Source organism: Hemicordylus capensis, chromosome 6 (genome assembly GCF_027244095.1).
Source record: "Hemicordylus capensis ecotype Gifberg chromosome 6, rHemCap1.1.pri, whole genome shotgun sequence".
Lineage (NCBI taxonomy): Eukaryota > Metazoa > Chordata > Lepidosauria > Squamata > Cordylidae > Hemicordylus > Hemicordylus capensis.
This window is the reverse complement of record NC_069662.1, coordinates 39,083,994-39,144,941: the sequence shown is the minus strand read 5'-3', so window position 1 is coordinate 39,144,941 and position 60,948 is coordinate 39,083,994. Positions and strand designations below refer to the sequence as shown.

General features: G+C 45.2%; 1 protein-coding gene across 2 annotated transcripts; it reads left to right on the top strand.

Moving 5' to 3' along the window:
- Positions 1 to 2,532: 2,532 nt before the first annotated feature.
- On the top strand, positions 2,533 to 41,287 carry KAT7 (lysine acetyltransferase 7). Of its 2 annotated transcripts, XM_053266507.1 has the most exons (15): positions 2,533 to 2,844; positions 8,302 to 8,449; positions 9,738 to 9,914; positions 10,396 to 10,635; positions 10,755 to 10,837; positions 14,197 to 14,286; positions 16,606 to 16,704; positions 17,442 to 17,552; positions 22,698 to 22,889; positions 24,077 to 24,166; positions 26,190 to 26,330; positions 31,959 to 32,052; positions 32,840 to 32,986; positions 35,884 to 35,990; positions 37,489 to 41,287. In XM_053266507.1, exons 1-15 carry the CDS (start codon positions 2,830 to 2,832, stop codon positions 37,588 to 37,590), a joined length of 1,836 nt encoding a protein of 611 aa, XP_053122482.1. In that variant the 5' UTR covers positions 2,533 to 2,829; the 3' UTR covers positions 37,591 to 41,287. The 2 variants fall into 2 exon arrangements, with proteins under 2 accessions (XP_053122482.1, XP_053122483.1); XM_053266508.1 differs by lacking the exon at positions 8,302 to 8,449 and having other exon boundaries at positions 2,534 to 2,844.
- Positions 41,288 to 60,948: the final 19,661 nt, after the last annotated feature.

Sequence of the window (60,948 nt, the reverse complement as noted above, 5' to 3'; positions counted from 1 at the left end):
CATCTCACGAAACGCATGCAGCTGGCATATCAGCCAAAGCTGATAAAAAGCACCTTGGGACACCAGGGACCAGTTTGGATCCAGAAGCACCCCTAGACTGTGTACCTGTTCCTTCTGGGGGAGCGCGACCCCATCCAGAACCAGCAGATCAAAATCATTTCCCAAGTTTTGACCCCACACAATAAGTACCTCCGTCTTATCTGGATTCAGCCTCAGTTTGTTATCCCTCATCCAGCCCATTACTGCCTCCAGGCAGGTATTTAGGGAGATTATGCCTTCTCCTGATGATGTTGACATGGAGAAATAGATTTTGGGTATTGATAACACCCAGCACCAAATCCCCTGATGATCTCTCCCAGTGGTTTCATGTAGATGTTAAACAAAAACGGAAACAATACGGAGCCATGAGGGACACCATAGGAAAGTTCAGATTTTGAAGAACAACAGTCTGCAAGAGACACCATCTGGAATCTGCCCATGAGGTAGGAGCGGAATCACTGCAAAACAGTGCCTCCCACCCCTAATCCCCTCAGATGTTCCAGAAGGATACTATGGTATTAAAAGCCGCCAAGAGATCCAAAAGGACCAACAGAGTCACACTCCCTCTGTCAATTCCCAATAGGAAATCATCCATCAGGCCAACTAAGGCAGTCTCCACCCCATAACCTGCCCAAAAGCCAGTTTGAAATGAGTCTAGATAAACAGTTTCCTCCAAGACCGCCTGGAGCTCCATCACCTTGCCCAACCATGGAAGGTTGGAGACAGGCCTGTAATTATTTAACTCTGAGGGATCCAAGGCAGGCTGCTTCAGAAGTGGTCTAATGATTGCCTTCTTAAGACAAGGAGGCATCCCCCCCCCCAATAGAAGCTTTATGTTTGTGAACCGCCCTGAGCTATTTTGTAAGGGCGGTCTAAAAATCAATCAATCAAGCAAACAAACAAACAAATAGCCTCCCTGCCAGATAGTACAAGCCATGTTGGGCAAGGATCAAGAGGGCAGGTGGTAGGCCACACCATTCCAAGCAACCTGTCCACATCCTCAGGAGTCACAAAGTGAAACTGATCCATGGTCATCACATAAGAGGAGCTGCTGGACACCTCGGCTTCAGACTCTGTAACAATTGTGGAGTTTGAATCCAAGTCAGCCCGAATAAGAGAGATTCTGTCCACAAAGAACTCATTAAAAATGTCCCAGCGAGTAATTGTTGGTTCTAAGTATTGACTAAAGGGGGGAGGGGCACACATTAGTCCCTTCACGACCCTGAACAACTCTGCTGGACGTGAACTTGCGGATGTGATAGGGGAGGAAAATAATCGCTTCTTTGCTGCACGTATCACCTGAGCACAGATCTTCAAATGCTCTCTGTGTAATAATCTGTTGGATTCAAGTCAAGTCTTCCTCCATTTGCGCTCTAGTCGTCTACCTCGCCCCTAGGTTGACCACTGCCATCTCCCACACAGTATGACATGATGCCTTTCAACATCTTCCTATATCACTGCTGCCCAATATAGGTGTTTCCCATAGTCTGGGAAACATACCAGCGAGAATTCAAACCGGCAACCTCTCGCTCCCAAGGCAAGTTACCCAGATGTAAATATAACAATGCTTATTCTAACCAAACATGCACAGGATTGTGCTGCAAATTTCAAATTCAGTTGAGAATTACTCCCTTAAGTACAGGAGTCAAAAGGTGTGCTAATAAAAGCGCTGTCATCCAATTAAATAAATATTATGCTCTAATCCTATGCACACTTACCTGGGAACAAACCTCATTGAAAACAGTAGGACTTCCTACTGCATAGGATTGTATTGTTAGCCAAATAATCTTCTGAGTTACAATTAACGTGTACATGAATAAAACAGTAAATAAAAATGCATTATATTTTTGTATTTAGGACATATATACATAACTTCCAACATGTCCCTATTTTCCCATTCACCTGAATGTTGGCAGGTGGTGTGTGTATTATGTATACACGTGTCACAGCACAGCAGGCACCATCGCAGAAGAGGCCTTCCGTTCTACAACAAATGTCTCTTCTGGGATAGGACGTGCCACTTGCCGTTTTTGTAAATACTTGTATAAAAATAATTAATTTTTTAAAAGACTGTTTCCAAATTAAAGAGAGTCGATTTTTTAAAAAAGCAGTGGATCTATCCAATTAACTGTTAAATGCAATCCTACTCAATTGTAATGAAGTCCCTTGAGGTTACCCCGACTTCCCTGGGCCCTTTAAAAGAACAGTCACCATCATTTATTGCAAGCAGGTAGGACACATGGCCCCCTCCAATCAAGTCTCTCTTGCCCAAATCAATTATGGCTTTTCCCACTATGAAGAATACATGTTCTGTCCCAAACGAAAGATGGTCGATCCAGCCTTGGGATAAATGCCCAACCCGTAGGAGTTGTGGCCGCTTTACTTCTCTCATAGGAAACAACCGCGGTGCCCAAACTAAAAATGGCCGCACTCCAGCATTGGAAATGGAACCAATGCCCGCAACCAAAATGGCCGCAGCTCTTCACTCGGCGGCAGCCGAGGAGGCGTCAGTCCCGATTCCAAGATGGCGGAGTGCCGCTGGCGTGAGGTGAGGTTTGTCTGCGTCACGTGACAGGCAGGACGGGGGTGTGTGTATCCCCGTCGTGTGTCCCGGCGGAAGAGTGGAGGGAGTCGGCTGAAAGGTCGCAGCTGGAACAGAAGGGAAAGCAAAGCGGCGCGGCCTGGCGCTGGAGAACCGAAGACACGCCAGTCACCACGGATACAGCCGGAACCAACGCGGCGGCCGGGGCGCAGCCACCCTCGCTGCCTCCGCCGCCTCCTCCACCGAGGATGTCACGCAGGAAGGTGAGAGAGCGCGGACCGAGCCAACCCCTTTTCCTTTCTCTTCTCCTTTCCTCGTTTAGACCGTCAGGCTCGAAAACCAGTTAAAAACGTAGGCCTCCAAGCCCCTGTTTCATCTTGCAACTTGATTGGCTACCGCCGCCTCCCGCCGTATCTTTATTGGCTACGTTTGCCATCAGTCACGCGCACCCCCTCCCTCAACGGCTATTTGTTTCCCTCCACCCCTTCGGTTATCGTTGTATCCCGCCTCCATTCATCCCTAATTGGCCGCACAACCGAGTTTTCATTGGTTGCCTTTCCCATCACTTCCTACTGGCGCGGTTTTCTTTCTCCTCCTCCCTCGTCCCTCCTGTTGCCAACGACTTCATACTTGGCTCTGTGCCTTGAGAGTAGGTGTTGGAGTCGGCTCTGATTGGCTGGAGATTCTGGCCTATATTAGCGTCCACGACGTCCCGCCCCACTCCTTTTTCCTCGTTTCCCATTGGGGAATCGATTGTTGTAAAGGTCCACCTCTTTGTTGTATGATTGGTGGAAAGGGAGGTGTTACAGAAGGTTCAAAACATAGCAGGGAAGATGGAGTGGGTCATTGTAACGGGAAGGGGCGGTGTTGCTGGCCTTGGTCTCCCCTCCACATTTTAATTTTTGATCGCGTGGGTTCCTTCATTATGTATCTTCTTTCCGAGCACGTTTTTAAAGGAATTGCACATTTCTATCTTCCTGGTTAAACAATTATGGTTGCAATTTTATTCGCACTTACTTGACTGTAAGAGGCATGAAATGCAATGGAATGTTTTTGTGTTTGTTTTTTAATTTGAGTAAATTTGTTTAGAATCAGGTTACATGTTTTTTTTTAAAAAAAGGGCATTCTGAATGCAAGCTAAAGGCACTCCTTGCTAACACCTATTTAAAGTGGGGCTCCCCTGCAAGGACCGTGTATAAATTCCAGAGGGGTATCCATATCGGTTGTTGGGAAGAAAAGAGTGTTTGCACCTTTTTAAAGACTGACAGATCTGTTGTGACAGAAGCTTTTGTGGAAGCCCACTTCATCAGATGCATTAGTGTATCCCCGGTTGGCAATGATTAAGATCTGTGTTTTCTCTAAGAGGGATTCCCAGATGTTGTTGACTACAATTCCTAGCATCCCCAACTGAAATAGGCTTTGCTTGCGGATTATGGGAGTTGTAATCAACAACATCTGGGAATCCCTGTTAGAGGGAACACTAAATGAGAGGTACATACATATATGAATACAAAGAACAACATGCAAGAAGTACCCTTAAAGAATTTCAGTTATTTGGATTTCCTTAACAGTGAATTCTCACCATACTTGTCCCCCCCTCCCCCCCCAAAAGGAAGAGTAGGCAACCTTGGCTTTCCAGCTGTTTAACTACAACTCCCAGTTTATTGTGACTGGGGATGATGGGAGCTGAAGTTCAACAACAGCTGGAGAGTCAAGGTTGCCTACTCCTGACTTACAGCATCCCTTTTGAAGGACACAATGAGGTTAGCAGAGGTGATTGAGTATCAAAATAGGGATGTGCATGAATCGTAATTCTCAACACATCCCCTGCTCCTTTAAAACACACACATAGCTGGGAGGAGCATCTTGAAGTGGTGGTGAGCGGGGTGGAGTAGGTATGCACCTGCTCTCCTCTGACAGGCAATGTGTTACGAATCATGCTTCAAATCGCGCTTCATGCATATCCTGATTTCAAAATCTCCATTCCAAAAGCCTCTTGTATGTATGGAAGTTCAGTACAGATGAGTACAGCATATTTTTGAGTTACTATGACTAAACTGTAATCTGGACTTTTAAGACATCGTTTTGAAACTTTTATTTATTTAAAATATTTATACCCCACTCCTCCAGTACACTACTGCTTGGGGCAGCTCACAACATTAATAAAATAGATACAATGTAAAATATTAAAACCACATTAAAAATTACCATTTTTAAAAAAACGTTTCAAATTAAAAGTTGTTAATAAAAAGCTAAAAAATTAGAACTATAAAACTAAAGAAACTACTAGATATAAGCAGCAAATAAAACATTAAAAAGCCTATTTAATAAGAGATGTTTTTATTATTATTTTTAAAACACTGAGGGTGGGACCATGGCGAAGGTCTTTGGGGAGGGCGTTCCAAAGCCGAGGGCCCACAACCAAAAAGGCCCCATATCTAGTCCCTTCCAACCAGAACTCTGTTAGTGGGGGGGCTGTGATCAGAGCCTGAGATGCTGAGCAGACGGCCCTAGCATGTTCATATGAGTGAATGCAGTCCTACAGGTACCCCGGCCTCAAGTCACGTAGCGCTTTAAAGGTTAAGACTAGCGCCTTGAATCTAGCCCGGAAATGAACTGGTAACCAATGAAGCTGCCGCAGGATGCATGTGACACTCATGAAGCAACTTGTGCCCATGAGCATCCTTGCACCAGCTAAAGCTTCTGAACCATCTTCAGGGCTGTACCAGCCATAGTTGGTAAAAAGCACTTCTGCACACCTCCGCTTGTGCCTCCAAGGACAGCATCGGGTCCAGAAACACCCCCAAGCTACAGACTTTGTCTTTCAGAGGGAGTTTACCTCACTACTCAGATGATCAGTTTTCCCAACTCAGAGCACCTCTGTCTTATCTGGATTAATTTTCACTTGTTAGCCCCCATCCTGTCCAGAACAGCCTCCAAACCTCGATTCAGAGCATCCACTGCCTCCCTGGTATTTGCTGACTTTAAAGCTGGGTGTCATCAGCATATTGATGGCTGCACAGCCCACACCCACAGATGACCTCTCCCACAGGTTTCATGTAGATGTTCAACAGCATAGGGGACAGAATAGATCCCTGTGGTGCCTCAAAGGCCAAGGGTTGGAGCAGGCATTCCCCAGCACCATCCTCTGAGTACGACCCTCCAGGTAGGAGCAGAGCCACTGTATAACTGTGACCCCAAGTCCCAAAACGGAGAAACGACCCAGAAAGATACCATGGTCGATGGCATCAAAAGCTGCTGAGATGTCCAGGAGGATCAGCAGAGTCACACTTCCTCTGTTTAACTCTCGGCATAGGTCATCCACCTGGGCGAGCAAGGCAGTTGCCATCCCATATCCAGGCCAGAAGCCAAACTGGAAAGGTTCTAAGTAATCAGATTCATCCAGGGCTGCCTGGATGAATACTGGTTAAAACCAGACCTAAAGGAGCCAATTTATAGCCTACAGTTACATATTAAATTGTGTAGGTGTTCTCATAAGCAGCCCAGATGGCTCAAGTTTTGAGTTCTTATGATGCTTCTTTAATGTGTGTCTAGTACCCATATAACCTGCTCTTGCATGAGGCTCCCACTGGGTCTCATGTCCAAGGAAATAGATCACCTCCACCCCAGTTTAGCTGAGTGCTTCTAGACTATTCACTGAGCCCTTCAGTCCTTCTATTAAAGTGTGCTCAGTTCTGCTATCAGCTTGTAACCCAACAAAAGAGAAAGTTCTCAATCATTGGTCAGGCAGGTTTTTTTTTTGTTTTTGTTTGTGCAGACTGTTTTAAAGGCTCCAAAACTAATCAGGACAGCATTGGCAATGTTCAAGGATACGGTGTCAACTGTACATAGTGTTCCATCTGTATAACTGAAAACCTGATCTCCTGCACAGATGCTCCTCTCTTTTCCTACCTCCCCAGCACCTGTTACTCCTATTGTGCCCCACATATCATTGTAATTTACACAGGGAAATAGAATCGAAGGAGAAAAGAAGTGGGAGGAACTGTGATAAGAGCTGCAAAGCACAACAGTGGAATTTGCTCTGTTGTAACTCAGGGTGCTTGTGTGAATAACACCTCATAGGAAGGGAGTTGCTTATACTTGTTTGAACCTGCAAGCAGGCCAAATGGGAATGTTTGCCTTGATCTGTAATGCATGGCTTGGTTCTCATGCTTGAGCCATCTGGTCTGCAGAACTGCTCTCTGCAGTGCACCTGGTGTCTGCTACTGCTGTGAATACTGAATATGTAACTGTAGTGCCAGCTGTGTGTGAGGCAGGGTGCTCTCTGCAGCCCAGATTGTGTGTTGGGTTGCCACCTCCCCGCCCCCCCTTTCTTTCCTGGCAGGATCCCTAATCCTATGGCAGACAGAAATTTATCAAATCTTCCTGTCACTGTATTGATCTTCTAGGAAGCACCACACCTGTTGAATTTCTGCCTGTCACATACTTGATGATAAAGACACAGGAGTCCTGCTAGAAACAGATGGCAAACCTAACTGTGTAAGCTGGTTTGGGGGCAGCTGGAGGGTGGATGGTCTCTTATTCCCTTCCAGTTCCATGATCATATGATCAGAGCCATTTTTTGAGATCCAAAATGCATGCTGATAATGAGGGTAACAGTCTGTCTGTGACAGTTGATCCTGCTGAGTCAGTAGAGAAGAGGTCGTTTTTGTTGGCACCATGGGCAAGAGATGCATCCAGTGCTGCTACAAAGAAATGATATTGCTGGCTTCAGTCAGACTACCTAGAAAGCAAGCCAGCTGCGTCTACAAAGAAAACAGTTGATTCAGGCTGTAGCTTCTGTTCCTTGGATTTTGAGATCTCATCTGTTTGTTGGGAGGATTAGGAGCTTCAAGCAGTCTGAGGCCAGGAATATAATATATTGGTTCCTCTGAGATTGTGTAGACTGCAGAATGCTTGGCTCCCTTTGTGGTTAGTTCATTATAAGTTGTAGGTTTAGGGGCAGAAACAATTGCAGGGAACTCCTAGTAGATTGTCTTCCATCCCCCCCACTCCCTGTGGTCATATTCTTGTGTCTTCAGCAGCAGCTTAACATGCAGAAGCTGAGCAGGTGAAACGTTTCCTGACATAAAGATAATAATTTATGCATGTCAGACTGTTGTTAAAAGCACAGGATTAGTTACAAATATGGCAACCTTACCCCAAGTGTCTTCCTTTGCAGTGTTAATGAAGTCAATGTCTCAGGTTAAAGAGCAGGCATATTATACTTTTCCTCAGACTGCTATGGAAAGTTCTTTTGAAGCTGATGCACAACAAAGCAAATTTCCTCAAGTTGAGATTGTTCCTGTGGACTTCCTGACACAGTTCAGGGGAGCTGGGTTTGTTCTATAAAAATAAAAACCTTGACAGTGTGACCCGGCATACCTGTCAGTTCTTCACCATGTTCTGTTACAATGCAATCCCTTCAGACTGAATGAAAGCTGTCACCTACCAGTGTACCAATCTGGACATTAAGAGCACATAGAGAGATGTTTTTGACAGCTTCTCTCTGCATTTATGGAGATTCACCAGTACCGTTGCCTGAGCATTTTTCAAAACTGTGCAAGATGTTTCTCTTGTAGCTCAGCGTTGATGCAAGAGCAAGAATGTTTTAATGGATATTTGGTTTTGTTTCAGCATATTACTTATGCCGAGCCTCTGAGGGCACGCCACAGTAAATTACAGCTTCAACTCATGTGTCTGGGTCTCTGGTTTTTCAGAGAAATGCAGGCAGCAGTTCTGATGGAACCGAAGACTCTGATTTCTCTACGGACCCAGAGCATACAGACAGTTCGGAAAGCGACGGGACATCACGCCAGTCAGCACGTGTGACTCGCTCTTCTGCCAGGCTCAGCCAGAGTTCTCAAGGTAGAGCTCCAAAACCCCACCAAAAGAATTCACTTGAGCATCTTTTGCACACCTGGTTCTGGGAAAGAAGGAGGTTTGCAGTGCTTGAATGTTTGCCTACAAGACCATCACAAGTGGGATGAGCCATACAGTATTGAAGCCACCCTCCTCTCTATCCAGGCACAGAGTGGACTTTATTTGAACATATGCTGGTTTTAGCCCCATTTGTCTTTGGGGCAAGCTGTGCCTTGAAGTCATATAAATTGTTGAAGCTTTGGCAGAATGTGCATAAGCTACCTTGGGGAAGCACAGCAGGTCAGTGTGTAAGAGCGTGCCCGGTTAACACTACTGTCTCTGCACTGAGTTTGAACATCGGTGGCATGTATTGATACCTGAGGAACCAGGACTCTGTATCTCAGGAGGATCACCTGAGTTCTGACTGTTGGAATCAGTGTATTTAAATGAGCAGGCATTTGGTTGAGATCCAGCAAAGGGGCAGGGTAAGAGGCATTTTAAAGGACTCTGCTTCAGCAATGTGGTGTTTTCACATTCTGGAAAAGCAGTGTCCTTGCAGCCAGAGGGCTTCACAGAGAAGGTTCATAGAAAGCATAGCATTTTCTGTTCTGACAGCATTGATATGCCTTGAGCATGCATGGTACAGGATGGTCTGAGGTGTAGTATTAGGGGGAATGATGCTTGCTGTTTTCTCCTCAGCATGCCAGGTCAGTGGCATTTGCAGCAGGGCTCTCTTAAACCTTTCCCATAAATAAAAACATGATTCTATAATGCCTGATTTTGGGGTAGGTAGGTGTGTTGTGCTATTATCCCTGTGTGTGTATGTGCACACATGAAGCTGCAATCATTCCAAAAAAGCCTTCGTAATAATATGAAGTGGTCTGAGTGCTTTGTATATATCGTGGTAGTTGTTACAACTGTAAAAGGCATTCCATGATTGTAATATGGAGGAAACGGATTGCAACTGAAAGTGACTTACCTGAGTTGAGATTTGAACCCAGGACCTGCTAGCTCAGACTCCAAACTTTGATTGGCTCTCTCACTCAAAATCTGAGTTTGAGCATGGAGTAAAGTCAGGAGGGAGCTCCCCTCTCACTGGGGAGTTTGTTTGCACCTTAAGACACCACATACTTTGAAAATTCTGACTATATTAAGTCTCAGCTTCAGAACTGATGTTGATGCTGGGTGGGCTTTCTTCATTGGGGCCTTCTGTGAAGGGTTTAGATGCCCCTGTAATGTGGTTGCTGAAGGTGGTTTTCTCCAATGAAGGATTGTTTCTTCTCTTCCCAACTAGATTCCAGTCCAGTTCGCAATCCCCCATCATTTGGAGCAGAGGAGCCTGTTTATTCTACTCGGAGGGTAACCCGCAGTCAGCAGCAGCCGGCACCTGTGACTCCCAAAAAATATCCACTCAGGCAAACCCGTTCATCTGGATCAGAAACAGAGCAAGTGGTTGACTTTTCTGATAGAGGTTTGTAAATATGTGTGTGTGAACTGCTAGACAGTGTGGGCGTGCTGGGTGTATTCCTGTTCTCCTTTGAACTCTCTGTGCTGCATACTTCAGAACTCAGTCATCTGAAGACCAGTTGGTTAGGCTGAGAGGCAGTGGCTTAGCTGAGGCCACCCTAAAAGTAGCTGTGTTTGCCCAACATAAACCTATCACAAGTGGGGTGATGCCCAGTTGAACCCTTGACAGGTTATCACCCCTGAAGCCTAATTACTACCTTTCCTCCTTTGGCTGCCTTTCTTTCTCCATCTCAAGATCACCCTCTGAGTTTTGGTCAGAAGCAGTAATATGTTCTCAGTACTATATAGATTTTTAGTGCTTATGTTTTAATGTGCAGTGGTTCTGTAGAACAGTTTATTTCTTTTAATGTTTTCTAGTGTATTAGACTCTGCTTTCTTTTGTAATGTTGCTTTCTTTCTGTACTTTCTTTCGTAACTGTATGCAGACACTAAAAACACAGCTGACCATGACGAATCTCCACCTCGCACGCCAACTGGGAATGCCCCATCTTCGGAGTCTGACATTGATATCTCCAGTCCCAACATGTCTCATGATGAGAGCATTGCCAAGGATATGTCCATGAAAGATTCTGGAAGCGACCTATCCCATCGTCCCAAACGCCGCCGATTCCATGAAAGCTACAACTTCAACATGAAGTGTCCCACCCCTGGCTGCAATTCTCTAGGTATAGTGGAACGCTCTCTGTGAGCAGAGCTTTCATGCCAGGATACTCTGATTGTCAAAATCCCCTGTGTGCCCTTCCTTATCGCCAGCCTCAAAGCATGTTCCTCTGGTTCTCCACAGGACACTTGACGGGAAAACATGAAAGACATTTCTCCATATCTGGGTGTCCGCTATATCACAACCTTTCGGCTGATGAATGCAAGGTAACTTCTTCTCTTGGCCGTGCAAACAGATCTGAAACACCGAAGAAAGAAGAAGAACTTATGAAGTTTTCTTATACAGAGCTGGTCCACCTAGCTCAGTATTGTCCACACAGACTGGCAGCAGCTCTCCTGGGTTTCATACGAGGGTCTTTCCCGCCCCTAAATGGATATGCTGGGGAACTAACCTGGGATGTTCTGTCTGCAAAGCAGGTGCTCTGTGATGGAGCCATGGTGCTTCCCCTGTAGCAGTCAGAAAGAAAAAGGCATTTTGAGAAGTTGTGTGTGTGTGTGTGTGTGTGTGTGTGTGTGTGTGTGTGTGTGTGTGTGAGAATAACAGGTGGGAGAGGGCTCCACATACTTGTTTCCATCTACCACATCTCCCCTGCAAATTGCCTTCATTAATACTGCTTGGTAGCAAGGAAGTGGTGCCTGGGGTTTGAGAACTTAACTTGACTGGGGTGGAGAGCTGGTCTTGTGGCAGCGAGCAAGAATTGTCTCCTTTGCTAAGCAGGGTCTGCCTTGGTTTGCATTTATGTGGGAGATTACATGTGAGTACTATAAGATATTCCCCTTAGGGGATGGGGCCATGGCTCAGTGGAAGAGCAGAAGGTCCCAGGTTCACTCCCGGGCTTCTCCAGGTAGGGCTGGGAGAGACTCCTGCCTGTAATCTTGGAGAGCCTCTGCCAGTCAGTGTAGACAATACTGAACTAGATGGACCAATGGTCTACCCAGTATAATGCAGTTTCTTACGTTCCACCCGGAGTGCTGAGATAAACAGGTGTGGGTGCAAAATTCTCAGTTTGAATTTGCATGTGGAAACTTTCACTTGCAGTCTCTGCCATCCAGAAATCCATCAGTCCATAAGATCTGAGTTTTCAATTTGTTCGAGTTTCAAACACCAATTGGCGTGTAGCTTTAGGTAAGTTTTAACAAGTGATTTAAACACTTGGTTGTAAAGTTTCCATATTATTGAACTCCAAATGCTTGTAGCAAGTATACCTGTGTAATATGTTGTGCCTTTTTCAAGGGATGTGCATGAAACGGATTTTGCAGTTGATTTTGAGCTTGAAACAAATAGCAAAATCCTCGAATCTATTCATAAAAACTGCAGCCAAAGCCAGCTGTTTTGACAAATCAACCTCAAAACCTTTAGAGTGCCATTTTGAGGCCTGGTTTTTGAGGGAGAGCTGGTCTACCAATTGGGGTCGGCGGGTAGACCAGTCCTCCAAGGAGGACTGATGTGCTAAATCTGTGATGGAGGCCTGGTCTACTCACCGATCCCAATTGGTACCAGCTCTCCCTGGAAAAACAGGTCTCAAAATGGCACAGAAATGGTGCTGTTTTGTTTCAAGCTCGAAACAGACCCTTTATCTTAAGGGTTTTGTTTGTTTGTTTTAGCTTGAATCGATTTGCACATCTTTACCTTTTTTCCTTGTGTCATGGAGAAATTGTGTTTAGTACAATTTATTGAAGCTCTTCACACGATCCATATGAAGAGCTTTGGGCGGGTCTGCAGGGAAGGAGGGTTTAGCTTACCTTCCCTGCAGATGATCCTCCGTGGTTCCCTGGGCAAGCAGATTGCCCGCCCAGACGAGCGGTGGCTCCCCTGTGGTGCACCTGCACCTTGCTTGGCCGCTCCGGGGGTCGGACTGGGAGACACACACACACCCCGAGTGTGCCGCTGCAGACACATGAGCAAAGGGAACGCTCGCTCCCTTAACCTTGTTTAAGAGGGCGGCTATTTAGGCGAGCTTGCTGCCGTGGAGCCAGTGGGCTTGCCCTCGAGCCCAGTGGTTCTCACAAGCGTGCAAAACCAGGCTGGGCTCCCTTAGCCCAGTTTTGCATGCTCGTGAGAATAGCCTCATGGTGTACTTCAATATTAACTAGTGCTGATGAGTTTAGAAGGGGTAGTTGTTCACATTTTCTTATCTTAAGCTGGGGGGAGGATGGGTTAAACTCCTAATCAGCTTGGTAAATAGCTAAAGGGACAACCTCCAAGCTTCTGTCCTGGTTACCTGTCCCCCTCTGCCTGACATCCCCCGTGTACATGCATGTGCTCTCCCCTTCTAGAAGAGCAGTTACACATATAGTAGCCCTAAGAATGCTCTGTTGGGGAAACACAGTGGAGCACACTGTGGTTGGGGAAACACTGTGTTGACTGCCTGACTTGGGTTTGGAGTTGTACAGGTGGGCAAACAGGTGCATTTGCCACTTGGCTGTTCACTGCTTGGTGGCATTCATTTGTTATATATTAGGATAGCAAGAGGTCTGGAGTCAGCTGAAGGGCTCTTGACTCCATAGCCACTGTGCATTCTGCAAGTGAGGTGTTTGTAGGCATGCTGTTTCCCACTTGTGACTTCGGAGAAAACACTTTGTCTGGATCCTTCTGTAAAGTGTAGCATGCGGCACTTTCTTCTTGTGTATTGTTTCCTCCACCAAGGAGTGCCTGTGAAACGTATGTCCAAACATAAAATCGGTAGGGATGTTGCACGTCAAAGTAGTGTTCTTCATCGAAGCAAACTGTATCAAAATTGTGATGAGCTTCACCTGGAATATGCTTGCCTGGTGCTGTTCCAGGAGGCAGTATGGAAAGTGCCTTCCCTACTGTCTGAGGATGCACAGGGTGCCTTTTGCTTCCTCCTAACTAACCATAGCCTACACTATTTCACCTGTAATAATGGGCCAGAGGTTTCTGGTTAATGTGGTTTTGCAATGGTCTCAAGGCCTGGCATTTCCCTTTCTAGAAAGAAAATACTGTTCAGTTAATTATGAACTGAGACTCTGGCTCCAGAAAAATTCCTTTCCTGTCTGGAAAGATCCCCAAATTCAAGGCCTCCCTTATACACTTCCTAAGGCGGGTATTACCATTGTGTTATTCAAATTAGAATTCACACGGTATGGGAAATGAATAATTTAGATGTGAAAGGCAAGCTCTTCCCACATGAGGCTGCCCACTCATGGCATTTGTTGCTGGAGGCCTTAGTCTGCATCCCATGGTCATGGAGGTTCAACTGAGCTGGGGTGCAGGGCAGGGACTTTTCAGTTGTGGCACTTGGATTCTGGGACCCTCTCCCTTGCAGATCCACCTGGCCTTTTCTTTAATGGCTTTTCGACTGGTTGGTTCTATCCCACCAAGCTTTTCATATGTGCTTTATGTTTTTCTTCTCCTGTAGTTCTAACTATTTTAATCTGCTTTGCTTTTAGTCTTGCTCACTTTGGGGCTATTTTATTATTTTTTGTAGTTTAAGAGGCTTTTGAGCCTCTATGTCACTGAAAGGCAAGATATAGCCATTTTAATAAATACGTAATCTGGATTTCCAGGTTATATATTTTAATAAATACACAATCTGGATTTCCAGGTGAGAGCACAAAGCCGAGATAAGCAAGTCGAGGAAAGGATGCTGTCTCACCGACAAGATGACAATAACAGACATGCCACCAGACATCAGGTAATCTTTTATTGTTTATTGTTTTATTGTTTATGTTTACACATTTCTCAAATATGCAATGATGTTGAAACCCCCACAGGACAATCTGTACCTCTAAACTCTTCTAAAGCAACATTAAAATGCAGTTTTGTGTGGAATTGACGTAGTCTTAGTCCCTTATTTTACCATACAAATTTCTAAACCTTTTGGTATCGAAAAACATTCATCCTGTTCAGGCATTATAAAAAGCTGGGATGTTGTACTCGCATGCAGCATTGCCAGGGGCACACTCTGAAGCCTAGCCCCTCCATGCTCAGAAGCCTCTACCCTAGCTGTCTACATTTATGTTTATCTGCAGAGACAAATGCTGAACTTGTGGACAGGCCCTTTCTGTGACTGGAATGCCAGAACTTTCATGGTCGGAATCTGAGAAATATCACACAGAGTCCACAGCTCTGTTGAAAGTTGAAAGCCCCATGTTGACCGTTGCCTCTGTCCTTCCCAGTGGTATTCATTGCTGTTCTCCATGCGGCATCACTGGCTGGCCGGTCTTTCTGTCCTTCAGCAACTTCTGTGCTTGGTCTCCTCCATTTTGGGAGCAGACAAAACACAGAAGTTACTTGCCGGGTTTTGTTCTGGGCGGCAGTATCAAGGCAGTGTGTGTGCATGTGCTTTCAGAATAGGGCCTTCCTGATTCAACCTGAGTGGGATCTAAAATGGACTGAGCGGACATCAAAAAACGTGTGTGTGCACACGCGCACATGTGCACACCTTAGAGCAGGGATCCTCAACGTTGGGCCCCCAGATGTTCTTGGACTTCGTCTCCCATAATCCCCAGCCCCAGTGGCCTTTGGTTGGGGATTATGGGAGTTGAAGTCCAAGAACATCTGGGTGCCCAACGTTGAGGATCTCTGCCTTAGAGGGAACACTGGTGGACACACCTAGTAAGACTGGCCACTACAGTGCCAGGTGCTTGCCTCTCATTGGTGTGTCACTGCTTGTGTGAACATGCAAACACGAAAGAGAGCTAGCCAGCACAGCCAGAGAGACCTCCACCGCCAGTCCTGTATGTCCATTCCCTGTTGCAGCAAGCAGTGACACACTCGTAAGCAGTGGGCATCGTAGAAGCTGCTCTTCCTAGTAATGTGAGTGCTGCTCAGAATCATTTCGTAGTGCCTTTGGTTGCTGACCCCTGCTATACAGCATGGTGGCGGAAGGTTTCTGGCGAGTGGGGAAGAAGAGTAGTGGTGTTATTTCCTCACTCCTGAGCACTTCCCCTGCCACAAACCCATGATTTTCAAGCAGTGCTGCAAGGTTTATGTTACAGGTTGGCCGGAGCTCTGAACAGAAGTGCTCTTGTCTGGGGTATGCTGCACCGTTTTATTGTGCGGGTCCCCACGGTTATGCATTTGTCACACTATAAATGCGAAAGCATTAAATATGCGCCCCCTGACTTCAGCAGTGTGTCTTTGCATGTGTGAGACACCATTTTAGATCCAATATCAGGCCACCTTCATACCCTCTCGGTGCCATGCTCTTCACTAGAAGGGGATTACACGTCCAGCTGCAGCTCACTAACTGATGTGCATGCATGTCGGAATCGGCCCTTCCTCCTTTTCCATCTCCTGTGTGCCGGGTTCCTGGTTTTGGCGCTCCAAGTTCCTGGTTTTGGCGCTCCAAGTCCAAATGGAGCAAAAGTGCAAAAATGGATATGACGTCACAAGGGTGAGCCTTGTCCTGTTCCTCCATCCTGCAGTACTGCATGATAGTTGGGCAGTGACTCACACTGGCTGTGTGGATTGATGAGGAATTTTACACAGGGTGGTTTGGACTGCAGGGCCTGGATGTGTGTTGGATAAGCATCCTAGGACAGCCTTCACGCTCTGAAGTCACCATTTAGGCAACTAGGCAGGGCTGTGTTTCTCTGTACCTACCTGAGATTATCCAGAGTCCTTTCCAGATGCAGCTCTCCTCCCCCATGTAGAATTCAGCATCTGGCTTAGGGCCTATTGATACAAGATATCCTTTCTGCATGAGCTGATCTCCCCCGCCGCCGCCCCCGACAAGAAGCCTGTAGTCTGTTATGAAATGCCGTGCAAGAATCTGTTCCACTAGTAATGTGGTATTCGGATGAGCTGTTAGATCCATGTGCTGGATGCAAAGTAAGCTCCTGTGACACTTTGCATACGTGACATTCTCTAGTAGGAGATAGAAAACAACACAGCAGCTCTCAGCCAATAGTTGCTTTTCTTGGGGTGGGGTGGGGTTTCCAGCAGGTTTGAATTGGCCTGGCTCTTTTGTCTTGCCTGCACATGCGCTCTGTTTCTCACCCCTGCATAGGCACCGACGGAGAGACAACTGAGGTACAAAGAGAAAGTAGCAGAGATGAGGAAGAAGAGGAATGCAGGGCTGACTAAGGAGCAGAAGGAAAAATATATGGTACAGCACTTCCTTCTGTTTTTCTCCAAGAACTGGGGATGTGGGGAGCATGGGGCAGCTCCCAGTCTCACCACTATGCATGGAATTCCACATCTTGTATGAAAGGAACACTCTAGTTTCTAATATCATCCAATCCCAGGGCTCTAGGGTTGGTTATGATGGGCCAGACCTGGTGTGTAAAACAAAAACTAGTGACTTTCCACTAAAGATGTGCCCGGTTATTTTGCATTCCAGTCTCACTTTTTAATATCCCTTTTCACCATCAGCATGCAGGCCTTCTTGCCTTTAGGTCCTGTATGAGATGTTTCCTTTCATCCTCTCTCTTTCCACCCACCCCCCACAACTCCTTGACTCCCTTGCTCTGCCACCCTCAACATCTCTTCCTGTCCCTAGGAGCTGCATGGATCCTTAGGACCCATCTCATCAGCACTCGACTTCTGTTTGAACACATTAGGCTGCTGTACATTGTCTCAGTCCATTAGTCCATCTAGCTCAGCATGGTCTCTCCAGGGTTTTAAATAGGGGTTTTTCCCAGCCCTATCCGGAGATGCCAGTGGTTGAACCTTCTACACGCAAAGCAATACGCTTCCATTGAACTATGGCTCCTTTATTTAGAGCAGGATTGGTTAGCATTCTTTCTCCCAGCTTGCAAGGCTTTGAGGGCAGGATCTGAGCAGATCCACTTGCCCAAGAGTGTGGAAAATATTTTTAAGCTGTTGCTTTTATCATTGCTTCAGGAACACAGACAAACCTATGGCAACACCAGAGAGCCCCTTCTAGAAAACCTGACTAGTGAATATGACCTAGAGCTTTTCCGGCGAGCACAAGCAAGAGCCTCCGAGGACCTGGTAAGTAAGGCCAACGCATATACTGTAAGATGTTCATATAGTGTCCCACAATCTAGGCTCAGAGTGAAACCGTTTGTCCTTCATTCACCTAATTTGGGTATGAATTGCTGTAATTGGACTTTGAGAGACTCAAAATGCTTGAGCAGGCGCTGGAGGAGGCGCACAAGGATGGAGGATTGGTTTCTAGCCCACTGTATCTTCATAGTTTGGCACAAATAACCATTGCATACAAATAGGTAGGGTTCTGATCAAAAAGATCGCCACAGTCTAAGTGATGCATGGCATGGAAAGTAAAAACTGAGATCAGTGGAGAAATGGGGACCTTTGGTGCTGTAGGCATGTGCTAGTGGTCCTGAAGAAGGTTAGCCTGAAATGGGAGAACATTAGGAGAGGGGGCAGAAGTGGGAGCTACAGAGGGGTACATTCTATACAAGGGGTAGAACTTCCAACATTGACTAATAGCTTTGTTGGAAGTTCCCTCTTCTAATGTCTGAGCCAGCGAGGAACTGGAAATTGGAATTAATTATTATCTGTAACCAGTGTCCTCTCTAAAAAAATTTCTTCTTTGTGCTGAATGAGTTTTGTTCTGGGCAGCAGTATCAAGGCAGTGTGTGCGCACGTATTTTCAGAATAGGGCCTTCCTGATTCAACCTGAGCAGGATTGAAAATTAACTCTGTGTGTGTGTGCACATGCACATGCCTTAGAGGGAACACTGTAACTGGTGCCAAGTCCAGGTTTGACGGTTGAACCCCCTGGGTTGTATACTTCTGAATTTTTCTCTGCTATCATGAAGACTAACCACTTGGGGACTTCTGTCTTTTAAAGTTAGCATTATGCCATGCCTCTTCAATACCAGGGCTTAGATCTGTTCCACTGATCCCTAAACTGGCACTAAGGAACTTTTGCAGGCCCTTTCCTGGGGTTTCTGTCTCTTGGCAGGGGAACTTAGTGGGTATGGGAGAGACTGTTATTTGTGAATTACAGTTAATTTGTGTCCACTTATGTCTGGGGGAGATGGAAAAAACATGAGCAGCCTGATGTGGCCAATCTCACTTAATAGAGTTGGTGTGTGTTTGTTTAGTTAGAAATATATCAGTCAGTTTTAGACTCATGAAATAATCCAAGTAGCAACTAAACAGTATTAAATTAAATTCAGTGTGTGAAACCCACGAAAATACATAAAACCAGGACAAACAGAGGATGTATAAAGAGAGCAACAGAGAGGCAAAATGGAAAGCCTCAATTTTGTGGGAAAGCTGAGAAAATAAAACAGGTTTTTTAACTTGCCACAGGAAACTTAGCACGGATGCCGGCTGGCTCGGTTTATGTCAGCTTAGTGGTGGTTTCGCTCTTAGAGGCACTTTGGAGGGGAAAAATGACAAACTGATAAACATTGGTGCTGATCTGGAGACTCAGGTTTTAGGTTGCTTGAGGCGCAAACTGTGCATTAGGGAGAGTTGCTTGATTCTTTTTTGCTGTGTGTGTGTGTGTGTGTGTGTGTGTGTGTGTGTGTGTGTGTGTGTGTGTGTGTGTTTTAAGCTAAAACAGCCTGGGTAGGCTGCACTTGAGAGGAAAAAAGGCATCTGAGAGGAGACATCCTTTCCCTGTTGGTCCTTTTCCAGCTCAAAATCACCCTTCCCTATCTGCTTTTTTTCATTTATGAAAATGAAAAGCTGCAGTGAAAAAGTAGCTTGGAGAGAGTGATTTTGAGTTGATAGAAGGCTAGAGGGGAAAGGGTTAACCAGCCCCTCTCCACATGCCTTTCTTCCACTCAGGGCAGACTATGCTGTCTGGGAGTTTGGGGAGGAAAGAATCACACCACCCCTGTGTCATGTATTCTTCAGAAGCGAAGGTGCGCAGTCGTATATGACCAGCTTCACTTTGTCTGAGCCAACACAACTTGGCTCCCTTTTTGGACCAGAGAAGAGAGTTCTCTGCTGATGTGCCCCGAGAGTTTGTGCCGAAAAAAGACGAAGTGTGAGAAAATAAAACAGCGTTGTAAGTGTTCCCATTAGGCACAAGTGTCACTTTCTCTTTGGCGGCAGTTATATGAAGATTGTATTTGGTTCCCAGCAACATACGGAGGTGTCAGACGTCCAAAGCGTTTGCCCGAAGTGCAGTCTGGAGCCGTTCATTTCTCTGCTTAGAGAGTGCCAGAAGTCCTGGGGCAAGGGAATGAATCTCTTTTCATGTTTGATCAGCGCTCATTTGATGCTTTCCTTGTGAGGTGCACCCTCGGGCCAGTGCTTTGCAGAAAGATTAGAGCCACTTTTGGAGAGCATAGATCAACCAAAGAGAGAGATGGGAGTTCTCTTCAAAGGGATGTGTATGCAGCAATGGTGCGGAATCGAGCACAGTTTTTGTGAGTGGACCACCACCTCCCCAAATCCATTTTCAAAAATAAATTACTATAGGTGAACAAAAATAACTGCCTTATACTGACTCAGGCCGTTGCTTCATCTAGCTGCATATTATCTACACTTTACTGATTCTTCAGGGTTTCAGGTCGGAGTCCTTCCCAGTCCCAGCTGGAAATGCCAGGAGTTGAACCTGGGGCCATTTACATGCCAGTGGGTGCTCTTCCACTGAGTTACAGCCCCATTCCCAACAATCTTCTGTAGCAGCTTTATCCAGCCCAGGCAAAGAACTGTGGCTGCTCCTTTTGACCACTGAGACTTTGTGTACAGGGTAGACGATGTATTCATATTTATGTCAAAGTTCATCAGGGAAATCCCACAAGTTGAAGGACTGTCTGCATAGTAGGGATGTGCATGAACCGGTTTGGCAGTCTATTCACAGACTGCCGAACCCGTTTGGAAGTCTGACGTTTGAGCTGGTTTGAAGGTTGGGAGGGTAGCTTTAAGGCCCGGGGAGGGTGTCCTTACCTCCCCCGTCCGGGTTTTCCTCTCCGGCGCTGCTTCCAAAACCACTGTCGCGGGGCTGCTGTATGCCCTCTTGCCGCCCTGGTCAGCGTAATATCGGAAGTGGCCAGCGCATGTGAGCAAGAGGGTATACAGCCGCCCTGCGACAGCAGTTTTGGAAGCAGTGCGGGAGGTGGAAACACGGCGGGGGAGGTAAGGACACCCCTTGCCTTAAAGCTACCCTGCTGCCTCCCAGGTGTGCCCGGAACTGGTTCCATGCACATCCCTACTGCCAAGTTTTGTAGAGGGAGTGCTTTGGCTGGGCTGTTGGCCTCCCAGATTTCGTGTCTCCAACAGCTAGTTGGGGTCAGAGCTGCACAGCGAGTTTGGTGGTGGGCAAGTTAGTGTAGTGGGCCACTACAGTGCCAGAAGGTACTGTGCCCGATCTCCATTGTTCCCTTTATGTGGTCTTTATCCTGAACTCAGTATTGTAATTTAGTGCCAATTGCCCTCCCCCTTTTTCTGGACACATGTTAAATGTTGTTGTTTTTAAACCCTACACATGTGCATACATGCTTGCCTACACTGACACAATCCTTCCTCTCTTTTCTGCCCCACCTGGAAGCAGATGGGGAACATTATTATCTTGTCCCTAATAACAGAGGGAAGGCAGGAGAGCAAGAGTTGAACTGAAAAGCAAATGTGCAGTGTCTCCTTCAGATTTTTCTCTGGCCTGGTCAATCGTAGTGTGCTGAGTCTAAAGCCCAAAGGAAGCAGGCGTAGTGCCCTTATCGCTGCTAATAGGGCCCTTGCTCATTGTCTCTTTCCACCAACCTTCAGCAGTGTGGGAGGCCCCAAGCAGCAGTAGCAAGAGGTCTAGACCACCTGGGGAGCTGTCCAGTGGGAATGGATTAGTCAGAGTTTTGGTCTGCAGGACTCAGTAAAGAGCTTCTCTGGAGCTGTTGAACCAGCACTGCACTGCTGGTTTTGTAATAGCCAAAGTGGCTCTGGATCTTCACAGGATCCAGAATACATGTGGGGCTAAATGTGCACCATGTCACTGTACCTGAGCCTTGACGCAAGCCCATCATTGTTGCTGCTCCTGGCATCTTGGTGCGATGAAGAAAGATATGGATCTAGGGCGGATCTCCTGATGGGAGGACATTGTATTCCCCACTGTTGGAGCCCCCTCAGCAAGGGTGTCATTTGGGGGCATCTTCTGGCTGTCCCCCTGGGTTATTGTGACTCCATTAGTGCTGAGGGCTACCACAAGATCCTGCACCTCCTCTCTGGGGGAGATCTCATCTGGTCAGAGCACTAGCAGGTCCGAACAATGGTGCTCCTTTGCATCTCCGGGGAATCCTGCACCTTTCGTCCATCCATCTGGGCGAGTGTAGACTTGCACTCTTAAAAACAGCTGCACGGAGCACTGAGGCTACAACAAGGCGGCTTGAATGAACATAGAACAGAACTCTTGGTGTTCACCCTCCAAAAAGGTTCAAAAGACCAAAACCCGTTGGGGGAATGTACAGAAGTAGATAACACTTTAAATGATATCTAGTTTTAACCTTAGTTTTAATTAGATTTAATCTGGTTTAAATATTTGTTGATTTTAATGGTTTTATTCTGTGTTTTTCATTTTAAAAATCATTTGAGCCACTTCAGGAAGGGCAGTATATAAATTGAATTAAATAAATAAAATACACTTCTTAAAACTTGAACAGATTAACAGTAGAAATGTTACCATTCTTGCTTACCACAATTGGTTTCTAAAGATAGCATCAAGACCTCTTGGTTGGGGGGTGAGATGAGGCGGCAGAAGCTGTTGCTCCTAGCCTCTAGTGGGCATCCTTGCATAGAGGTGGCCTTTTTACAAACTGCGGAATGCAACCGTGTGACAATTCTTGTTTTCCTTTTTATTTAAAACAAGTTTCTAGCCCTTAAGGCTTTTGCCCCCTCCCCAAACAGACTTGAAATTGTGTGGGTGGGGCAACCAGTATTTCCAGTGATCAGAGTAGGGTTTCAATGCCATTTACAGCACCTTGCCCTTTCCTGTGACTAGTGGAATAAACTATACAAAATTTGCAACTGCAGTGAAAGTTTCTTAATTAGTCTATAACTTAACACAGGGTGAGAATTCTGCTTTTGTTAATGCTGGTTTCTGATTAGTGCAGGGTTTTTTAAGCTTAGTTTGAGGATAGATTCCACTAATTGGGAACAGTGGTTAGCTGGGATGAGTGTTTCTTCCTCTTTCTTAAACAGTGCTTTCTCTTCTCTCTCCAGGAAAAACTGCGACTTCAGGGCCAGATCACAGAAGGCAGCAACATGATCAAAACCATTGCCTTTGGCCGCTATGAGCTGGACACCTGGTACCACTCTCCCTACCCAGAGGAGTATGCACGGCTGGGGCGCCTCTACATGTGTGAGTTCTGCCTCAAATACATGAAGAGCCAGACAATACTACGCAGGCACATGGTAAGCCTTGTTTTGTCTGGTACTGCCTGGCAGTACACTCCTGTAGGGGGCCTCCTTCCCCTGGGCTCATCACAGGTGCCTAAGGACAACAGTGTTGCCTTCACCATAATGTATAGTTCACTACAGTAAACTAGCCATTTTAGAGCTCTTGTAGATCAAAAGGTGGGGTATATCTCCTTAAAATAAACAAGCCTAAAAGTAGCCGATCGTAAGATAGATTCTTACATTAGATTATTATTTATCATATTTATATACTGCCTGCTACATGCATCTCTAGGCAGTGTACACAGTCCAAATACAACAAATATAAAACAGGATAAAAACAATTTCACAGAGTGGGTTTCAGCGATCTTGAGGGGTTCAGAAGTTTGATCCGCTCATTCATCTTGGCAACCCTTGCTGTCCTTTGCCAATTGAAAATGCCTTTGAGTAATTTGGGGGGGGGTTCAAAAAATGTCCAGATGTTTGATCTGCTCATTCTTCTTGGTGACTCTAGGCAATATTACAGGATTTTTTTGATCATTTTAAAAATAGCATTTTTGGGGGGTATTTTTTCATCATCATCATCATCATCATCATCATCATTATTATTATTATTTAAATTTATATCCCGCTCTTCCTCCACGGAGCCCAGAGTGGTGTACTACATACTTAAGTTTCTCCTCACAACAACCCTGTGAAGTAGGTTAGGCTGATAGAGAAGTGACTGGCCCAGAGTCACCCAGCTAGTTTCATGGCTGAATGGGGATTTGAACTCGGGTCTTCCCGGTCCTAGTCCAGCACTCTAACCACTACACCATGCTGGCTCTTTTTAGGTCTGTTTGCAGTCATGGTTCCCCTAACCGCCTGTTTCCCATAGACATTAATGCCTCGCCAGCCACGGATTTGCCAATGGCAAGGTTTTGCCAGAACGGAACCCTAGTGAGGGATGACTGTAATGTGGTATTCAGTTTAATTTGGACCTGCCTTCACAAATCCGTTACTATCAACCATACTAATATAAATTGGTCAGTAGCCCATCCCTACTGAACAGAAACGGTGCTGTTGCTAGTGCTCCCAAGGCATAGTGTCCACAGGCAAACCCTGTTTGTCCCTCCAGGAATTGTGTCTAACTTCTTTCTGCTTCCAAAGCTGCGTGTTACCTTTGAGAACCCTGTCATTGTAATGCTTGCCATCACTGTCCATAGGCAAAATGTGTCTGGAAGCACCCTCCAGGAGATGAGATTTACCGCAAAGGCTCCATATCAGTGTTTGAAGTAGACGGGAAAAAGAACAAGGTAACTCCCGTATCTGGAGCTGACTTCTGGAAGAGACGAGAACTTGTGCAGTGCGTTTGCCTTGCAGCCATTTGCAGGCTTTGCAAGTGGTTCTGCTGGAAGCCTCTCTCCACCCCTCATATCTAACCCTTAAGCTGCTTATATTTGTCTAGCTCCATATAAGAAGTCACTTTGGTGTGGGTCCCAATAGTCTTACATGGTTTAGAATTATGTGTGCAAATTCCTGGTGTCTCAAGCAGGCTTTTCCCCATCCCAGGTACTTTTAAACTGGAACACACTTAAACTAGAAAAACTGTGTCCCCTGGTGTATGGGATCAAAGAAGCCGATTTAGGCAGAGGAGGGACTCTGTCAAGGTGGAAGACAAACTAGGGATGGATTCCAGAAGTTTGCCACCTCCTTCTTGCAATGCCTTTTGTCAGGTTTGACTGTTTCTAGGGGTTTTCAGATCCTGGTATAGAAATGTAGGCAGCTGCCTTATACCAAGTCAGAACATTGGTCTGCCTAGCTCAGTATTGTCTACGTTGACTGGCAGCAGCTCTCCAAGGTTTCAGGCAGGAATCTCTCTCAGCCCTTCCTGGAGATGTCCGGGATTGAACCTGGGACCTTCTGCATGCAGATATTTTTCCACTGATTTATGGCCCCATCCCCTAAGGGAAATATCTTACTGTGCTCACATGTAGTCACCCGTCCAAATGCAAACTACAGCAGACCCTGCTTAGCAAAGGGGGCAATTCATGCTTACTACCATAAGACCAGCTTCCCTCCCCCCCACCGCCCCAAAGTACAGGTGGACCTCATTATTAATGGGGGTTCCGTTCCATGGTTGTACCACGGATACGGAAACCGCGAATAAGAAAGCATTGATCCCTTTGGGATCATGGGGGTTATGTTCCCGGTCGGCCATTTGCTTCCAGAAATGGTGAAAAACGGCTGATTTCACAGGGGTGGAGTGTAGCTCCTTACCTGTCTCTGCCCCCCCCCCAGTCACGTTGTGCCCCAAAATTGGCCGAAAATTGCACTTTTTTCCATTTTTTAACAGGAGCTATTTTGTGGGTCTGAGTCCTAAAATGGCAGCTGGAAATGACCTCTGTGGTCATCTCCGGTCAATCCCGACCCGCTGATACTTAAGCTCAACGGGTATGTTGGGGTCAGGTGTCATTTTCCTGAGCCAGGATACCAAGGATAGCAAAACCGCGGATAACAAATCTGCAGATAAGGAGGTCCACCTGTCCTGCATAGCCAGTCTCTCTTCCTGACATGTGGCTCTAGCATGAGGCCTTGCTTCATGGACTTTAAGAAAGGAGTTTTGTAGCTCTCCTGGGCTCCAGGCCATCCAAGTACCCCTCCCTTCCAACTGTTGTCCTCTTATCCAATGTTCTGCCTCTCCTGCCCCCTCCTCTGCTTTAGAATTCCCACAGTTCTTCGGCAGGGCTAGAGCAACACATGCCGTGGGATGGGGTGGAGGAGTCTTGAGATGGGCGTCTGAACTGGCTTTAAGTGATTTATAGTTTTTAAAAGATCTCCTTTCAAAGAAAAACTAGTTCAGCAAGGAGAATGGTCTTCGCCTTGCTCTTTTCTCCCCAATGAGTATTCTGAAGGATCAGGGGGTGGTTTTGATTGTGTAATCTAACTGAAACGTTAATAAAATGTCAATACCCAAAAAAGTGTACATTTTGTAGAGACGTTAAGTTTGCACGTTGAGTTTCGATCCAATGTCTGGTATCTCTTTTAATTTGGTTTTCAGTTGGGTGACCTTGTTAGACAAGTGTTAGTCTTTGTGTATTCCAAACTAAAGGGTCTGTCATCAAGGGATGGGGGTTGGCCTGAGTGTGGGACTTTCCTCACTGGCTTGAACCATCTGGAGCTCTCTGCATCAGAGGCAGATCCTCCTCTGTGGCTAACAATGGTCCATAGATGTTTGTGGTGCTTCTGCCTTGCCCTTGAGTTCTACGCTATCTATCCATCTGCTGCCTCCCAGTCCCGTAACTGTGGGTGTCTTAACGCTCCCTTCAATTCTTTCAGATCTACTGCCAGAACCTGTGCCTTCTGGCAAAACTCTTCTTGGACCACAAGACTCTCTATTATGATGTTGAGCCCTTTCTCTTCTATGTCATGACAGAAGCGGACAACACTGGCTGCCACCTGATAGGCTATTTTTCCAAGGTCAGTAAACACTTTTCAGCTGCTCCACCGACAGTGGGAAAGGCCAGGGTTTGTTGTCAGTGTTGTGAGTGTATTTTGATGGCCTAGCTCTATACCTGGAGGTGGTAGGATGTTTGAGTCCAGCCCTGCAGCAAGGTCACATGGGGCCTGGAAGATTCAAAGGCAAGTTGGTTCGGGCAATCCAGGTTAGAGGGACAAGGAAAGTTGGAGCCCAAAGGCAAAATCTAGGCCAGGATAGCTTTTGGAATCTAATTTGGGCAACTTGAGTGGCTTACAGATGTGCACTTCTGATTCCAGAGTAAATTACTTTTGGGTGTGCATTGTGCAGCATAGCAAACACAAGTGCATATACAAAGCACCAATTTCTAGTATGGTTATTTCTTACTCCTACCCACTCTTCCTCTCAGGTGCTCAAGGTAACTTTTCTCCTACCCCTTTTGTCCTATGAAGTAGGCTAGGCTGAGAGATAACAACTGGCTTGGGATCCATCACAAGGGTGCCCAATGACTTACATGGCTAAGTGGGGATTTTAACCTGGGTCTTCCCTGCTCCTAGTCCAACTCTAGCCACTATACCAATGTCAGCTGGGTTTTGTTTTGGTGGCATGTTAACTTTTAATTGGAAGTAAAGGTGTTGAATGCTGAAGTGCCGATGGAGGGAAAACTTGAGAAGCAACTCTTCACTTAAATGTTTTTGAGTGTGGGGAGAGAGGAAAGACATTTTGACGAGGGGCAGGGAGAAAAATATGTTTTGGGAATTGAGGATATGGATTATTGAGTTTGGTGATGGGGGGAGTTCATTGAAATGTGGGGGAGGAACTCCTTAAATGCTTATGGGGAGATCTGCACCCCTGGTTGAATGTGCCCTTATGTGTGGTAGGAAGCACTACATGCACAAAACTCTGAGCCTTGCAGTGTGATAAGTTCATGTCCAAAACTGTCCCCAATAACAGACCCCCAGGGATCTCTGCTGGGACCAGTGCTTTTTAATTGATTCATAAATGATCTAGAAGTTGAGGTAAGCAGCAAAATGGCCAAATTTGCAGACACCAAACTATTTAGGGTAGAGAAATCTAATAGAGATTGCGAGGAGCTCCAAAAGCATATCTCAAAATTGGGGTAGTAGACAACAGAATGGCAAATGCAGTTCAATGTTAGCATGTGCAAAAAAAACCCCAGCGACAGAAATACGCTGATGGGGTCTGAGCTACTGACCAGGAGAGGCATCTTGGGGTCATGGTAGACAGCTCATTGAAAGTGTTGACACAATGTGCGGCCACTGTGAAAAAGGCCAATTCCATGCTTGGAATCATTAGGAAGGGGATTGAAAATAAAACTGCTAATATTATAATGCCCTTATACAAAACTATGGTGTGGCCACATTTGGAGTACTGCATACAGTTCTGGTCACCATACTTCATAAAGAATGTTAAAGAACTGGAGAAGGTGCAGCAGAGGGCAACCAAGGTGATCAGAGGCTAGAGCAGCTCACTTATGAGGCAAGGCTACAACACCTGGGGCTTTTTCGTTTAGAAAAAAGTCAACAGGAGAGACATGATAAGAGGTCTGTAAGGGAGAGGTCTCCCTCTCTCATAACACTAGAACCAGGAGCAGTGTTCCCTCTAACAAGGATTCCCAGAATCCCCAGCTGTAATGGCTTTTGCTTGGGGATTATGGGAGTTGTAGTCACCTTAAGTGGCGCAGCAGGGAAATGACTAACAAGCAGAAGGTTGCCAGTTTGAATTCCCACTGGTACTATATCAGGCAGCAGTGATACAGGAAGATGCTGAAAGGCATCATCTCATATTCTGCGGGAGGAGGCAATGGTAAACCCCCTCCTGTATTCCACCAAAGAAAACCACAAGGCTCTGTGGGCGCCAGGAGTCGAAATCGACTTGACAGCACAATTTACAGTCAACAACATCTGGGAATCCCTGTTAGAGGGAACACTGACCAGGTGTCATACCATGAAACTGATTGCCAAGAAATTAAGGACTGACAAAAGAAAGTACTTTTTCACACAACATATAATCAACCTATGGAATTCTTTGCTACTAGATGTGGTGACAGCCAACAGACTGGATGGATTTAAGAGGAGTTTAGATAAATTCATGGAGGACAGGTCTAAAAATGGCTACCAGTCCAGTGGCTATAGGCCACCTCGAGCCTATGAGGCAAGATGCCTCTAAATACCAGTTGCAGGGGAGTAACAGCAGGCGAGAGGGCATGCCCTCAGCTCTTGCCTGTAGGCTTCCCATTGGCATCAGGTGGGTCACTGTGTGAAAGAGAGGCCTTGGGCCTGATCCAGCAGGGCTGTTCTTATGGTTTTTATTGTATTAGCACATACTGGCTGTCTTTTGAGCCCTTTTGTTTTGTTTTTTGTAAGGGCTGAGGATGGCTGGGGTTCCTCATTAGTTTGTTGGCCTGTTCCTATATCTTTTAATCAGAAGGGAAGGCTGCCAGCCTGACCCTTAGGAGGGGTTTTCCAGTTCAGCCAGCCAAACGCTCTTTCCAGTCTTTGTCTCTGCTTTATTAATTGGGGAATGCTGGAGGCCCTACGATCCTGTGAGGGGTTGCAAAAATATTTGGGTGGGCAGTCATTACTTGATATTGGCACATAATGTAAAACCCACAGCTTGAAATCTATTTCACCACTACTTGGAAGGACAAATGTGATTGTGGTAAGGCCATATTTGGAGTATTGCTTGGAGTTCTGGGCATCAGGTTGGGAAAGACTGTTAACTTGGAAACAATTTAGAGAAGAGCCCCAATGACAGAAAATCTAGAAGGCAAACGATCTGAGGAAAAGTAAAAGAACCAGCTGTCCTTGGCTGGAAATCTGGGTCAACTGTAGTGTTTGTGATGCTGATAAAAGCAGGGTATCGGGTCAGCGCAAATTTGGTCGCGTTTGACAGTTGGCCTGTTTTTTAGTTTTTAGTTTTTAATGGTTGTTCAGGTGATGGGTGGTTTTCAAATAAAGTTGTGTTTAACTTTCATCAGCTGTTGCAATATGGACTCTTGGAGCACTATTTCAAAACCCCATAGATTGATAAGTGGAAGTGCAGTGCTCCCAGAGTCTTGTTTGTTTTTTACACCAGTATTTGGCAAAATGTAATATAATATAATTATTGTATTAAAATACTGGCATATTTTATTTAGCTTGAGTGACAATTTTTAAGTGAATAAATTAGAATGTCCTAAATGAAATTGCAATTCCTACTGTCCATTTGTGTAGGTTTTGGAAATTATATTCCAAGCAACTATTGGAAATATAGTAAACTAGCTGGGCCAGGTGCAGAGCATCAGCGCCTCTAGTTTGCCACTGCCGCTTTCTCCCCTCCCCCCTCCACTCTTTTGCCCATCTGCCCCTGCTGCCTCCTTGTTCCCTAGCCTGCCCGCCTGCCGCCTTCTTTGGCTGGCCTCCCGCCGCCATTCACCATCCTTTTTTTTGCCCAGCCGGTCGCTGCCGCCATTTTCTCCACCGTCCCTGTCGCTATCCTGCAGCTGCTCACAAATTCTCACAAGAGCTGCCACACATGGGATTAGCCACAGGTATGCCTTAGAGAGAGAGAGAGATATTGGAGAGGCCGTGTTCAGGAAGTCCTGACAAACAGGGCTTATTGACCAGTCAAATAATCTCAATGATACTATCTTGAAGGACAATTTCCCACCATTTAGAACATTTAAACAGTGGACTGCTTCCTAACAGGCAGAGCAATCTGCTATTATGAAGAGTGTTTTGTTGTTCACCAGTCGCAAACGAGATCTTGGATTTCCTCAGGCATGAGTAACACTTCAGATGCCATCTGTTTCAGTACTTATACCAGACCTGAATGCTTCAGAGTCAGATATAGTGAAATGAGTAACACACTCCTCCTAATATCAAAGCAGTTATTAAAAATTTTGCCTCGGTAAATGTGCTTTTTGACAGTGGTACTGCTCAGACATGTCAGAAGATGCGGAATTGCTTTTCTTGCCACACACATGGAATTAGGCTCCAACAGTCAAACAGACTGGTGTTGTATGGGATGTACATCACAAAGACAGCTTGAAGAGAAGTGTGTGAGAGAGGAGAGGCACAGGTGTGAGACAGAAAGTACCTCCCTCAGTACCACAGCTGCCTTCCAACTGGCACCACTTCTTAAGAGCTGATGAAACAATCTGCAAGGAAGTTGAACTGTTCCTCCTTGATCTCAAAACACAGTTATGATATGCTACCCATTTACACCTATGGAAATCTACTTGTTTCTAGCATCAGCCATTTTTAGTAATGTTGCTGCATACAGTCATGAAGAAGCAGACTCCAGAACACTGTTCCACACACAGTGATGCTGCCACTGAATATGTTTCCAAGAATCCTGATCTTGGAATTCTGATCTTCAAACTGTTGATTCTGATTTCCTAGTCCTTGGCATTTTGGCTTAGGGCCTGGGAAGAACTCTAGTTATAAGAACTCTTATATTGTTGTGAAACTTGGCACGGAGAAGACCAAGGCACCTCAGTGCGCTTTCACATTGGCTAGTTGTGATGCATCCTCACCAGGAAAGGGAAAATCAGAGCATGTACACGTAAGCTAGTACATGTAGCTAGCCTTTTCTAGATCTCATAGGACACATCCCTCTTATTTTCTACAGTGAAAGGCAGGGAGCACAAGCGTGTACCAGCAACACTGAATGGTACATTGTACTGATGTATGACTGCAAAAAAGAATGCACATCAGTGAATGGAGAAGGGAAGGTGTCCTTACAGGGTAGATCATTCAAACACATTCTTCCATTGACAAATGCCTTGCGACAACATCCCATGTGTAGCACCTACCAAGCTGTCCCAATGTGGGGACAAACACCAATGAGGAAACATAGCGTTTGTCTCCATCAGCTTGGAATAGAAATCTGAGTGACATGGGGTAGAAACCACATAGGATTATTCTTCCACAGGTTCAGGATTCTTGTCATGAACTGAATCACTGCTGAGGTAAGACACCTTGTTCTGGGAACTGTTCCTGTCAGAAGAATGAATTGCCCTGAATGCATCTGTGTTCATGTACGTGTTAATGTGGTTTATGAAATTATGGTATGTAGTGCACTTACGAAACTCCTATGTGGTGATGACCATCTTTTTACAGATGTTAAGGTTAACATCTGAAATGATTTTAATTTTGTTTTAATGAGTTATTTATTTTCTTTTAAATCTGTTTTTATATTGGTGAACTGCCTAGAGCCATCTGGGTGAGGTGGTATACAACTTTAATAAATTATAACAGTAATATTAGGATTGCTCACTTTCTTTCTCACTTCTGCTCTGACAATTTCCATTACAACTTAGTTAAAATCTACCCATTATGTGAGCAGTCATTTTGGAAAATGGCCATCCTAGCCAAGCAAGGCTAAATGTGTGTTGGCCCTCTCTAGGCCAACATCCAAAAGAGCTTTTTTCGGCATGCCCAAGGGCCCATTGAGAACCAGTGTTTGAGAAACACAGGTCTTAAGGACCCCTTGAATATGCGGAACTAGTTGTGTGGTTCCTTAGATCCTGGCTGTCTGGTTTTGATCAGCTTGAAAAAAAGGTGCATTTAAGCCAAATTTAATGCTGCTCCTACAGCATTAAACAGCTGTTTATTTGCTTTCAGGAGAAGAACTCATTCCTCAACTACAACGTTTCCTGCATCCTGACGATGCCCCAGTACATGAGACAGGGTTACGGCAAAATGCTTATTGATTTCAGTAAGTCTATATAAATTAAAAATGCTGCCAATGACTTGCTTTTCGGAAGACCCTCAATACGTACCTGTTTTCTCTGGCTTTTAACTGAATTTTAAAAACTCCCTAATCTGTTTTTATCTTGAGAGATTGTTTTTATTTGTTTTGTGAATTTTAACTGTTTATACATTTTGTTGTGTTTCTTAATTTGTACACTACCTAGAGATGTATAGTAATATGGTAGATAAATAATAGTCCTATGTAGTATTTACTCTCAAGTTATAAGCTACTCCATAAATAATAATGGATGAAGCATAATATAAAGTCTTAAAACAAGTTACTGTTTCCCTTCCTCTCTCCCAGTTCTTCAGGATGCTATATGTAAATAAAGGCAGCTGGATCCTTTTTGGTGGCTAGGGTTGGCCATATTTATACGTGCACCTACAAGCATATAAAACAGAAAACAAATGTGGTGATGCAAAATAGGAATAGGGCACCTCTCTGCCCCAATTGGAACACACATTAATACTAACTCCTGTATGCAGCCCTATCCCGTACATGCTCTTCAAGCCACAGATTGGTCTGTCCCACAGCTAAATTCTGTAGTAGAGTCTGCAATGAATTCTATGTGCCAAGATTCTTGGAGATGAATAGCTTTTGGTGCACTGTCCTCAGCTGTTCTGCTGCCAGTGAGAAGCATCTGAGGCCCCAGGTGCTCATTCATGGGTTAGGAGTGACTGTTCAGGGAGATAAATAGTTTGAAAATCGCCTAAATCAGGCTCCATAAAGTTTGCTTTGTTCTTTTTAAAAGGCTATTTACTCTCCAAAGTGGAAGAGAAGGTTGGCTCCCCAGAACGGCCCCTCTCAGACCTGGGTCTCATCAGCTATCGTAGTTACTGGAAGGAGGTTCTTCTCCGTTATCTGCATAACTTCCAGGGCAAAGAGATCTCCATCAAAGGTGGGTTCTGTATTTTCCATTGTTATTGCAGCATATCCCTTCCCTCTCTTGCATCCCCCTTCTTCTTTTCTTGCTTGATGGAGGGGTGTGTGTGTGTGTGTGTGTGTGTGTGTGTGTGTTTAAATAACCAGGCAAAATACTGATGCTCTCCTGGAGGTTCTCCAGTGTCCTATTTTGAGTCTCTTTTTGTTGCCATTGAAAGGTCTGTCCTTTCCTGGCAAGCACTGGTTGCTTACATTTTACTTAAAGCTGATTTTAAGAATGTGGTATTACAAACAACAAGAACAACAATTTATATACCGCTTTTCAACAAAAGTTTCCAATGTGGTTTACATAGAGAAATAAATAAATAAAATAAAATGGATGCCTGTCCCCAAAGGACTGACAATCTAAAGAGAAAGACAAGATAGACACCACCAACAGTCACTGGAGGTACTGTGTTAGGAGTAGAGAGGGCCAGTTTACTCTCCCCCTGTTAAATAAAGAGAATCACCACGTTAATAAGGTGCCTCTTTGCCCAGGTAGCAGGGGTTAGCCTGAGCCTCCCGATTTATAGCAGCGTAAAACATTTTTGGTGGAGTGGGGGACGTCCCCAAAACTAGAGAGGAGCTGAGCAGGACTTATAGTGATGAAAAGGCTGGGACTTCTTCATCCTCTGTGGCTGCCCAGCCCACTGATCCCCAGTCTTTATGTGCACTCTCAATCCTAGTCAAGGTAGGAGGAGCACCATGCCATGGTAGGAGGGTCAGGCCTGCTCATGATCAGCAGTCATGTGGTCTCAAAGACCAAGGTAGGAGGAGGGGAGAATGATAGTGGAAGCCAGGAGCTGGGTAGGATGGCTTTTGTCTACCCTCGGTAAAATGCTGGGGACAGAATGTGGGTTGGCAGCTCCCATGCTGCTGCCTCCCCACACGAACACTCTCTCCTCCTACCCTGCTCTTTGAATTCACATGACAGCTGATCAGGAGCTTGCCCAGTTCTCCTAGCCCAGCTGGGTGATGCTCCTATCCTGATTAGGATCGTGAGAATGAGCCCAATGTCTCTTTCCCCTCTTTCTATCCGTTTTATGTCCAGTGCTTGCCAAGACATTCAGAATTCTTCCGATTACTTGCAAAGTATGGAGAATAAGTAACTGTGCAGAAATTGTGAGGCAGCTCAAGTCCCATCACTCCAACCTGTTTCTCCCTACAGGAGGAGAAGAGGCCTGATACTGTCAGGTCCACACAGAATGGAAGGTTATTCCCCCTCCCATCCTGTCTTCCCCCACAGGAGAAGACAGGATGGTGCCAAAGGCCCTGGGAGGATCTAATGCTTCAGTTCTCCTTTGTTTGCTCCAGGGTTCGGAGCTACATACAGCTGGAATGTTGTAAGTGGAAACTATAAGTAGAGCTGACTTGGCACTTGATGCTAACTTTGGTACAGAGACTCTTGGAATAATATAATAACAGAATTTAGCCCATTCACAGCCCCACTATCAGCCAGATACTGATCCAGGTCATTCTTGCATCATGCACCCAATGCAGGAGATGGTCTGAAACACATTGAGTTGATAATTGATATTGGCTCATTGCATCAGGATGGAGGTGGAGTCAGGGACTTACTTTTAACAAAGATCTGACTTCTTAGAAGAAATCAGCCAGTGGAAGCATTTTAAATCCTAGGTCTTTTCTTTCCTGATCCCACCCTAGAATGCTCCAGGAAAGGAAACAATATCATGACACATTGCACCCTTTTCCTGGTGCATTACTAGGGGGAAAGATGGCTGTCCCTGTAACCATAGGACTCAGCCGTCCTGCCCGCCCCAACCCAGTAATGCACCAGGAAGCAGCAACGTCATGATATGGTTTCCTTTCCTGGAGCATTCTAGAGTGGGACCAGGAGAGGAAAGACCTGGGGTTTTAAATGCTGATGACAGCTGATTTCTTTGAAGAAGCTGGATCCTCATTAAAGGTAAGCCCCCTGATAATATTGTCTAAAATGCCAATATGATTTGGTATTGAATTGTCTCCTAATATTGGAGTCATTTTTCATTGGGATTGTTTATGTCTCCTCCAATAATTGGACTGATGCAATGCACAGTCCTGTAACACAGGGCAGCAGGAAAACCACTTTGATTGCCTAAAATGCTGGCCCCAATTAATCAAGCGGCAAATTTCCCATCTTGTGCAAAGGTACATTTAATACAAATGCTTACCAAAGCTGCAGATGGCAAGCACCACCTTAGAAGGAGCTGTGTGGGAGAGGGGGAGTGGGGAGCTCTTTTAAGATAATGCCTGCTGCAATACATGTGCACATCCTTCTAAAAACAAAGTGTCCTTTTTCCCCTTTAAGAATGAATTTTTCTCATATTCAGATCTATGCAGATTGGATTAATTGAGGGACTAGGATTTGTATGATTAATAGACTAGGGCTGTCATAAATTGACTGACAGCCCTACTAATAAGCATAGTCTAGTCCACTGGCAAAATGTGGATAACCTTTAATGTTGGGTTTCTGATCTTGTCTGTATGTACATACAGGCATCTGTGCACTCTGCTTGAAAAGAAGAAAAATCATTTGACCCATGTAAATTTTGCAGATCTACACAGCTGCTTTTGCATAGTTTGTTCCACTGTCTGAATACTGAACACTAAATCCCAGCCTGCCCTCTGTCTTCTGAGATCTTACCCACATACTTTCAACCTATCTTTTTAGCTATAATTCTCAGGGAAACTCAGTTCTGAGGAGCTGCTGCTGTATTTGCTTAGAACTGTGGAAGTCACGCTGTCTTGTTCACATAATCCTGATTCTGCTGCAAATTTAAAAACAGAAGCTAGCAGGAAATGGGGAGTGCTCCCTAGCAGTTCATTCTATTTGCCTGCATATTTTCCCCCCTAACATCTCTCTCTCTGTTTCAGAGATCAGCCAGGAGACAGCCGTCAACCCTGTCGACATTGTTAGCACTCTGCAGGCACTTCAGATGCTCAAGTACTGGAAGGGCAAACACTTGGTTTTAAAGAGACAGGTAAGGTAGTGTCTGTTCGCCCAAGAGAGGGCATCCCCCACTCACTCTTACCTTCTGTTTTGGATCAGTATTCTCCTTTAACCTGATGCCTAGTGTTTCTTTAGGGAGCTTCCCTGCTTCTGATTTCTGGTGAAACCATCCCTCTTCAAAGCTAGGGTCAGATTGTGTTGCTTTGGTGTACAGCCCTGTGGCAGGTATATTTGTGGTTATAACTGTGCAGTGGAACCAAACTCTTGTCTGTTGCAATGAGTGGAAATCAGACATGGCTTCCAAAAACAGGGTTTCCGGGGGTCCCCTGTTTCTCAGGAGCAACTACACATTCCTCAATCATTAGACCTCTTCTGAACCCACCAGTATAAATGGCACAACTGAAATAGTAATATCAAAAAGCTTCCCGCTACTACACCCAATCCAGAGAATGTAGCCAAGGACTAGAAGTCTGTCAAGTGGATGTTATGAAAGCACTCCCTCACCCCTTGCCAAATATTGTACCAAATTAGCACAATTCTCAGTGCTAGTTGGTTAATACAGTGTAAACATTTGCTATCTAGCGAGTACATTCTAAGCTGTTAAGAAGCCCCTTTGGTATATCTGTGGTGAATCTGTGGGTTATGTAGACACAAAGGTTAATAGGACATTTAACAATTATTATTACCAATATTTATGTACTGATTTTCAAGGAGGGGGGGAGTTCACAAAGCAATTTACATAGCAAAAGAAATAAGAATAAGATCTTGATTAGATATATTGATATATTGGTTATAATTTATTTTCATTGCAGTCATATCAAACCTGTAAAATAAAAGGCAAATTGAATACAAACATTTAATCATAACATACTGTAATCTTATAATTAAGATTATAAGATCCCACCCAGGGACTTTTTTTGTATGGGGCAGTATACAAATGCACTTAAATAAATAAATATATGAAGAAATCTAACCCATCCAGCAAAGATTATTTATCTTTCTACTCTCTCACTAGTATATCATTAAAATGCCCAAGATATTATAGCTTCAAGTGGTTCCCTTAACTCCAAGCATTAAGCCTGAAATACAGAAGTCTCAAAGCTGTACCCAATATGCAGCAAAATGAGAAGGTGGGGAGACTATTTTATTGTTATACTTCTGTATCGGCTTTTGCTAACACAGCCTCAAGGCAGCTTACTACAGTCAGCATCAACAACAACAAAAATAACTTAGCTTCTAGTAGGTGATTTGTATTTTTAACTTTACTTTTTTTTGGTGGCGTTTTATGGTCTTCTGCTGGTACCCAGAGTTGCCAGTCAGTGTCCTCTTTAGGGGTCACACAGAGCAAGAGTTCCCTTAAATGGAGAAGTTAAACCCGTATATGTCGGCAGCATAAAACTACAACAGTGTTTATTTCCTAGACTTTGAGCATCTCTCCATGACTGCTAGATAAAGCTCTGTCTTCTATCAGTAACTTTCCCCAAAGCTTTTAACCTGTACCACCATTTCCCCCCCTTCCTCTCCTTCAGGATCTTATTGACGAATGGATAGCCAAAGAGGCCAAAAGGTCCAACAGCAATAAAATCATGGATCCCAGCTGTTTGAAATGGACCCCACCCAAGGGAACTTAATTTGACCGATCTCTCCAAGAAGCACGGAGACGCACATCCCCCACCTGTTGCTGCCGCCGCCGCCCCCGTGATCCATTTCCTTCCCCAGCATTAGGAACTGCCCTCGGGATCTCGGATGTGTCATTGCTGTTGGTACCAAACCCCCATTCCATTTCCAGGATGCTCCGTTGTGTGCTCTCAGGATGCTCTGTTTTGTGCTTGGGTTTGTTTTTGATCCCACCCCTTTGTACACATGGCAGATTCTGCTTCTGAGGAATTTCTTGGATTCCAGCCTTGGCACGATTGCAAAGATTGGAGGGTTCCGGAGCCAGTGCGAACGTGGTCCCAAGAAGGGTTTGCAATACCTTGTACTGTACCTTCCCATGAGTCACAGTCTTCTTGCCCAAAAGGTTCTATTCCTCCCATCATTTCTTAGTTGTTACAAGCTGCTACTTCCACTGCAGCCTTCAATAGCCTGGTCTGTATGCGCAGCAGAATGAGGTGGTGGAGTGGACTGTACTGCTTCAAATTTCAGGTGCAGCTGACATTTTTTAAATGCTCTCGTGTGTGTGTGTGTGTGTGTGTGTGTAGATATATATATATATATATAAAGAAGTTCCCTGCCAGCAGAAAACTAGCATAGCAAGGAGAGAGGGCTATAATCAACTCCCCTTCTACCCTGGTAGTTTTCTACTTACAGGGAATTTTGGAATATTTATATAACTAGGGGACCTTTTATAAAATGACCCCACCCTCCCCGCAAATGGTACAGTTCATTCTCCCATTCTGTTGCATGTGTTGATCTGGTCTCAGTGTAGATTCATCAGATGATCTCCACCAATCTGGTGTCAAGACACAAATGGAAAGGATGCAACACTTGTTGGGCTCCTGGGCTTTCTCAGGATCGACCGTTTGTCACTCCCATCCACAGGTCTGAACACCACCTGGACCTTGCCATAGGGTCTATGCAAATTTCCTCCGTAGAGTGCTCCTCTTTCTCTCAAAAGGGGGCAATATAGGTAAGAGAATGTCCAAAGAGCTCTGATTTCAGAGCAGGGAAGAGCTGTTCCTTTGCTTCCGATTCCCTGCCTTCCAGAATTTTAAATGATAGCTTTGTGCTGGTCCCTTGCAAGTGTGGATGGCTGACAGACTTTGCAGCCAGCACGGCTAACTTCCTACAGAGTGTGTGTGCATGTGTGGGGGTATCCCCTGGCAAAAAGGGTATCAGTTCATCTACACTGCTTACAGTGTCTCGGTGGTGTCGCCTGATGTTTGGCCAAGGTTAACTTCTTCTGCATACATTCTGACCACTGATATATTTGACCAGTTGATTGAATTAACTTTCTCTTGGTGGGAGGGGAGATTGCAAGATCAGCTTCCTACCTTTTTGATATCCTGTCTTCCTGCCACCTTGGCATTTCTCGCCACTGGGAGAAATCTTCCCGCTCCCACGAAAGCAATGTCTACCACCTGGAGGCTGCTCCGTCTGTCAGTTCACTCTCTCACAGCAGCTTGCCATGCAGATTTGGCCCTTGTTGGACCTGGAGTGGTGAGGCCACCAGAGCTGGTGGTTCTGGACCAGTGGGGCAACTTGTCACAATTTGAACGGCTTGCCATAAGGGGTAGCCTCCACATGTTGGCATTTAAAGTAGCCACCATATCATGGCTTGTTTGAAGGCAATGCTTCTGCATTTTTTGAACCTTCTCTGTTAACAATCCTGGGCTGAGGGTTCTTTCCCACCACCACCCTTGTTGTCATGAATGGCTTAAAAGGAACATGTAGGGAAGTGGCTTCAGCCGTGTATTTTCCTGAGTTTTTGCTGTTACATACAATGATGAGGAGAGTCACCAAGGGCAGATGGTCTACAGGGCTACTGAACTGTGGCCCTCCAGGTGTTTTTGGACTACAGCTCCCAGCACCCCCAGCATAGTGGCCCATAGAGATGATGGGAGTTGTAGGCCAACATCTGCAGGAGGGCTGAAGTTGAGTAGCCCTAGCATTTGCATCCCTGAAATCTCTCAATTTTACATTATGGTCTTACAAAAATGGTCCTACAACGTAAGGTCTCCCAAGGATAATACAATTATACCACGTTTCAGGATGCCTCAAACTACATGTGGATATTTGCCACAAGATGACTTCCTCCTTAGAAAATTGTGAAGAAAGTCCCTTCACAACAGCCTCGTGGATGGACCCAGACTTTCAAAGGGGTGTGTGCACATAGCCTCACATCTTCTTGGATGTGCTTCTTATCAGTGGGAGCTTATAACTCTGTTAAGTGATTATAACTCAAAAAGCTGGGGTGAGAAAATCAACCTGCATGCCTGTTATTTGCAGTGACTACCCGACCCCTGGCAGAGGTGAAGGAGAGAGGAAGAAGCCGGGTCTTGCATGGAGAGGCTTATGAGCTGCCCATTATAAATCAATCACCTGATTATATAATGATCAATCACCTGATATAAATCAGGTGCTGGTGGCACCTTGATATGGCTACCTAGCCATTTACGTCACAGTTCACCTTTAAAGAGCATGGGGTAATTACCATCTCACACTTGTTCCCATCATTAATGGAGCTCCATCATTTATGAAGAATGCAAATCCTTTGAACCAGAGTTTTGATCGATCTATCATGATGTTGATAGAGATCTACCACCATCTATATAAAGTCGCTGTTTTTAATACAACAGATTGTTGGATGGGTCCTCCTTGCACTTCCGGTGATTGCATTCAGCCTTTTGGCTACTTCTTGTGCATAAGAGTTGCAGGAGTACACTCCCACATTTGGAATAAAGCAGTCTGCTCCCCTGAATCCTGAGATGCTGTTACACAAAGCTGCCTGGATTCCAGTGTGCACGTCATGGGCCCCAGGCTAAGATGGTGGGTGGGATCTGCAGCACAACCTCAGAGGCCAGAAAAGGACATGGGGGGGCGGGGCGGGTCAGCACGAATAGCATCCTGCCTCCCTGCACCACCCCATCCCAGTTAGATTGTCTTCTAGTTCACCATTCTTGGGGAAGAATTTTTCTTCAGAGCAGTTCTCTTGATGTGACTCTTTGGACTTTGCAAACTTCCAGCCCACGAATACAGTGTTTTGACCTGGTTTTGGATTGCCTTAAAATGGGGATGTGTGTCTGTGCTCTGCGCCTATATCCGCTCCAATCAAGTGTCGGGGTGAGCTTCTTTTGTTGTAATGTTTGGTGCAATCCCCTTTCATGCTGCGCAAGGTGAACACCCAGGAAGGGCATAACAGCAGTCCAGCTGCTATGCTGTTGCCTTTTGTGTCTGGTGTCCTCGCCTGCAAAAGACATGCATGGAGTGTCCACAGCAGCCTTCATTTTAGCAGGACTCTAAACGTACCTCCTTTTGTTTGGAATATGAGAGTATTGTTCAGAGCGGATCCTTTTCCAGCACAGATCTTTCTGGAAGTGCTCCTGTGGCTGGTTCTCTTGCATTTTTGGTTTTGTCTCTTCACTGCCATCCGGAATCTGCCAAAGTTTATATTTCTGTGCACATTACTGGCAACTCTCATCCAGCACCCTCAGCTTCTAGATTGTAGCCAATGGTGGGGTGGCTCTCTCTCTTTCTCTCTTTTGTGGGGAGGGGAGGGGAGGGGGAGGTTGGCTGTTCTTGTACAGAAGCAAATCTCTCCATTTCCTGGATATGTTAGAATATGCTACCAGTGTATCTACTTCTCAATAAAGCATGTTCTCTGCTCTAGGGCTGTGTCATGGTTCTTACGGGGGAGAGCGTCTATGATGTACTGAGCTCTGACCAGGCCCTTGTTGGCAGTCTGTTATGCCCTCCTCCCCACATTAACTGCACCAAAGAAGCCCAGATCTTGCCATTTCAGTAAACTATGTAGGTTAAGCCCTTTGGTGGTATCTCCTTCATTTGCATCCCCAACCCTACTCCTCTAAGTTCCAGGAATCCAACAGAAGCAGAAAACAGCATCGCTATGACATAGAGGTTCAGTCCCTGGTATTTCCAGTTTTAAAATGCATTCTTAAATTTGGGTGCCCAAATGTTGGACTACAACTGCCATCATCCCCAGCCACAAAGTCTATGTCTGGGGGTGATGGGAGTCCAACAACATCTGGGGGGCCATGGTTAAGAAACCCTGGTGTAAAGAATAAAATCTGACCATGTTGCATAAAAAGCATTATTTGTATTCTGGTTTGATTGGGACTGAATAATATGGGTTAACTTTTCTGAGATTGCATTATGCCATAAGTTCTTATACCAGATATCCATCAACATGGTTTGATTTTCCAATGTTTGGCTATAGCTAACCTAGCAGCAATTACCATATACACAATTTTTTTGATGTCACATCTGTAGTGACCCCAGAAAATATATTCACTAACTCAAGCTAGGGGCATACTAACGCAAACTTTAACAGCTGTTTTCTCTCTGTGTCTGCACATTGGCTCCAAAGAATGTGATGAAAAGAGCAAAGACAGTCAACAGCTTGACAAATACATTTATTTTAGGCTGGTGCTTACCAAAGGAAAGAGACTGGAGGGATTTTAGAACACTCCAAATACTTGTCATACGTCGATAGTTGTTTCTGAGGAGAAACAGGCAGTGGGATATCCAGTGGAGAATAGAGCAGAAGAGGGTGGAGTGTAGAGGAAAGGATCTCTCTAAGCTACCCATGCTCCGGAACCACTTGACTGATTGCTCAATCCTGTGTCAGCTCTGTAAGAGGAAACAAAACTGAGATCAACACTGGGTGAAGGGCTAGGGGAGCCCTAGGGTTTTTGGTGTCCTATAACTATGACGTGCCTCCCACCCACCCCACGCCCCAAAATTCAGTTAAAATTATATTCTGTAATGTGCAGAATATAACTTTGGGGGATGTGCCAGAGTCCTACTTAGCAGGTGGCTCTGGCTGGGACATGGGAACGATGAAGGAGAGTATACCATTTAAAATCTGTCAGACCACTGCCACCTTGCACTGCTGTCCAGCTCAGCACAGAGTGTGTGCCCACCACATGTCCTGCCCCTGCGGCACAGCTAGTAGAGCATGGCAGCAGTAGTTTTGCAGATTGTAAAAGCGTTTCCTTCCCCACCATGCCCCCCGTTGCCATTGCCCCAGCCCCCACGTGTTCATGATGTTGGTGGTGTTGCCCATGCCCCGCTGCAGCCTCCAAGAATCGGCACCCTAGGCGACTGTCTAGGTCAGCCTAGTGGATGGGCCGGCCCTGATGGAACTCATAGACTAAAAGACTTCCAAGGTCCCTTTCAAGTCTGAAATTCCGTGATTGAATAGTCACATCCTGTTCATTCTCTCTGCCAAGGAAACCTGGGCAGTCTCCACTCAAAACTATCTATCTATCTATATCAGGCCGACTCACCTTAGTGCACCCCCCCGCCATTTTGGACTAGAGCTCCCATAATCCCCAGCCACAGTGGCCAAGAGCCAGGGATTATGGGAGCTGTAGGCCAACATCTGCAGGAGGGCCAAAGTTGAGCAGCCCTGATCTATATCATCTATATAGCTATATATCTATTTGCATTTGCTTACATTTCATAACCTGGCTGAATGGTCATACCTTATTCTGAGGAGAGGGGAGAACACTGGGCGAGAGGTGGGGGAACAGGGGCATAGCTATAATTAAATGGGGTGGGGGGACCAATGTATTTGGAGCCCTGAGAGGGGAGGGCAGCCCCACCGGCTGGGTGAGTGCTTGCTATTCCCCTCATGCTCAATCGGAAGAAGGACGGCAGAGTCCTGTATTCACTTTTTGGCCCAGGGCCCACTCAGACCTTGCTACCTATACCCCTGCGGGGGAATAAAACAGGTAGGTTGTCATCCCTCCTCCCTCGACCACAGAGTCTTTTGTCTTTATGAATTGTAGAAATTCAACGGGGGCAGCTTTTCCCCACCTGGAAATGCAGATAGATGCAACGTCTGTGACATTTTGAACCCGCACACAGCTGTTAAAGGCACAGGCCTTTGTCAAGGAAACAGGTCGTATCGTATGTGTGGCTTTAAAATTAAAGAGTGGTGATTCTAGCAAATACTCCCTGCCACTCCCTGTGACAAAACACAAGGGATTGCTGCGGCCTCTGCAGCCTACAACGCCAGTCCGCTCACCTCTATCCCGTTTCCCCATCAGTCCATAGAACTGGTGAAGTTTCCCTCTCTTCATCAAGTCAGCAAAATGCGGGAAAGCTCTCCTCTCTGGAACATCATCCTAGAAAACCCAAATGTTAGATTGGTGGCTGGCTAGAAAAGGCACCAAAGGGTAGGCAAGTGCTGTAAAACTGGGATATGATTGGAATCTTGCTGGCTTTTAGAGAGAGATCTTGGAATCTCCGCAACAGAAATGGATGCTGAATTTTTGATAGTATCAAGAAGCAACTTGCTAGCCCTCATAGAACAAGGTGGAATCAAGCTGATCCAACCAACGCGGTCCATGTGTGGAAACTGCAGCCGAATCTGCTGCATGAGGCATGTACAAACCTGCAGTACAGGCATCCAGCAATCTGATAATGCAGGGAGGAATCCAAAGGGTATCCCATTCACATTGCAAGGTAATAGCCTGAGTGCATTAGGTACTGCCTGGCATGCTGTACAGCATCTAGGGCAGTTCTGGACTGCCTGTGCTGTGGGGGGAACCCAACATCACTGGTGCTGTTGTGCAAGAGCACTCCTGAACTAATCATTCATTCATTCATTCGATTTCTATACTGCCCTTCCAAAAATGGCTCAGGGCAGTTCACACAGAGAAATAACAAATAAATAAGATAAACAAAATGGATCCCTGTCCCCAAAGGGCTCACAATCTAAAAAGAAACGTAAGACAGACACCAGCAACAGTCACTGGAAGTACTGTGCTGGGGGTGGACAGGGCCAGTTACTCTCCCCCTGCTAAATAAAGAGAATCACCACATTAAAAGGTGCCTCCTTGCCAAGTTAGCAGGGGTCTATAATAAGAGCACTCCTGCCCAGACATGCAAGTTTTGGGCAGTATAGAAATATTCTAAATAAATAAATGTGGAAAATTGTGTGATCATGCTTACACACTGCGACAGCCATTGAAAGTAACGGCAGTCCAACAACATCTGGGGACCCAAGTTTGAGAACCCCTAAAGTAAAGGAATTCCCTTCCCACTGAGAAGATGGCATCTTTGGGAACTCATAACAACCTTGGGGGCAGGGTGATTTTCAGCTTGAAAACCATGTGGAATGGAAGGGTTTAAGCACCCCCTGCTTCTGCATTGCCATCTCAAACCAGATTGGGCCCCTGCATGGCGGTTATTTTAAGACGAGACACCCCCCACCCAACCAATACTAGACCACGAGGAGTCGGACATCATATCTGCTTTGATCCCTCCATCTTTATGACCATCACAGGATTTAAGTCCTCCCGTGACACTCAAAGTGACGGAGCTGTACTTGGTTCCTGGTTGCCAGTTTCCTTATTCAACACAATGCTGAATGAGGCACTGAAGCTTGCACCTCAACATAAGCCGAATGGAAGCAATGCTGGGGTATGGGCAGGGCCGTCACGCAGTGGCAGAGCATCGGCTTTGCATGCAGAAAGTCCCAGGTTCAATCCCTGGCATCTCTAGGCAGAGCTGGGAAAGACTCTTCCCCGAAATCTCGCAGAGCTGCTGCCAGTCTGGGTAGACAATACTGAGCGAGATAGACCAATGGTCTGACTCAGTATACGGCAGTTTCCTATGTTCCTATGTATTTCAAAGGAGACAGCCTCCTGATCACAGGATTGCATAATTTGGGCTGCTCCAGAGCTTATTTTGGAGTACAGAGGAGCATCCACTTCAGTTCGGGTTAAATCAGGAACCAGGAACCAGGAACCAGGAACCAGCTTCAGTCTGATCTCGAAATGGCTTCTTAAGGATCTTCCGTTTCAAAACCAAGCAGTCCCCAAGACCCAAAGTTACCTTCCAGGCCAGGTCTGTCCAAGGTTCCTCTTCTGAAGCCGACACAGCTGCTGCTTCTCCTTCAAAACACAAGGTCTGCAAGCACAGAAAGATCAGCAGGAAGAGAAGTTTAAAGCTGCCCATCATTTTTGCAAAGGACCCTCTCTTTGAAACTCTCTTTTGCTAGTATGAAAACAGCAGGGGAGTTTTAAAGGAAATGCGAGCTCAGTGCTGCTACTTTTCCCCCTAATCTTTCTTTATTTCTCTCCCAGTTACTTCCGTTCAGCTGCCACTGAGCTCCAGTACTAACAACGCATCCATTTATGCCTTCTGCTGTCTTCTTTGCTCCACCCAGTCCTGTCAGTGTCCCAGCTATTTGTGCTTATCCCCAGACCTGAGCAACCCCTTCCCTGCCTCTTCTGTTTATCTTCTCCAGACCCGTCAGCAGCTCATCCATCCTTGTGAATTCAAATACTAGAAAGAAGCTCTAATGAGGATGTTTTGTTTCTCAAAGAAGAGTGAGGCAGAACCTCAGTTGAGCTTCAGGACCTCCTTAGCGGCCCCAGAAGAACCCTTTAATGGAGACTGCAATGATCGGGTTACATATAGCCTTTGGGCTAAGGAAGAGTTCTGTGTAATTTGGAAGCCTGCATGCTTGATTGGGCATGGGATGATCCTAACTGCATATGTGAAGATCTACCTTATATGGAATCAGAATCTGATCCAAGTGGCAGGGTTGAACCCTGACATGTACAAAGTCACAATGCCTCCGTCCAAGTCTATGCAGAGCGCACTCCCCTTCAACCACAACCAGCCTCTGTGCAACATGGGAGTTAGCAGCATGACTTCCAAATCCAATGGTCTGCCTAATGGAGAACTCGTAAGCTAGTGCAACCACCAAGTTACATGGCTAAAGAAGAGCAGGTAACTCGGGCTAAAGAAGAGCAAACTATAGCTAAATCTGTCATCACAAATTAGGAACATTGGTTGGTCCAACAATGAACTGTTAATCATCCCATGCAAGTTCTGCTAAAGTATGATTTATTTTTATTTATAATATACCTATATGAATGAAGAAACCGAGATAACATTCAAGCCTTTTTATTAGACTTTTAAACTTCCATCTTCCTTAATAACACAGTGTAGCAAATTAAAGCCTTTGTCTCAGAGCAAGCTCACGTGAGAGAAAGAAATGCTGAATCATCCCTGCTGAGCTGCATGACTGACTGACTGACTGACTGATTGATTAGGTGCAGTCAAGTCAGACTCTTAGCGACTACATAGATAGATTCTCTCCAGGATGATCTGTCTTCAACTTGGCCTTTAAGGTCTCTCAGTGGTACATTCACTGCTGTCGTAACAAGTTCATCCACCTTGCTGCTGGTCATCCTCTTCTCTTTCCTTCAACTTTTCCTAGCATTATGGATTTCTCAAGGGAGCTGGGTTTTCGCATAATGTGTCCGAAGTAAGATAGTTTAAGCCTGGTCATTTGTGTCTCAAGTGAAAATTCCGGGTCGATCTGTTCTATGATCCATTTGTTTGTTTTCCTGGCTGTCCATGGTATCCTCAAAAGTCTTCTCTAGCACCAAAGTTCAAAAGCGCCAATGCTTTTTCTATCTTGCTTCTTCAGTGTCCAGCTTTCACATCCATAGAGTGTCACGGGGAAAACCATTGTCCGAACTATTCTAATCTTTATAGGTATAGACACATCATGGCTTCTAAATATCCTTTCCAAGGCCTTCATTGCAACCCTATCAAGTGCTAGTCTGCGGCGTATATCTTGATTGCTGAATCCTTTACTGTTGATGGTCAGTCCTAAAAGGCAGAAAGCTATCCACCACTTCAATGTCTTCAATGACTAGGCTTCTCATAAAACGCATCTGTATTTTTGGTAGGTTAAAAAATGGCTGCCACCACCACCCCTCTTTATTACAGAGCTTGAGCCTCCGTGGGCTTGGGGTGGAATTGCCAGGGAAAACTTTATTTATTTTGCTATTGAAAAAGTACAAACATCTTCCATGTGCAAGCCTGCACGTGGTGTGAAAACTGATAGCTGCTGAGCTCCTGAGGACATGTTTGCACCAGAGTAAATCCCCCTTTTAGCCCCACCTTTCCTGAGTTAAAGACAAATTCAGAGAGGCTTGTAAAAGAAAAGAACAAAAAGAAAAACAACTTTATTCAAGTACCACAGACTACTTCTGTCTGAGGCTTTCTCAGCTTTTATTTACAGATAAATACTCAGTAGGTTACACGAATACCTCAAAAGCACCCCGAATGATTTCGGGGTGGCACACTTTAAAAATCTTGGTTACCCAGCTGCAAAGAACAGGAACATGCAAAAGCAGATTTGAATGCATACAGAGTCTTTTTCTACGCCCTAGGTGTATGGAGCATAGGCTAGTGTTTCTTATTTCAATTACATTGCAAGTAACTATAATACAACAGTATCAGGAATATGCAAACCACACACACACAAAAGTAATATAACTTCTAACACAAAGTCTGACTAAACAAAATTTCCCCTAGACTGAACTTCCCGAAGCCAAAGCCCAGGCTTCCTTTTCTTGAACCCACCAAACCCTAGTTAAGAATTCAAGCCTCCTGCCCTCTTGGCTTTCCAGGACTTGCAGAGTCATTTTCCTGCAGCCATCCTTCCCGGCCACATGTCTTTATCTAACAAAGAACTACATTCTTCCTCCCAACAGCTCTCTAGGTCTCACCCACCTGGTGTGCTGATTGGTTGAGCCCTGGAGTTCCCCAACCTGTCAGTCAGGACAGGGTTCACTTCTGGTTAAGTCTTTATGAGGAGGGGTGACTGATCACTATGCACAGTAGTTCTATTCACATTTTAACAATGACACATACAATCTGCATACAGTGTTCACAGGTACAGATCTGTATGCAGGTACAGTTATTCACATGTTATGTTGAACCAGGTAAAAGCAGCACACTTCCTATCTGTATCATGCATTTCACAGAACTGTACCCAGGCTCACTTTTAAAATGAATGTAGGTAAAGTCATTCACACAAAACATGTACATGTGTACAGACATCTGAATGCGGGTTAGGGGTGTGCACAAACAATTCAAACTGAACCACATTTTAAGATCATTTACCTCCAGAAATCGGCATACCTGACATATCAGCCAAAGTGATAAAAAGTGCTCCTGGCCACTGCCTCAATCTGAGAAGCCAGAGAGAGTTTTGGATCCAGGAACACTCCCAAGCTATGTACCTGATCTTTCAAGGGGAGTGTAACCCCATCCAGAACGGGCAAATATAAGCAATCTCTCAGTTCCCAACCACTCACAGTCAGTACCTCCTCTTATTTGGATTCAATTTCTGTTTGTTATCCCTTATCCACCCCATTACCAACCCCAGGCAGGCATTTAGGGAAGTTATGTCGATATGGAGAAATAGATCTGGGTGTCATCAGCATATTGATAATACCCTGCACCAAACCTCCTGATGATCTCTCCCAGCAGTTTCATGTAGGTGTTAAAGAACATTTGGCGTATGGAGCCTTATGGACAGGACCACTGAGAGTTGGTTCGGGCCCCAGTGGAAAATACCCCCCCCCATTTTTGACAACCCTAGCCGGGGTCCCTTCCAGACCGGCGGGCCCTGGTAATTTGTACTGGCTCCCACCCCACTCTCGTCAGCCCTACTTATGGAAATCCATATTTTCATTCTCGCTTTGCAGAGCAGCAGACTCTAAGCACCAACATCTGGAGCCTACCAGAGAGGTAGGCACGTAACCACAGTAAAACAGTGCCACCCAATTCCACCTTCCTCAGGCGACCCAAGAGGATACCATGGCCGATGGTATCGAAAGCCACCGAGAGAACCAAAAGGACCAGCAAAGTCACACTCCCTCTGTCGATAGCCAACTGGAATGTAGGTATTGTCTTCACAGACTGGCAGCAGCTTCTCCAAGGTTGCAGGCAGGAATCTCTCTCATCAGCCCTATCTTGGAGAAGCCAGAGAGGGAACTTGAAACCTTCTGCTCTCAGAGCGGCTTCATCCCCTGAGGGGAATATCTTGAAGTGCTCACACATCAAGTCTCCCATTCATATACAACCAGGGCAGACCCTGCTTAGCTATGGGGACAAGTCATGCTTGCTACCACAAGACCAGCTCTCCTCTCCCATGGGGATCATCCATCAGGCCAACCAAGGCAGTCTCAACCCCATTAATCATTAATGAGATTAAAAACATTAATCAATTAAGCTCACTAATTAATCTAGTTCAGCTTGTGGTGCCAATTATTTTCTACTTATTTATTTTTATGTGTATATAAAAGACGCAAGGGAGACACCTGCTAACAGCCACTGGGAGGAGCATTATACTGGGCTGAATAAGGACTGTGGCTCTCCCCCTGCTATATAGAAGAGAACCACCACTTTAAAAGGAGTCTCTTTGCGGTTATAGGGCAGAAAGATCATATTTATTTATTTACCACATTTATATCCCGCTCTTCCTCCAAGCAGCCCAGAGTGGTGTACATGGTTATGTTTATCCTCACAACAATCCTGTGAGGTAGGTTAGGCTGAGACATAAGTGACTGGTCCCGATTCGTCCAGTGAGTTTCATGGCTGAATTGCGATTTGAACTCACGTATCCCTGATCCTAGTCCAGCACTTCCTCTGAATGAAATGTGCAGACACTGTACACACACGTACAATATAATATCTGAATAAGGCTTCTCTGACTCCCTGATCTGATTACGGAGGCGTGGTTTCAGCCACTTCATGTCTCTTTTTTAGAAATTAAGCGCCAGATTCTGTCAGTCAAGCACTGTGTCTTTGGAAAGCACTGAAACAACACAAATTTGTACAGGCTTTCTTAAAAGAAAAGATTGCCTCTGGCTCCTCCCACAGCTTCTTACTTGCAATTTCCTCTCCTCCTCCTCCTCCTCTCTCAGCTTGGGATGCCCTAGTATTGAGAGATCCTTGGATGGTGCTTGCAGGGCAGGATGGCCGGGTTCTGCTTCAGAGGCCAGGAGGAGGGAGGCAAACTTGTGTCATGGCCAAGAATGGAACTTAGTAGGCAGCCTCTGATAGCATGAATAGAAGCTTGAATGTCATCACTTTAAGAGCCCAGCAGTGCTATTATGTTCTCCTTCTGGGCATTGTCCCCCAAAGAGTGGCAGAAACTGAAGGTCCTAGGGAAGTCTGTCACTAAGGGAAAGTACCTGGGCATCACTCTGTTCCTCAAGCAATGAAGGCTGGAAGTTTGCTTGGAATGAAAAAAGAGAATTACTGAGTGTGTTTTTAGGAAAGCCATTTGGATTTTGCTATGCTATGTGCTACTCTTTCTTCAGAATCAAGAGAGGCTGAACTTGTGCTGTTGTGGGAATGCATGGCCTGGGTTCTTGATTCTGTGTCCCCATAATTGGCATGTTTGTAAGTAGATTATTATGAAGACCAGGACAGGCTCCAGGTTTCAGTGGGCCCTTGCCCTCCATTAGCCCCCTCATTTTGGGGTGGACTCAAAGAAGAGAGCCTTCCTCCTCCTCCTCCTCCTCCTCCTCCTCCTCCTCCCCGAAAGCTATGGGTGCAAAGGTGGATTCAGTAGTGGGCCTTCTGAGGCCCTTGTGCTTGGCAGTGACCTAATGATGTGGACACCTGATGCCACCCTGATAAAGACAACCATGTTTTATCTCATTTGAAGCAGACCAAATGAAAGCAGCTGAGCTGATCCATGGAAACAAAATAAGAACATAAGAACAGCTCTGCTGGATCAGGCCCAAGCCCATCTAGTCCAGCATCCTGTTTCACACAGTGGCCCACCAGATGCCTCTGGAAGCCACAGGCAGGAGTTGAGGGCATGCCCTCTCTCCTGCCATTACTGCCATTACTCCCCTGCAACTGGTACTCAGAGGCATCCTGCCTTTGAGGCTGGAGGTGGCCCACAACCCTCCAACTGGTAGCCATTGATAGACCTCTCCTCCATGAAGTTATCCAACCCCTCTTAAAGCCTTCCAGGTTGTTGGCTGTCACCACATCTTGTGGCAGAGAATTCCACAAGTTGTGTGAAAAAGTACCTCTGTTTGCTGGTCCTAAATTTCCTAAACAATGAAAAGGGGCAGTCTCAGAAAGAAACAGCCAATGAGGAAGGGAAAGGGAAAATCCCACCGTGACAAAAATAATAACCAACCGCTGAAAATATAAGAAATATATATATTCAAAAATAATGAATAAGTATATAATCAATAATTAATGAATGATCCATTATTGATTATATACTCATTCATTATTTTTGAATATATATATTTCTTATATTTTCAGCGGTTGGTTGTTACACAGTGGGATTTTCCCTTTCCTTTCCTCATTGGTCCTAAATTTCCTGGCAATTAATTTCATGGGATGACCCCTGGTTCTAGTGTTATGTGAGAGGGAGAAGAATTTCTCTCTATCCACTTTCTCCACACCATGCATGATTTTATAGACCTTTATCATGTCTCCCCACAGTTGTCTTTTTTCTAAACTAAATAGCCTCAGGTGTTGTAGCCTTGCCTCATAAGAAAGGTGCTCTCGGCCCCTGATCATCTTGGTTGCCCTCTTCTGCACCTTTTCCAGTTCTACAATGTCCTTTTTTAGATGTGGTGACCAGAACAGTACACAGTACTCCAGGTGTGGCTGCACCATGGTTTGTATAAGGGCATGAGAATATTAGCAGTTTTATTTTCAGAAGACTCCAGCCAAAGATGTGACTGACTATTTCAAATAATATGAACACACAGAACCACACTGTGCTGCATTTATACTGAGACAGGCCATTGGGCCACTGAGCTCAGTATTGCTTATTCTGATTGGCAGTGGCTCTCCAGAGTCTCAGGAAAGGTCTTTTGTCAGAAGCCTTTTGAAACTATAAAGTGGCAACTAGATCACCCCTTTATGTTGCCACCCTCAAAGAATTCTAAGCAGGATTTTTCCTTTGCAGAAGTGCCAAGCCATTCTCTTTCTTTTCTTCTGCATTTCCACAGAAGTCTTCTCTTCAATGCTTTTCTACCAGTTTACCTGGGGCAGAGGTTTGGCTGATAGGTCTGGAACTTCCTGCATTTTCTCTGTATCCATTTTTTTAAAATGGAGGTATTATGTATTTATGATGTTAGTAATTTACCATATTTACCTGAATCTAAAATGAGGTTTTCCCCTAGTTATTGCCTGTTAAATATGGGGAGGTCATCTTAGATTCAAAGTCCTCTTTCTTTTGGGTAAACACAGGTATAACCTGTATTTAACCTCTGTTTTTAAGGCATTGTCTTACATTCAGAGTTGCCTTCTATTCTGGTAAATATGGCATATCCTGCCTTTCCAGGTTAAAACCAGCACAAGGTAGCTCATAATAACAGTGAAAATAAATAAACATTAAATACAGACTTTCTTTCCGTTCCTGCGTGTGCAAGTGGTGGGCAAGGGCAAAGCAGTAGCCTCAGCAGTTCGGGATTTAGGGCTATGCTTGCAGGTGTTCAAGCCTTTAGGGAGCAAAGGAAAGTTATCCTAAGAGAAAATTTTGCTTCGAGTTAACTTTTAAATGTACTTTAAAACTTTTTTATTTACAGCGCAGGGCCTCTGGATTGGCGGAAAAACAACAGTGTCTTGTTGTTCCATTTGCACTGCTGCTTGTAAGACCAGCCTATTAGAGTCAGTTTGTCAGCCATATAACCTAAAAGAGCTACTTTGCTACAAATAGGAAGCTTTTCTTAAGCATCTGCCTGTTAAATAAAAACAAATAAATAAATAAGCCCTTGGCCATGGCACCATCTAGTGTTTGCTACTGGTATTGCATTGAAAATGGGCATCGTAACCACATTTTCAGTGCACAAAATGTACATGCACCTTCAGTCTGAGCTATCATCCCTCTTTCAGTCCTGTCCTGGAATTTCAGCAGGCCCCAAAAGAGAGATGACACCTCCCCTGCTGCTGCTACTTCTACTGCTGCTGCTGCTGCTTGGCTCCTCCTTCTTTAAATTGTGAGCAGTTGTTCTACACTGACATCATTGTGTGACACCACTAAAACAAAGTAACATCACTGCATTGATGTGATTGGCTGACAAAATGCACTTTCCCCTAAACACTAATTATGAAGGGTGTATAGACCAATCACATTCAGCACAGTACATACAGGTACATCATACAGGTGTAGCAAGCAGCATAGCTACATCACTACGAAACAGAGGTGGGCCATTTGGAAGATGAGGGTGTCAGCCAAATGGCTAATATCTTATTGAAGAATCAGTATTATTATTATTATTATTATTATTACATTTTATATCCCACTCTTCCTCCAAGGAGCCCAGAGCGGTGTACTTCATACTTAAGTTTCTCCTCACAACAACCCTGTGAAGTAGGTTAGGCTGAGAGAGAAGTGACTGGCCCAGAGTCACCCAGCAAGTCTCATGGCTGAATGGGGGTTTGAACCCGAGTCTCCCCGGTCCTAGTCCAGCACTCTAGCCACTACACCACACTGGCTCCTTTTGAACTGGCTTTTTAAAAATCCAACAAAACAAAAGTCTCACACACATACAAATGGACATTTCTTCTCCACTGCACTTCTGCATAGCAGACATATCTTCACACCTGAAGACTACTGAAAACAAAGACTGCTAATGGATGGAGGGAGAAGGACCAAAACTCTCCCTTACCCAAAGAACAGCACATGGTGGAATTACCTCAATGTATGTGTCTCTGAGATCCCGTCTCCCCTCATTATCTGCATGGCCTGAGCCTGGTTTATTCATGTCGGGTTTGATTAGATTTCAGGGCCTTCGGCCAAGCAGAAAAGTCAGCATTCGATCATGTTCAGTTACTTGCATCACCGTGGCACTTTTCAGTTCTGACTTGGCCCTCTCCATTAATATGAACTTTATCTTGTTGACAAGGAGAGCACATTCTCATGGTCTAGGACAGAAGTTTCCAATCTTGGTTTCCCAGGTTCCCAGAAATAGTTGGGCTACAATTCCCATCAACTTGTTTGGCCATTGTGGCAGGGGATGATGAGAGTTTGAGTCCAACAATATCTGGGGACCCAAGTTTGGAAACCCATGGTCTAGACCAGGGATTCTCAACTTCGGCCCACCTGCAGATGTTGGCCTACAACTCCCATAATCCCTGAGCTATTGGCCACTGTGTCTGGGGATTATGGGAGTTGTAGTCCAAAAACAGCTGGGGGGGGCAATGTTGAGCAGGCCTGGTCTAGACCCTAGGATCCTCAGGCTGCTCTAGACTCAGGGTTCTTTCTTATGAAAACACAAATTCACATGCAGACAAGTATTCAGAGCATCTGGCAGTTCAGGTAAAGTTTGGTTGGCATTAATCAAAATGTTTAATTTCAGAGGAAGAGAATCAATTGCTGCTATCTGAGTCACAAGGCACCTTTGAAAGTGGTGGCTCTCTTATATTCAGCACAAGGAGAACAACTGTCCCAGCTGAGCCCAGCAGAGAGTCCTTCAGCAGTAGCAGCCCAAGCCCATCTTGCACCTGAAGCAGGGTACCAAAACTTGCTTCCTCCCCTTCCTTTTCTCAAGCAGCAATCATCCCTTTATTTTGTGTGTGTACCTGAAAACCTGCACGCACAACCACACACTTATCTCTGCTGCCTCCTCTTCCTCCTCCCATGTGCCCTCTTCCACATCTTCCCTCATGTGCCACTGGGCTGGTTATGAAAAGGGGGAGAAAGAGGAAATGAGGAAAGGGTTCAGAGTACTGGAGATGCTCTATGATCACTCCATGTTGACCAAATCATTTTGAAATTAAAAGACAGTTCCGAAGTTGAGAACCCTCCATTCAAACGGTCCTAATTAATCAGTAGGAAATTTACTTTAGTGGTTTTCCAATCCAGGTAACCTCATAGTTTCATCACGGCAGCCAGAACTGTAATGTTCCTGGAAGCCATAAGATAATCTCTCTTTAGCAATCTGTGTATACAGTTTGAAGCACACTTTCATTAAAACAGACAATAGTCACTGGACCGGGTCTTACGAGACCCGGTTTTGTCTGGTGAGCGGGAAGAATGGGCTAAGCCCACTCTCCCCGCTCACGAGTGGGCAGGGAGCCCTGGGCGGCCGGATCGGCCGCCCACATGATGGCAGGACTTGAGACAGAGCTGGTGGGGGGAGCGGGGGCTGCACGGCCCCCACAAGCCCCAGTATGCCCTGCGCTAGTGTTGGTCGTGAGAATAGCCCCCTTGTGTACTGACACACAGACCCCAGCTTCCAACATCCCTGTAAGCCTTTCTGACAAACTAAACTAGAAACTTTTGGCTCAGGTAAGACTCAGGACACCCTGGTCTGGTTATTGCAGAGCCTTTCATATAAAATAGACTTTTATCCGCTTCGGCTGATACACCAACTGCGACCTTACCTGGACAGAGATAGCTTGGCCACAATTATTCCTGTTCTGGTTAACCTCTCGCTTAGATTACTGCCACACATTGTGGGGCTGCTTTTGAGAACAGTCTGGAAACTGCAGCTGGTACAAAACAGGGCTGCAAGATTGTTAACTGGGACTGGACTTTTTGAGCATATTACACAAGTGCTTTGTCAGCTGCACTGGCTCCCAGTCCATTTCTGGGCCCAATTCAAAGTGCTGGTTTTAACATTTAAAGTCCTAAATCGCTTGGGACCAGGTTGCCCGAGAGATTGCCGTGCCCCATATGTTCCAGCCCGGACCTTAAGATCTTCTTTGGAGGCCCTCCTCTGAGTGCCTCGGCCAAACAAAGTGAGGTGGGTGGCAACTAGGGAGAAGGCCTTTTCGTTCGTTGTACCCTGCTTATGGAATAGCCTCCCCAGTGAGGTTCGCCTGGCTTCATCACTTTGTTTTTTAGACGCCAGGTAAAAAGGCCTTTTTGTTCACTCAGGCCTTTTACATTTTGATTTTTATATTTGATTTAACTGATTTTTAAAGAGTTTTTAAATTGCTTTGTACTGTATTTTGTATTTTCTTTTTTCCCTTTTGGTCTGTGATGATTTAATGTGTTGGGTGTTTTTATTGGATGCTTTAATGTTGTGAGCCTCCCAGAGAACAATTTGTTATGGGGTGGCTAAAAATTAAAGTTGTTGTTTATTATTATTATTATTATTATTATTATTATTATTATTATTATTTTATTTTATTTTATTTTATTTTATTTTATTTTATTTTATTTTAAAAAACACTTATTTATTTCCTGCTGTTCAGTCAAGATTGCTTCCCACAGTAGCTTAAAATCCACACAGATGTACAATATTTTAGGGATATGTGGAGCTTGGCAAATTTCAGAGTGGGTCCAACAGAGGCAATTTGGGGGTGGAATGGGAAATTGTGATAAAGATTCAGTGTGTGGTGATGGCCACTAGCTTGGATGGCTATAAAATACTTTTATAGACTATAAAAGTCTATCATTGGAGTCTATCCACTTATAGACTCATGGAGACAGGTCCATCAGTGGCTACTAGTGGTGGCTATAGGCCACCTCCAGCCTCAGAGGCAAGATGCCTCTAAATACCAGTTGCAGTTTACTCAGAGCCTTTGGTGGGGAACTTTGTCAAAAGCTTTTTTTGAAGTCCAATATACTATGTCAACCAGATCATCTTTATCCATATGCCTGTTGACACACTCAAAGAACTGCAAATGTTTAGTGAGGCAAGACTTGCTCTTGCAGAAGCCATGCTGGTTCTCCTTCAGCAAGGCCTGTTCTATATTTTTAACAATTTTGTCCTTAAGTATGCTTTCCATCAATTTACCTGGCACAGAAGTTAAGCTAACCAACCTGTAGTTTCCCAGATCCAGTTAAGCTAACCAACCTGTAGTTTCCCAGATCCCACCCCCGCCCCCATCACTTTTTGAAAATCGGAGTTACATTAACTATTTTCCAGTCCTCTGGTACAAAGCCTGATTATAGGGACAATTTACATTTTTTTGCTAGAAAAACTTCACATTTGAGATCCTTCAGCACTCCTGGGTGGATGCCATCTGGCCCTAGCGATTTGTTACGTTTTAGTTTTTCAAGACCATTTAGAACATCCTCTCTTGTCACCTCAAATTGGCCCTGTTCTTCAGCCTCCAAGTCTGAGAAGCTCAGTTCCGGAGTGGGTGTATGGTCAGTATCCTCTGCCGTGAAGACAGATGCAAAGAACCCATTCAGCTTCTGCAATCTCCTTATCCTCCTTAATAATCCCTTTCACGCCCTCATCAATTAAGAGTCCAACCGCCTCCTTGGCAGGTTTTTGGCTTCTGATATATTTAAAGAGGTTTTTGTTATCCCCCTTGATACATCTAGCAATATGGTTCTCAAACTCAAACTGCTCCTATATATGGCTGCTCCCTGCCCACTTCAATGTTTTTCCAATAATATGGGGAGCATGAGGAAGCATGGCACACACCAGTTTTTAACTGGGAAGGATGAGGCCACAACTTTGTTTAGGAAAATGCCCCCTATAATTAAATCCACTTTTAGTTTTCTTCCCTGCTCTCCTACTGATGTGTCAGAAGAGGGGAGAAAACACCACCTTATCAGAGTCAGGGATGACAGCATTCCAAGGAAAGGCAGGAGGTGTGACTGAAAAAGGAACAGAGGACAGAAATAGAGAAAACAAGCAATTAACTGCAAATAATGAAGGGATCTGGGGGATGGGATTGGGTTTGGAGGGCACATGCCACTGGAGGGAAAACATCCTCTAAAGCAAGGTTTCTTAAACATGGTTTCCCAGATGTTATTGGACTACAACTCCCATCAACCCCCAGAAACAATGGCCTGGGTTGATGGGCATTGTAGTCCAACAAAATCTGGAACCCAGCTAGAGAAACCCTGCTCTAAAGCCATCAACCCCCAGTCCTGGGGTCCTTTCAGCAGCAAAGGGATATTCCCTGTTTCCACAGTAAGAATCTTTTAGTGGGAGTGGAGAGCACCAAAGAGTTTTGTAGTTTTATTTTCTACCACTGATGCTCCAGGCTCAAAGAGAACAAAAGTCTGGCTGCTTGCTTCCCTGCAGCTTTCCCAACTCCAGCAATGACTTCCATCCCCATGGGCACTCTCTGGCAACTACATTTCCTTCCAGGAATCAACCTGATGGCTCACCCATGTCACTACATATTACCCATGCATAAACAGCACAAATCAACACAGATGGCAGGAACAGGAGTGATTGGCTGTCCAGGCTGTCCTTCTTGCAATAAGAAAGCCCACATAGCCAATTGCCCCCTCCTCTCTGCAGTATCCTTGATGTTTCATCTGAATGTGGACAGGAGAGTGGGGGTGTGGAGTGGAACTGCAGGTCCAATGAAATACGGTCCACATTATGTGCAAATGTGGCCAGTGAGTAAGGGGATCCCTTATCTGATAACACTGTATCTATTCTGATTCCCCTTTGATAGACTGATATTATCAGGTTGCATTCTCGCCGAAACATCTTCTTCCTCCCCTTTTCACCTGATGTAGTGAGCAGCTAGGCACTAGGCTTCTCTGTCTCTCTATTTCCTAAATAAACTACTATACTTAGAACTTTAACTCCATGTCTCCAGACAATATGAATTAGCAGTGCTCTTATTACTTGTGCACAGGGCTGACCCTAGCGGGGCGTGGGGTTGGGGCTGAATAAATTCTCTTCCAATAAAAATCTCATTTTGAAGGAAGACACTTGTATTCCAAACGTGGCTGTGCATTTACTGCAAGGGCAGGTATCATTTTGAACAAGGCACTCCACACTTTTGCATGAAGGCAGAATTAATGCAGTCCTCCCCACCCACCCCCGCAAAGGATGTGGGGGAACAACTGTTTTTTGTTTTTTGTTTTTTAAGGGTGGAGGAAAACAGCTCTGCACTAAATTGTTCAGTGGGTGACATTTCTTCATATTTTATAATGACCTACAGATAACACATTTTACACAAACAACCCTGCCACTGAAATTAGCTGAATGCACTACCTTTTACAGTTTTACCCCTGAATTTGTTGGAGGGAAGGTTTAAATATCATATTGTTTGTATTTTTAAGAAGAAATCCTCCATATGTTAAAAAAACCCACCACAAATAAATATAACTATCAGATTTTAACTTATTGTTCTCAACCGATGTTTACTACTCAATGATCAGACCAGTAACTGCAAAACCTCATCAAGCCCCAAAGCAGCTGAAGATCTTTCTCAGATTCACATTTGCCATGTACAGCCATTATTCAATAACTTGAATAATATTTGAAGTTGGATCCTACAAATTTCCAACTGGTACTTCTCTTTTGCAAGCACATTAATTTCAAAATCTATTACATATATTTTATTCCTCTATCAGCAGGGGTGTAGCAAGGTTGGAGTGGGCCCAGAGACAAGATTTTAAAATGGACCCCCCCCTCCACTGAAACTCAGCTCATGAAGTAAAGAAATCTTAAATGAGGCTGAATATATATATATATCTCCTATGTGTCACAACAGAACATCATCCTAAATTATTTTTTAAAAGGTTTTGTAAATTGTGGACGATGCAAGTCATTTACTGGTACTAGAGAAAGACATGCTGTTCTGGTAGCTCCAGGTCTTAACACTCACATCAATTTCGGAGGATGAATACAACTGAAGGAAGCCTGGGCGGGTGCACAGCTGGGGGAGTCAGTCATGTGACTTGCCTCTGGGGGGCCCCTAGACAACTGTCTCCCCTTGACCTATTATAGTTACTCCCCTGTCTATCAGTGCAATCTATGGAAAATGACTTTGCCCAATCAACAACAAGCCTCAGCTACTACTAGCTGAATATATTGGATTAAAAACCCAGATCTCATAGTTTTGCCTGACAGTGAAACTCTATGTATAGCACACAAGTGTTTACTTTGCTTCTGCTACAAAAGCAGGAATACCATGAAGAAAACAAAACAAATACACAGCCTCCACCTCTTCAGCCAGTACCTTTGCTACCTGGCCAATAAATTTCCCCACCTCTTGTGCACTAATTTCAGTAATTTATCATCAGTTAAGTGGAGGAAGGGAAAATTATTGCTGCGGTGCAGCTTGTTAATTTGGAGCCTGGACCTAGTGGGCTTATGGGTCCCCCTTGCTTCTCTGCCCCGCCCCATGGCTTCATTCACAGACAAAGCATTCTTCAGCACACAAGATAAACAAAATGACACAGATAAGCAGCCACGGGGGTGGGTGGGGTGGGTGGGGGCAATGGCTGTGTGTGAACAAGCAATCACGAAAAAATATTAAGAAGAAAAAGGGTCAGGGGTTTTGAATGAACATTTTTGTACCTTGCAAACCAGCAGCAGCTTTGTAAGTCAAGCAAGGCAGTCAATGAGTCACAGCACGGCAGCACTATTTTTACGGCACACTCCTCTGTCCGCTCCATGACTGTCCTTCCCATGAATCCTGCGCCGGATGCCCGGCTGGCTGCCATGTGATGCAACGCCAACATGCACTTCACGTGGTATCACTTGCTCGCACTGGGCAGGCATCACACACTGCCTGCTCTAGCCAGGCAGCTGGCGGGACAGCATCTCAGGATGCTCTACCTCCCG

Excerpts from the sequence above, each read along its gene's own strand:
- KAT7 (XM_053266507.1), top strand. Across the intron at positions 10,636-10,754 it reads CCCTGGCTGCAATTCTCTAG|GACACTTGACGGGAAAACAT; the intron begins GTATAGTGGAAC and ends GGTTCTCCACAG. Across the intron at positions 22,890-24,076 it reads CAATACTACGCAGGCACATG|GCAAAATGTGTCTGGAAGCA; the intron begins GTAAGCCTTGTT and ends CACTGTCCATAG.